This window comes from Lolium perenne, chromosome 3 (assembly GCF_019359855.2).
Source record: "Lolium perenne isolate Kyuss_39 chromosome 3, Kyuss_2.0, whole genome shotgun sequence".
Classification (NCBI taxonomy): Eukaryota; Viridiplantae; Streptophyta; class Magnoliopsida; order Poales; family Poaceae; genus Lolium; species Lolium perenne.
In genome coordinates this window covers 127,680,905-127,752,993 of record NC_067246.2, presented here as the reverse complement: position 1 = coordinate 127,752,993, position 72,089 = coordinate 127,680,905, and the positions used below count along the sequence as shown (strand labels likewise).

Here is a 72,089-nt window from a genome sequence, read left to right as displayed (position 1 = left end):
AGCGCTGCCGCACAGGATGAAGATGGCAAAGGCATCCGGGGCAACTCGCCTGGAAATTTATGGAGACTCAAACCTGGTGGTACAGCAGTCGATGAACCTATGTGATGCGGTTAACGACAACATGATCGCCTACCGTCAGTTGTACCAAAATATGGAGGCCAAATTTGAAGGGTGTGAGCTCAAATATATCGGCAGAGCCAGCAACGAGGAAGCTGACACTTTGGCGAATATCGGGTCCATGTGCTCCCCCATTCCAGACGGAGTGTTCTATGAAGTCATCACTCAACGATCGATAAAAGAGAAACCACCGGCGCCCCCAAAACCGTCGGCTGATGAATCGGAAGCAAGCCAGCGACAAACTGCCAAAGAATCTCCACCTCCACCATCGGAACAAGTCCTCCTCCTTGAGCCATTATGGACCAAACCATTCCTAGCGTACCTGACGAAGCAGGAGCTGCCGGAGGATTTGGTGGAAGCAAGGCGAATCGTCAGGCGATCAAAGGCCTTCACAGTGGTAAATGGTGAGCTTTACAAGCGTAGCATCTCGGGTATCCTCCAAAGGTGTATTGCCATTGACGATGGAAAAGCGCTGCTACGCGAGATACACGAGGGAACTTGCGGACATCACGCAGGAAGCAGGGCCCTTGTAGCAAAAGCCTTCAGGGCAGGATTCTACTGGCCAACGGCGGCATCGGACGCTCGAGATCTAGTCATGAAATGTGACCCTTGCCAGCGCTTCTCACCAAAACCGCACGCCCCTGCGACAGACCTGATGACAATACCTTTGGCATGGCCTTTACTCGACCAAGTTGGACCGCTGCCGAGGTCAACGCCTGGAGGACACACGTACTTACTGGTCGCAGTCGACAAGTTTACCAAGTGGATCGAAGCAGTACCCGTTCGAAACCAGAAAGCCGAAACAGCAGTTCAGTTCTTCAGGGGAATAACCTGTCGGTTTAGTATGCCCCACAGTATCGTCACAGACAACGGATCTAACTTTGATTCCAAAGAGTTTCGAAAATTTTGTGATGACGGAGGAATCAAATTTAAGTTTGCATCAGTGGCCCACCCACAGACCAACGGCCAGGTGGAAAGGATCAATGGTCTAATAGGGGATGGCCTCAAGAAACGCCTTACAGGTGCAGCTGGAGCCTGGGTCGAGGAGTTACCATCCGTACTATGGAGTTTGCGTACTACACCTAATAGGTCGAGTCAGTACACCCCGTTCTTCTTGGTACATGGAGCAAAAGCAGTTCTACCAGCCGACGTTCGGTTTGAAGCTCCTCGGGTGACAGCATACACAGAATCCTCTTCCAACCTCGCACTGCAGGATGCTGTGGACCTCCTTGACGAAGCGCGAGATATTGCTTTGGCGAGAACGACGGTATACCAGCAGGCGTTGATAAATTATCACAGTGGACGAATACGAAGTCGAAGCTTTAATGTTGGGGATATGGTACTTCGGCTGAAGCAAGAAAGACCCTTGAAACTTGAATCTCCATGCGAAGGACCATACATCATCACTGAAGTGATACCAGGAGGAGCATATCGGCTCAAAAACCCAGCTTCAGGAAAAGACGTTGAGAATCCATGGAACATCGCACAGTTGCGACGGTTCTATACATTGGATACAATTGTTTTTTTATTATTGGACGGTCTTTAAGGTTGCTTTTGCGTTATGAATAAAATTCTAATCGGGTTTTCTACCTTTTTTCTTGATCCAGGCCTCATCATCCGAACAGATCATTCGGGGCCCCTGCTATTGGCTCTTACTCCCATCGGGAGCGCTGGCCTAAAAAATACGCTTGCACAGTGTCGTTAATTAAATACTCTCAACGGGAGCTAAGATTAATGACACACAAAAACAACCAATCCAAGCCTCGAGAAAATACGCGAGTGCTGCAGTCGATGGTTACATTATTACAAAATAAGGCTCAAACCGGTGCACCGCGTGACGAAGCCAAGCGTCTAATTCGCTCGATTAAGTCGATGGGTGTCGCTCTTAAAAAACTTACATATCGACTTCGCAATAAAATTGCAAATCACAACGAAGTCTTCGGGAGAGCAGGTTGAACTGATCACTCAGCCGCCCTTGACAATAAATTACCAATCGAACTAACATAGTGTGCAACGCACACAATAAATTTATACAAAACAATCTTATGCAGGTACAAGGTTATTACATTCATGACTGGGCTCCCTGGTTTCCTTGGGCCCTCAGATCTCTCTCGAGGCCCGTCTCCATCCGAGAGATAATGGTATATGCAGGACCTCTAGCGATATCATAATATTGACCTAAACTCCTCTCGGTGTTTGCTACGGCTTTCAAGTCTAAAGATGGATGACATGCCAATACTGAAGCAAAGGCAAGTTCAGCACCAGCCAGAAGCTCTTTCCGCACCAACTTTCGAATCCTCTCAGGAGACTTAAATCGGGTAAACAGAGCAGACAAAGTTTCGGGTGCCTGATCCAGAGGGAACAAAGTCTTCCAAACCATCGTGAGATGAGCGTGGAATTTATCAAAGTAGTAATGCAGCTTCTCTACCCGATGCTCAAACTTCACCATGATAACAGCCTTCGGACGATGCAACCATAAATCGTGTTTCGGGTGAGCAACGTCAGTCATCGCCTTGACCTTTTCATGGATCTTCTTGTTCTCTTCAGATTTATCTGAAGATACGACTGTAAAGGAACGAATATCAGTTAAAGGAACATCCAAGCTACGTCAGGAATCAAAAGATGGGTTAACACTTACAGCCCAAACTTTCGGTAGCGATATGAAGACCATCGAGAGCATATTGTTCAATAGCAGTTGCTATTTCACCCTTTTTCTTCACTAACGCTGCCATTGCGCGAAGAGAGGTGATGTCTTTATTCAAACGAGACACTTGGTCACGTAAGCGACGAACAAGGTCAGGTTCATCGTTAGTCGAAGGATTTGGAAAAAGCTCGGCACGGGAAGAAGATGAAAGAATCTGCAGTACAATCTTCGGTTCAGAACGACATTAACATAAAACTCCCATCGGGAGCGCTTAGCATGTATGTTACATTCAAAAGATTGTTCAAACTGGCAACAGAGCCGGAATAAAAACAGGGCCAAGTCACATTGCGATTGGTCTTATTTACAATTAATGAAGCAAGTGTTCAAGGAAACGCCGATGATGAGCCAGGGGCAGCTTCAGGAACAGGCTTGGCTTGAGCTTCATCTACCAACTTCAGGAGCTGATTGGCACATGTCACTGCCGATCGTTTGAAGGGTTCAAGGTCGACTAAATGATTGCCTTAGACAACTTCTCTAAGTCAGACCCCATCCCATAGACCATCAGCAGCTGGAAAGTAAGAACCGCCCCAAACAAGCGGGAACGGCGTTTCAATACCTCTACGGGCTCGGAAGAGTCGACAAGGAAAGCATCTGCCATCTCGCCAAGAGTCTTGTCCTGCTTCATCTTTGGGAAGATCATCGAGTATAGCCTCGACAACGCTCCTTTAGTCTTCTGCAGAAGTCCAAGAACTTGGACATTGGACTCAGCGGCGAGCGAAAGGGCATCAGATGTCGAGTCCTCCCGAAGCTGATGAGCTCGAGTGATGGTTATATCGGCAACCTCTGACAAAAGGATAGTTCAGCAACCAGAAAGGAAATAGCAAGAAAGAAACCATGTGCCATAAATTTTACCCAACAAATCCGTGATGGATTCACGGAGGACGCCTTCCTTCTTATCGGTAGCAGCCGCAGCCTTGCGCCTGGCGTCCTGTTCATCCTTCATCTGCCGCCTCAGCTTCTTCAACTCCTCCTTCAGCAAGACATTTTCATTCTTGGCGTCGGTGGCAAGCCTGTTGGCCTCCAGCACCTGATCAGCCGAAGCTTTGACAGTCATCCGGAGCTGGGCATTTTCAGCCTCTAGTCGGGTGAACTGCTCAGCGAAATCTACCACAGCGTCGACTGTGGCATAAATCGGCTGCAATAAGGAAAATCAAGAAGACTCAGTTGGATATGTAAAAAAACCGGCAAAGCAAGAGAGAAGTCAAGGCAGGCTAAACACTTACGTGGTCACGAGCAGCCGATGAAGTAGGAACATCGCCAAGAGGAATAACCTTCGACACCGGAATTTTCTCTACAGTCGTCCTTATGGGCGGCGTCGATTTCGCAGGAGAGGGATTCAGCTCCTTAGCTGATGCCGTTTTCTCAAAAGATAATTTGGCCCTCTTTGCGAGAGGAACATTATTGTCGTCAGAGCTGCTTAAGGAAAATGAATGATTAGCATACAAAATAACGAAGGGCAAGTTACAAAGGAAGTAAAGATGCTCACAGGTCCAGATCATCCTCGGCAGCAAAGAAGCTTGGCGGTCCTTTTCTAGCAGGGGAAGGCGGAGGAGTTCCAACAGCATCATTATCTTGTTCGCTAGGACTTGATTCAGCCGTTGTAATAAAATCTTCGTCTATCAGCTTACGACGCTTGCTCCTAGTGAAAGCAGCATCCTCGGCAGTGTCGTCCTCCTGGACATCGCTGTCCTCAAGGACCTGCTGGACGTCCTCGGTCTCTTCAGAGTCGTCATCGTCATCCTCTGGTTCTACACTGCTTTCCGGCGTAGGAGGATAGCATTGAGCAACGGTGGAGGCCTATCGAGAAAAGAAAGTTTGTAAAGCACAACAAAGAAAAGAAGCAATTACAACAAGCAAGAAACAAGAAAGAAGCAACAAGAATTACCTCAGTCGGGAGATGCTTTAGATCATAAGGGGGACGAGCCGATGTCAAGACAATATTATCCTTCATACTAAGGCACGTCAAGCGATGAACTTCATCTCGGAGTTCATCAGCCGACAGGTCGGCAAAGCTGACCCTCGACTTGTCGTCCTTGCCAGTATAAAGCCATAATTGGTGGGGTCGAGACATTAGCGGCTGCACTCGACGTTGCAAGAACACTGAGACTACCTCAGTGCCGTACATCATCAAGCCTCCCGTATTCTTCAGGACGACGACCTGGTCAAACAGTTTGTCGGCTATCACCCTCTCTTCAGGAGAAAGGGCGTTTCGCCAGGACTTCTTCTGATGAGCTACCAGGACATCTTCAAAGGGAGGGAGATTCGAGCGCCGCCCAGGCACCGAGGGATCGCGCAGGTAAAACCATTTGTTGTGCCAACCCTGGACGGATTCCTTCATCGGGTAGTCGAGGTAGTCGACCTCCTTCCTGACAACAAAGCCAACGCCACCGACGACGGGGGGGCCATTGCTGTCGTTGTGACGCTTCACATAGAAGATCTTCCTCCAAAGACCCCAGTGGGGGTCAATGCCAAGGAAGGCCTCACAAACGGTGATGAAGATGGAAAGGTGGAGAATAGAGTTTGGGGTCAGCTGCCAGAGCTGAATCCCGTAGAAGAAAAGAAGGGAGCGGAGAAACTCGTGGGCAGGAAGAGAGAGACCATGGAACAAGAAAGCAGCGAACATAACGGTGAAGCCCTTCGGAAGCCTTGGGCGAGAAACAGCACCTGGAAGACAAATGTCATCTTCAGATGCGGAGATGAGGCCGAGGGCTCGCAGTTTGTTCACATCGCGATTGGAAATGGCGAAGGCGCTCCAGTCGCGGCTGACTTTGGCCGCGTCCGAGGTGCTGGCGCTCTTCTTCTTGCCCATGGCGTGTGGAGCTCCTGAAGGAGGAACATAGGAGGCAGGAAAGCTTGAACGAGAAGATGAGCAGTAAGAGGCGTGAACAGTAAAAACGAGGAGGCCCTCTATTTATGCCGTAAATTTTTTATGCAAGATCGTGGCCATAACTCCACAGACATCGTGGGAGGTGGATCAGATTTAACTGTACACGTGGCATCTAAAGAAAGAACGGAACCGGCAGCCCATTATTCCCACGATGTGCGAAAATCGAGGAGACGTCTCGGTCGGTGCGCGTGCACTGGTCACTTCCTAAAAACTGCCCGCGCAGAATTAGGGTGGGCCCGTCAGGTCAAGTCTTGTCAATCAAACCACAGCAGCAGTACGTCAACAGTGACGTCATAAAGATTATTGTGAGCAGTCGAAGAAAAATGAAGAAACATCGGATGGTCTTGTGCCCAGACTCGGGGGCTACTCCCATCGGGAGCGCTGGACGCGCACCCGACAGAATGAGGACTCAAAGAAAAAAAGACTAAAGAAAAAGATGGTTGCTCAGCTCGAGTCTGCACCCGGTTGCAAGCACCCGTGCCCAGACTCGGGGGCTACTCCCATTGGGAGCGCTGAACGCGCACCCGACAGAACTTTTTTGCACTCCAGGATCATGCCTGAGGACTTGATTCTGTGTAGGGTAACGATGTTTTGCCATCGGTAGTTAACCAGCAAAAGTTGGGCACGTTACTCATTATCCCTTGCGTGCGGAAAAAATATCGGATGACCTATGAAGACCTGCAGAAAAACTTCGGCAGAGCAAAACGTTCGAGTGGTACAACTTGAGTCTACGCACGGATTGCAAGCATCCGTACCTAGACTCGGGGGGCTACTCCCATCGGGAGCGCTGACGCGCACTCGACAGAAGAAGATGATGCTGATTCAAGATGAACAAGAACAATCAAGGAGAAGAACATTAAGAGGAGGCATGCTTCAGTCTCTACCCGAACTATCTTCGGCTAGACACTCGGGGGCTACTGACGTGGGCATTACCCTTCGGGTAACCGACATTGCCCTATCCTGTATAATCTAGCTGGAGGCCCATGAAGGCACTTGAAGGCAAGGCGGGCCACCTGGATGGCGCACTAGAAGGTTCCTTGGCGGACAAGACAAGGAAGCAGCCGAACAAGGAAAGTTTAGATTTAGAACTATTGTAAATCAAGTCGTACTCGGTTAGACCTCTTGAGACCTGGCCTCCTATATAAAGGCCAGGAGAGGGGCTGCCGAGGGACACAATCAATCATAGCAATCTTAGCCACCAAGAAGTCTAGAGCTAGGTCGCCGCAGCACTTAGCCTCTCGACGAGATCTCAGCCGAATCCTTCGGCACCCCATTGTAACCCAATATTCTCATAATCAAGATCAGACAAGCAGGACGTAAGGGTTTTACCTCATCGAGGGCCCCGAACCTGGGTAAATTGCTCTCCCCGCTTGTCTGTGAACCGATGTCTCGTGTCAGCTTACAGGATTTCATCAACCCTAAGCCCCAATCGAAGGGCATTGCTGAGGAGTACCCTCGACACCACCCCCTCGGCCGCAAGGCGGATCGCCTCGTCGTCGGCGACCCATCGTGCGTCCTGCCGCTCCTCCTCCGACATCCGCGGAAACCTAACGCGGGCGGTGAGGAAGAGCTTCGCCCACGTGGTCTGCAGGCTGCGCGCCATAGTGATGGAGGAGGAGAGGGCGCCGGAGATGGTAGAGGGAGCGAGGGGCGCCGGAGGCTGCTGTGAGCTCTAGATAATCTGCTCTTAGTTCTTAGGGTCTGTTTGTTTGGGCTGCAGCTTTTGAAAAGCAGCTGTAGCTGCTGTGAAAAAACAGCTGTGAGAAGCAGCTGTTGGAATCAGAGATTTGATGTTTGGCGGAACTGCTTTTCACTGCTGTTGCTGTTGGTTTTAGTAGTGAAATGTCTAAAATGCCCCTTATTTCTGAAGATGTTGTATAAATGCTGATATGAAACAAATTAGTGATTTGTAACTGTTTTACTACATAATTAACATGTTTACTAACCTATTTACCTTAATTTCCTTTGCTACTAAAATAATTTTTAACACACTTTGTATCAAAATAATTTGGGAGTGTTTGGTTACAATTTATTTAGCTTTTGCTTAAATGTCAAAAATTTCGCGGCTCTGTAAACAATATTACAAGACGGTCGGGACAGTGTATGGTTACAATTTATTTAGCTTTTGGCTTATATGTCAAAAATTTCGCGGCTTTGTAAACAATATAACTATATTACAAGACGGTCGGCGGCGGCCGGGACACGAAAGAGATGTCATCTCGGGCAGCCGTAAGTCAAAGTTTTTACGGTTTCTCAAAAAAGTGTATGCTATATTGAAAAGTACAATTTGCAAAATAGCGCACAAAATGATTTTGACAGAAGTATTGCTCCATATTGTGCTCCATATTTCTGTCAAAATGAACCAGCTCCAGGAAATAAATCTTAGTTCTCTTGCAATCATATACAGCACAGGGGAGGAAAATGAACTTGCATGAACACCGTGCTCTGTACCAAACTACAAATTTGTCTGTGATAAAAAAACGTCAATGAGATGCCCCCGCAAAGGAGATGAATAAATGGACATCAATACTGTGGATTGGATGGAACCGTAGAGGAAAGCCAAAAATCTGGTCAAGAGTGCAGAGCCTCGCGCCGGAGTGAAGCTGGATCAACCCGACGGAGACGAAGAGCAGCTCCATGTGGTCTGTTGAATGAGAAATTCCGACCCCGCAACGCCTCGAACACCTCCTGCTGCCGGCGGCCGCGCCTCCCTGCTCGTCCCCCTACGCATGGAGGAGGCGGTCGACCTGGCCCTCGAGGCTGACCATGGGGCCGCTGCTCTCTGGCGCTCCCAACGAGCTTGCAAGCTGGCGGCGGGGAACGACGGCCACGACGGGAGTTCAGGGCGAAAATGACGCGGGGGAGGAGGGCCTGCGGGGCGGTCGGCGGCAGCGGGGAACAAGGCGGTCGGCGGCAGGTGGAGAACGACGGGAACGTAGCGAAGGATGAGGGCCTGCGGGGCGGTCGCTGGCGGCGGGTCGGGTGCTGGTGGGGCGGGGACGATTTGGGGACGAGATCCGCCGAGGACGACGAGCTCCGCCCACGACGGGCATGGCGCGAGCAGGGGACGGCGACGCTGGCGGCGGGGAAGGCTGACGGGAGGGGAGCTAGGGTGTCGGGGACGGCGAATGGTGGCGCTGGCGGCGGGGAACCCTATCCCTAGCCAGCCATGGGAAAGGGACACGAGGGGGAGAGAGGTCGGGAACTCGATTTGGGGCGTCTGGTCACCGAAGGCAGTTCACGCGGTGGCAATTTTTTCGTTATTCATCCAAAGTCATGGGGGCATTTTCGTATACTGCATTTCAGGAAGCTTGGGAAGCAGGGAAAAGCACCCCCGTCCCTGCTTTCGCTTGGAGGCGCTCGCCCAGTTCATTTCACGACGCTGCTTCTTAGCAGCGCTTTTCAATTTTCTGCTGTTTGTTTGGGCTGCTGCTTTTGGACCTCAAAAGCTCCAAAAGCAGAAGTAGAAGTCCAAACAAATAGGGCCTTAGTCTAGTCTCTGCATCACCATTTTCTGCTAGCGTTTTTTTCCCTCAATGATCTATTTGGAAAAGTCTCAAAATTCCCGAAGATATATTGTAGTCCTGAAACATACGACGTGATTCCTGAACTCTGGATAATCGGTTGACATAAAAAATAAAACAAACGAAAATAAGATTGCGCTAATATTTCTTAAGAACAAATAGTTGCACATGCAGCACTGTATTCACTTCAGAAAAATAAACAAGAGCCATATATTTGTGCAAGGACGGAATCACGCAAGAAATTGTACAGCAAGTAACTCATGATTCGTGAATTACTCAACTCATACTAAGTCACGAGAAACCATTACTAATGCATGACAACAAGGCAGTAAATAGATGATTAACTCATATAAATAGGCAGACAAAGCAGCTTGTGTTGTCTCGTTGTGATAGTCGTAATGTTCTCATACCAACTTGAAATCAATATTGTGAGGTAGTGGAGTAAGCCAAAAGAGTTTATAGTCTAACTAATCCTCGATGGTGTTTGGAACAGTAGGTGCCGATAGCAAGTTATAAATCCACATTTCCCCCCAATCTAATCCAACAAAGTGCTGGAATTAGCGTGGCTAGGGCGCCGGTTTCAGCTGTTAGAGGCAAACCATATATCCAGAGGTAGAGGCCAAAAGGGTTATGTGAATGAAGCAACATAGCCTCTTATTGTCTACAAGTGGTTCGTGCAAGAGAGGAAGTGTGTATCATCGTCGTAAAACCGTACCATAATATTGTGGTTCCTGTGGCTGAGCAAGGTGGGTATGATCTACCTTGTTGGCCAAACTACCCTTGTTTTTCTAGCAGTCTTGTCGAGGAGCCACCGGGTAATGCTTCACAGATTTATTAGTGAATTCGTTGTCTAGTAGACCATCATGGAAGGTATGGTAGCGATAAAGTGCTCTTGTGGCTCGGTGACGATGTTGTGTGTCCACGTACGGTGTGTCCGCTCTAGAAACAATCTTATCAAAGGAGACGTGTCTATTGCTAACATGAGTGTTGGCAATCTGCCAGTGTCTTCTACCTGGAGTAGTTGCTTGATTTGCACCACATTTTCGTGTATTCCTGATTGAAGTGTTGTACGTAGTAGCTTCCGTCGAAAATAAAACTACACAAAAAAAAAAGTCGTTCCAAGTCATCATGTTTCTCTTTTGAAGTATTTGGAATCTTTACTTTATTATGCATGATATTGCCATCCACAACTCTTTTTTTCAGGAACTCTGATGCAAGAAGGGGATGTCTCCAAAAGAAATTTAGTTTTCGCTTAGAGTTTTCTCTGTAATAATGCTTGATTTTTTTTTTAGCGGAGATCTCGTTCTTTCAAGGATAAGTACACACCATTGCATTGCATGCCAGTGCACATGCCAAGTAAGGTATATAGACTATAGTGATTGGAAACTGGGGGAGGCGTGTCATTTTCCCCCTCCTCTAAACACAACGCATTTAAATGAGTTCTCTGATACTCTCCTAATCTAAGCTGGCGTTTTAGGTGTCTTAATCCTCCTGGTCACTGACACGTGGGCCCTAACCGTATTTTTAAATTGTAGCGCCAGAACGCATCGTCCCGGGCGCAACACGGGCGAAGCTACGCTCCAAGTCCGTCGCTGCCCCATCCCCAAATCTCAAACCCCCACTCCCATTCGCCGTCCGAGCAAAAAATCATGGCAATGATGTCCGCCGCCTGCCACTCCCCAGCTCGCCTCTCCGTCTCCTGCTCCTCCTCCGCGCCGGGGCGCCCGCTGCGCGTGGCCGTGGTGGGCGGCGGCCCGGCCGGCGCGTCGGCGGCCGAGGCGCTCGCCTCCGCGGGCGCCCAGGCGTTCCTCCTGGAGCGCAGCCCGGCGGGTGCCAAGCCCTGCGGCGGCGCCATCCCGCTCTGCATGCTCGACGAGTTCTCCATCCCGCTGGGCCTCGTCGACCGCCGCGTCACCCGCATGCGCGTCCTCTCCCCGTCCAACCTCGCCGCCGACTTCTCCCGCGCCATTCCCCCCGGCGCCCACATCCCCATGCTCCGCCGCGAGGTGCTCGACTCCTTCCTCCGCACCCGCGCCGCCGACGCCGGCGCCACCCTCCTCCCGGGCCTCGTCACCTCGCTCTCCCTCCCCGCGGGCCCCACCGACCCGTACCTCGTCCACTACATCTCGTCCGGCGGCGACGGGCCCTCCCCCACCCGGAGCGTGCTCGAGGTCGACGCCATCGTCGGCGCGGACGGCGCCAACAGCCGGGTCGCGCGCGAGGTGGGCGCGGGGGACTACACGACGGCCATCGCCTTCCAGGAGCGGATCCGGCTCCCCGACAAGGAGATGGCGTACTACGACGACCTGGCCGAGATGTACGTGGGCGGGGACGTGTCCCCGGACTTCTACGGCTGGGTGTTCCCCAAGTGCGACCACGTCGCCGTCGGCACCGGCACCGTCGCCGCCAAGCCGGAGATCAAGAAGCTCCAGTCGGGCATCCGGGCCCGCGCGGGGCCCAAGATCGCGGGCGGGCGCGTGATCAAGGTGGAGGCGCACCCGATCCCGGAGCACCCGCGGCCGCGGCGCGTGGTCGGGCGCGTGGCCCTGGTGGGCGACGCGGCGGGGTACGTCACCCGGTGCTCCGGCGAGGGCATCTACTTCGCGGCCAAGTCCGGGCGGATGTGCGGGCAGGCCATGGCCAAGGAGTGGCGGCTCACGGGCGCGGTGACGGAGGCCGGGATCCGGCGCGGGTACCTGCGGCGGTGGGACGACGAGTTCCTGCTCACCTTCCGCTTCCTCGACCTGCTGCAGCGCGTCTTCTACGGCGACAACGCCGGCCGCGAGGCGCTGGTGGAGATGTGCGCCGACGAGCACGTGCAGCGCCGGACCTTCGACTGCTACCTCCACAAGCGGATGGCGCCACCCGAGCCATGGGCCGACCTCCAGCTGCTCTGGCGCACGGCCGGCAGCATGGTGCGCTGCAGTGTCCTCGGCAAGGAGGTCCAGCGCCTCAGGCAGCTCGACATGATGCAGGCTTAAGCTGTTCTGTTTTTTTTTTTCCTCTTCATCTTCTGCAGCGCCGTGTACTGAATAATAATGTGGTGAACCAAGAGCTGTAGCATTTCTGCATTCACCGCCTTGATTTCAGGCAATGTTATGAACTGAAATGGGAACTGCTATATGATGAAGTGCCACCACTGACCAACATTTTGAATCTGAAGCTACTTCACTGTCTTTTGCCACCGACCGAACTGCCCTGCGATTGCGTTGGTGCTGACATAGGGCTGGTTGATTCCTTGCTAAACTAGTGGTCTGGACATTTGGGACATGTAAACTACTGATATCACTACATAATAATGCAGCTTGGATGATGCGATGTCATACACATGACAATAGTATAAAATATAGAGAATGATAGGACGTGACAATCTGAATCTGTCATCGGTCATGCCTTGCCAAGTTGCCATATCTCTTAGTAAAAGATACTCCCAAGTCCACATTGAGATATCTAAAACATCTACTTTCAAGTGTTGATTTAAACTGTAACCCTCCTGAAGACATTTCCTGATTGTTGGCATCTGCTGCTAACCATAAAGGTACTGCACGAAACATACACCACCTTTTAGAATGAAATCGATCCCATGTGTTTCAAAACATCAGCTTCTCACCACAGAAGAACCATTCCACAAAATGCAAAAGGTATGCCGCATTAACCAAAATGACAGTTTGCCATGCGCATTTCGAGAATCTAAAATCTTCAGTACATGGCAAACGTGCATCCAATACCAGCCAGCAGTATACAAACTCCATTTCATGATATGAACTTGAAGTCAATGCGATCTCACCAGGAGATGCACATGATACATCATTTCAGGTTCCAACGATCTGGGGCACAAAAGCATGTCTAGATCATGGAACCACAGTACACAACTTATCCGAACATCATTTTCCTCAAACGTTCTTGAACAAATAAATAAGGACATAAAATCATCGATGACCAAAACACAAAAGCTCTCCTCTCCCTACACTGTATTTCATTATTGTCACTCAATCACCCAACAGTCAAGACGGAAAGAAAAGCATAAATTAGAAGAAGAAAAAAGACGGTACATAAGGCCATGCTGCCCAAACTGAAACTAATCACTCAATGGAGAATATAAAGCTTTCAGCCTGGATATCAGGATATCGGTATTACAGTATCATCGCTGCTTTGGTAACCACCCTATTCTGTCGCGAACAGATGTAATTCATTCAGAGTGAACCTATTACAGGGCAGTATCCATGGTCTCCATTGTATTTGTGATAGATCTGTCTATAACATATAGTGGTAAAGTTTCTGGAGAACTAATGAGGTCAATCTACGCGTCCACTCAAATAAACATCAGTTAAGTTGAATGCTTGTATTACTAACTCTAGCTAAAGACCTGCTGCCAGCCTGCCACCAAAGAAAGAACCTAATTACTTGATTCTAATGCCTCAATCTTCAGCAAGGTGTAGAAAACGACTGCAAGTTAGGGCCAGCTTGAAAAGGAACATCGAAGATGTGCTATCTAAACCCTAAAATATTGCCTGGAGAAGGGACCAAGAAAGAAAAACAGTGCATGCTAGCTTCCTGAGCCCTAAGGTTGAGTATGGCTCTTTTCCTAGCTTGTCTTCTCTTCATTTTTTTGCATTAATTTTTCCATTTCCTTTTGCCCACTAGATATCAGGATCTTCATCGTGTCAAATGCAGTGAGTTTAATGCTGCATGGGTATAAAACTTGTGAGATATGATAACTTACAAGGCTGGTTAAAATAGGATATTTTCACAAACATATGGTAACAAGAAGGCACCTGCTATTGGGCAGATTTTTTAACGCGTTTGGCACAAAACCTCGGTATAGTCCAACTAGACCATCACGCTCCACAATACCTGCATTTGGCACAAAAAATGCTTCAGTTTAGTCTATAAAGAACAAGATCAAGCTGCAAATGAGTAAGTAGAATGGTGGACGTAGTAAATAACATAGTACAGAATGAGGCTGCTATGAAGCTACATGCAAAAGATACCGCAACTGCTAGCTGCAAATGCAAGCCACACGATTCAAGCAGCTACCTGGAATGGCATCGAAAATTGTATTGTATGGTGTGCCTTTCATTTGCATCTGCCTCCTAACAGTGTCCAACGGATAGCACATCAAAGTCGCAAATGTTGCTGAAAGAAGAGCAGTTGCTAGAGATGTCTCTGGTCTACTCTTGTACTTCTCCGGTACAGATTTCTTCATTCTTCCATACATAAATGAAGAGTAGGGTATAAGTAAACATGAGACAGATATAAAAAATTGAGACAATTATGATGATGCAGTAGAAAGAATCTCACAGGTCAAAAACACAGAAGTTTACAGCAATGTAAGGAGCAATGCCTATAAGAGATGGACCAAGGCCTCCATAGAAGGAAGCTAACCCTTCTTCTCTCAGCATGTTCAGAGCAACCTACAAAACCATAGACATCATGTAATGGCAGTTTCGAGATACAAATAGTCTTGCTTCTAACAGTTGTTACCTGTGACATAGTGCCATGTCCAGATTGAACTGCTAGCCTAAGCCGGAGAACATCCAATGGGTAAGTCACCTATCAACAAGTACAGATTGAAAGTTCAGAAAATGATACAGAGTGAATGGATTCTGAATTTATCCAAGAATTTTCGCACCATAATGATCAAAACGCAACCAATTTCATTCATACTGCATTCCCACATCTAACCAATAAAACTAGAAATATTGATAGAAAGTGCATAGATAATAAAATTACAAGTGTAGATGTCATGCCCGCACAAGCACCAGCAGCAAGTCTTCCAAACACAGAAAGCTCTCCATCCTTTCTTCGGAATATTTTCTGAAGTGGTGTTGCAAGATAACAAAGAACGTGAAATTCACAATTACAAGAGCATAAAATAGAACAAGTGACTAATGGTAGCAAGGAATTGTTAGCACCTTGTAAACTTCATATGAGAAAAGTTGCACTGCACTATACGGAATTATGCGGATAACCTGGAGGAGTTTATGAGCACAAAGTTAACACAGACCACAAGATAAGTCATGCATGGGTCACAAAATCACAATTTGCATGATGGGTATAATATCGAGAACCTGTGGAAGATTGCCCTTCCAGTAACCCTTTAGACCCTCCTCCTTTCCTATCTCTGCCATAGCCTGCACAACTGAAAATGTATCAGATAACAGGATTTTTGTTTATACGTGAGCACAAGTATCACCAACAAGAAGGACATTAAACCAAAGCTATTGCCCCCATTTCCTCTATGTCATGAAGTGGAAGTCTTAAGTCTAATCCATCCAACAAAATGATGAAATACTTCCATATCAAAAAGGAAATTAAGCTGGCATAGAGGAAACATGTTAAACTGGGTACCCGGTATTTCCATGGTCAACATTATTCAACTAATCAAACAAGAATCTGAATTCCATTAATATCTGAACTAATATAACATTATAAAGTTTCAAGTACAGTTGAATGACATGCTGTTGTCTATTTCTGTCAATGCTATCATCAGTTCAAGTTTTCTAACACATTAACTTACCAAACTCAGAAAAAGTAACTTTATAAACACAAAAAGAATCCATACATGACTGAGCAGAGTTACTAACGGCTGGCATCTTTGGTGTAGAGTTAACGACTGCCAAGCATAATTACTTATCACAAAGAACCTTCAGGACAGAGAAACATCCAAGCATATCTGTCATCCCGCAAAAGAGACATAGCAGAGGAAGGAATAAAAGGATGGAGGAAGACCCGAGCTCTTGCCACATAAACGGAAACGTGACTCTGAAACATGCAAATGTGATGTTCTACTTCTCTTTTTTTTTCTTACCAAAGCCCTTTATCTTAAGTTCAGGATTACCTACTTCTGATATTTCAGAGAACGTCTTTTTTTTGTTTTGGTTACTTCTGATCAATTTACATATGACTGCAGGTGTGATGAAAGAGTGTTCTGAGAAGTCTGAATGACTAGAATTTTGTTTTTACGCTGAAACAGTAGGGTATTAAAAATTGGCGAAGGATATGCATATGTGCAAAATTGCAGGACTATAAGAAACTCAGTTAACTCCAGATTTTTCTTGAGTGATGCATTCGGAATCTGCAGTTCTGAACCTAGTACATTTCCATGGAGCATGTAAAGGTCCGCGTTAATTATATCAAAATTCACATGGTTTGGACCATTCTTGAGTTTGCAGCATGAAATGGAACAGGGCCAAAGAGAAGGTACTAGTAGCATTGTTACCTCCAGGAACTGAATTCCCTTCTTGGTGCCCTCACCGGCCACCCGCACGCTGTGAGTCTGCATGAAGGACAAAGGAAGCGCGGGTTAGAAACATCAGGCATCTACCGGGCAGCATGAACCGAGAGGAGGGCAACGGGATCAGAAGGCCTGCCTGCATGAGGATCTTGACGCGGTCGAGCGGCGCGGTGACCGTCTTGGCGACGGCGCCGGCGCCGGCGCCGGCGGCGAAGAGCGCGACGCTGCTGGGCACGAGCGCCAGCAGCGCCAGCGGGTGCTTCAGCAGCTGCGCCACCGGCGGCACCTTGGCCTTCTTCCCGGACCCCTCGGCGGCTATCTCCCTGTCCTCCTCCGCCTTGACGGCCATGGCCTCCCCGCCGTCGCGGACGGAGAGGGACGCGAAGGCGCCGGGCGGCGAGGAGGAGGAGCGGCCCCAGGACGGGCCACCCGCGCGGAGGAGGAGAGCGGGACCCTGCGTGGGCGCAGGCGGCGGGCGCCAGGAGTCGCACGCCTCCACTCGGCGGTGGGTCATCGGGCGGCGGTACGGTGGTGGCTGGATCTGCGAGGCCGCGGGAATCGGAGGAATTCGGGCACGGGAGGGGATAAGGGGAGAGCAGGCAGGAGGGAGGATACGTCGAGTCCGCCGAGTTGTAAAACCCCGCGCGGGTCCGTTTGCCTGTTGTTGTAGGTGGCACCAGCAAATGACACTGCCACCGCCTGTGACAGCAGCTATTGCCGATGATGCGTGCGAGTCCCTGTCCTTTTCTCCCTTGCTTTCTATCAAGATGACATTTTTTTTAGGTATCATCTCGATGGGAGAATGGTCTGCTTTGATGGCAATAGTCGACCGTGGATGATGATTTGTAATCCATGTGGAGCTACAATAATCTCAAATAAACAAAAAAGATTGCGTGATGTAATTGGTGTGCAGCCTCTTTGGTTCATCTTAGGTCATGTTGCGGAAAGGGATGTAGAGTGAAACCCGATCCGCTCCGCTTTTTAGTCAAAATCGGTCACGACGGAGATGGGCGATGGAGGCGGAGGTCACGACGGCGGACCAGTGGTTGGTGGTCTCCTCCTCCTGCAAGAGGTGGTTGGCCAGCTAGATCTTGCGGGTCTCTGGAGCCCACAGCTAGTCCCGACGCCGAGTTGGGATGGTGCAGTTGTTGGTGAAAACAAAGCCTCGACTCTGGTCATGGCGGCGTGTACGCATCGTTCCATTATTGAAGACATATCTGTTGGAGCTTGTCCACTCAATCGCGCTACTATAGGGGAATCCTTATATCTGCGTGACATGGATATACCTTATTATTGGGCCGAAGTCCATGAACAAAGCATGTCGAATAAGAAAAGACCCATCTAGGAGCCAACATAAACATAGCCTTATATGATTACTTGTAAACTGACACAAACTGGACCTTGAGATCCAACCTCCTATATAAAGGCTAGGAGCAGCCAACAGGAGGGAGATAACAAAACAATTATTACTGTTGCCCTAAATATGTTCTAGTACTGCAACTTAGCCTTATAATCAATATATCGTCGGACCACCTTGTTTGTCTGACTAGCCGACGAAATCACCAGCGCACCTATTTTCCTGAACCCTAAGTCCATATACATGGACATTGCCGAGGTTAACCCTCGTCAATGGGTATCCCGGAGGGCATTGTTATTTGGAGCAGCTGCCAGATGGTGGAGGTAGGAGATGGAGTTGTGTGCTTCCACCACGTCGATGTTGTTGAGCCTCGGCAGTGTGGTGTCCCGGATCCTTGATGATGGTTGCGGTGTTATGGAGTCGCACAAGGTGGGGTCTTGTCTGGGGGGCATGGCATCGTCGATGGGAGGCCTGGCAAGGGCTATGCGGAGCTCTGCCCTAAAGTTAACTAATGGTTGATGTGGTGTCGACTTCTGAGGTGAGTGCATGAGGTGCTTGCCGAGACTCTGCTAGACTGGGTGTGTGCCCCTCTAGGATGACCCGGTGATGCCCCTGATATTTAGATGTGGGACATTGTTTTGTGTTTTTAGAGCATAAGATCATGACGCCATGTTTTCACCCATTGCCGAGTTTGTAGCTCTGGCTTCGGTGTTTGTGATGTATGCTCTGGCCTCGAGGAGCCGCATGCCTCCACCCGTCGATGGGTCATCCGAGGATACGGTACGGTGGATGGAGACGGGAGGGTGTTGCCTGGATCTGCGAACCCACGAGAATCGGAGGAATATGAGCAGAGGAGGGAGAGGATAAGGGCATATCCAGCGGGCCGACCCAAATGGCCCATTTCTATCCATTTGGATCAGCCCACGGACAAAATTTGAGCGTCGGTTCGGCCGGCCAGGACAGTGCGCCTAGCGGCTAACCCATTTGGTCTGGTGTTTGGACAAATCTAAATTGCATAGAAAATTCTAAAATTGCATACATATTTGGAGACCAATGTTCTTAAAGCAAATTGATAGAACTTAATAAAAACATAGTACACGACTACAATGTCTGCATCTTTTTGTCTCCTAGTCGTCCTCGTTGGTGTGGTATTGGTGGCGGCATATAGTCTCGTCGAAGACCTTGATGGTGAAGATGTTGTGGCCGACGTACTTGAAGACGACAAAGTTCCCGACTTCAATGGCGTGCGAGCGGACGAAGCACCTCCAGCCATTGTGGAGGAACATCTTCCCTTCATCATCGAACATCACCTCCGTGGACCACAGGCCGGTCGTGCCGCCAGACACACGTAGGAGTACATGGTGCGGCTATTGCCCATCTATGATCGAGGCAAACCTCTTGGGCAGGCGCAACATATCCTAGTTCATGCCCTGGTGGATGGTGACACCATACTCAAAACCGCAGAGGTCGATGGCCATGGGGCCATGCAACGATGGTCTCGATGACGGTGGTGACAGGAACGGTGATGGGTGACTCTGTCCTCTGATACGTCTCCAACGTATCTATAATTTCTGATGTTCCATGCTTTTTTTATGACAATACCTACATGTTTTGTTCACACTTTATATTGTTTTGATGCATTTTCCGGAACTAACCTATTGACAAGATGTCGAAGTGCTAGTTCCTGTTTTCTGCTGTTTTTGGTTTCAGAAATCCTAGTAAGGAAATATTCTCGGAATTGGATGAAATCAACGCCCACGATCTTATATTTCAAAGGAAGCTTCTAGAGCACCGAAGAGGGGCCAGAGGAGAGCCTGGTGGGCCCCACACATGGTGGCGGCGCGGCCAAGGGGGGGGGCGCGCCCCCCTGGTGTGTGGAGCCCCCGTGGCCCTTCCGACTCCGACTCTTCGCCTATATAAGCCTCCCTGACCTAAATCTTCGATACGAATAAGCCACGGTACGAGAAACCTTCCAGATCCGCCGCCATCGCGAAGCCAAGATCTGGGGGACAGAAGTCTCTGTTCCGGCACGCCGCCGGGACGGGGAAGTGCCCCCGGAAGGTATCTCCATCGACACCACCGACATCTTCATCACCGCTGCTGTCTCCCATGAGGAGGGAGTAGTTGTAATATCCCAGGTAATGGGGTTACAAAAATAGAGGAAACAGATGTGTGCATTGCATTCATGCATAGAAAATCTGGGGAATTTTCGCGCTTTAAAGTAAAACAGTCACAGTAACTGAAGTTTCACTTGACCTTGGTGGAATTGAAGTAGCTCATCAAGTCAAGTGCTATAAACCTCAATGTGACTTTTCTAAAACCTTGTTTTGGGTAGAGATAATTTGATCTAAGGGGTTAGATCAAATGGAATTATAATCAACACCAGAACTTATTAATCAATGATCAACTACTTGATCTTATTAAAGATCACAACATGATATTCCTTGCCATAACATATGAACATCCATTTAATTGGAAATCAAGTAACAATAATTGGATAAACTATTCTTCACTCATCTTCTCCATGTCTTAAACTAATCCTTTATCCTACCATGAACCTCATGGTATTCCCTTTAATTCATTCTTGGAAACATGACAAGGAGACCAACTATAGAAATATATATATATTCTTCCCTATTCCATATTAATATACATCAAATCTAGAGAGGTGAGAGTTCTATATTATTTACTAGAGAAGCAATAACAAACCTTGAGCTAAACCTTGGATATACATCCAAGTATTCAAATCATCATCTTTAAGAGGAACCCTAGGATCTTATTTAACTATATTTCCTAGAGAGAGAACCCATTTATGTTAACCATAGATATTGGTGACCACATCATTCTCTATGGAGCCTAACCTTAGGTTAGTATCAAAGTCCTTCCCAAATGAGAGAGATCATTCATACTAATCCTTGCTCTATCTATTTTAGAATAAAGGACAACCTTTGAACTAAAGTATTAGGTTGTAAACCATTTCCCTTGGAGTGGTGGGATAACCTAACATCACATGGAATAATACCATATCCATGAACTGATAAAGTAAGGAGGAGATTAATTCAACCAAGATAGCCAAGTGGAGTTTTAGATATGATACCTATTGAGATATTGTGAATACACCATAAACCCAAGATTAACTATTGCTAATAAGAGAGCTCAAGCTTTGGTGTTATACTCAAGATAGATGAGGCAACACCTGAATTGAAGGGAGATAACTATCCATATATCCTGATGATTATATCATCATATCTTGAGAAGAACTCTAAGTAATTATCTCAGGCATTTCCTGGGATATAAACTAATGAGGCAACCATAGTAGTCCCATTCAAGAAGGTAAATTAGAAGTACTATACCTCAGTTGATCAAGACAATGCTTGATCATGGAAGTGAGAAACCTATTTAATAAGAAATACCTTAGGAAGCCCAACCTTGATCATTATAAATTGAATAGTGATCATAACCCCCAAGAACTTGAGGTAGAGATATCAAGAACAAGTTGATCATGTTTAACCATGATCATGCTCTTGATTTATGTAAGGATAAGTTAAATCCTAATAGGATAAGAAGATATCATTCACTACATGAAATCATAGGGATGTAACTAGTAAGCAAACCTAGGCTTATATCCTAACCCTAACTTGTGAACCACTTGGTGATCATAAGTAGAATCCTACCATATCTATATTTCATAAATTAATGAAATTAAGAAAACCTTAGAGTTAAACACTATACTTCATATGATGAGAAACCATACATCCATATGACCAAAGTTAACTATAAAAAGAACTATAATCAATGTAGTTACTTTAATGATAAGTTGGGGGTAATAATAGAAGTTAATTGGTAGAAGATAAAACCAATTCTCAAATCCTTAGTAATTATAGAAGCACATGAAATATTAAGAAAGTAACCACCTTATCATGGTTAGGGGAGATTAAACCCTAGCACATGCAATATGGTGTCATCCCATCTCTATAACCTAGAATTAAATCTCAACCCTAGTTTGAGTATCACTTGGGTGATCACAAATAAAACCTAAACCACAATTAAGATTCAACCCATGTGTCATTAGGTAAATAGCATTTGAACCTAGATTTGCACATCAAATAAATCTTATGCTTCAATTCTTGAACATAAGAAAAACCTTGTGCTACATTATATGGTTAAAACCATATGTGTAGTGATCAACTATTTATCTTGGTAAACAAGAACAACCATGAGGGAACAATACCTACCCTAGATCCTTTCAATGATAATTATAGTGTTAACTTTACAAGGGGGGTTGTAATGGAAATTATAAAACCCTAATAGCATTAATGCTCACGTAAAATCATATGTGAACAACCAACTTCTCAAATAGAAACCAACTCCTAATAACTAACTCTGAAATACTTTGAGTTGAGATTATCAACTCTATTAATTCCAAATAGATTTGATTCATACAGAAAAAGAAATTAAAATGAGAATACAAACTCATGTTTAATTGCTATATTGAATAAGCCCACATATGTGAAATATTAATCAACTATAAAATACTTTCTTCAATTGGGAGAGTGGTGTAATAGTCATTGCACTAGATATTCAGTAAATTAACATAATTGATGCACCTGCAAAAATAACAGAATTCAAATATGAATTCAAATGGGCAAATACAAAAAGAAAACAGAAAATTAAAAGCAGAAAAAGAAAAGGGGAGAAAAAACATTACCTGGTCTCATCTGGCCGCAACAGCCCACCAGCAGCCCAACCAAACCCAGCCCAACACGGCCCAGCCAGGCCCGAGATACCCCTTCGTCTAAAACAGAGGAGAGGAGCTCGTCCTCATCCTCTCCAACGTGCATGGACGACAGCACGATGGCGTGCCCGTCCTTCCCTCTCGCTGGCGACCTCCCAGAGCTCGGCGTCATGACGAGGCACTCCCCGGCGCCATATAAAAGCTCGACGACGAACCCTAGCTCGAGTTCTCCCCCTCTGTCCAATTTTCCCCAAAATCCGAAACCCTAACCGCCCGGCCATCTCCAATCGCCGCCGTTCGGAGCACCCCCGGACCTCGCCGTGACCACCATCATCTCCGCCGTCCTCGACTTGCTCTACCTGCAAGAGGAATCGAGTTGGGGCGAGTCGTAGCTTCTCCGTCGACCTCATCTTCCCCAACGTCGGCACCGACGAATTCCAGCGAACCAGACCTCCCCTTGCTACGCCGTCAAGCCCTGCGTGCTCCTGGTGAGCCACTGATCCTCCTCGCATGCGTTGCTCGCTCGATTACACCCTGTAGCATGCCCCGCACCTTTGGCCCGTGAGCTCTACCGCTCGGCCTCGCCGCCGGCCAAGCTCCGGCGACCATTTGGTGGCGGCGCCACCACCACTAGGACCGCCTCATCGTCCTCGTTCCAACGCACCCGAACACCGCTACTGCCACCGGCCACCGTGGGATGTGCCACGTCATCGCCACCATGGCGGGTGACATGGCTAGGACCCCACCAGTCATTGACTGTGGGTGTATCCTGGCCGGGTAGCTTTAGTTATTTTCAGTTTAAATTCAAATTTCACAAATTGCTGCAACTTTACAGAAATAAATCAAATTCATTTCAATTCTGAAAAATACCAAATGTGATATCAAAATGATCCTAAAAATAAACTTTATCCAATAAAAATATAAAATGAAATTTTTATTTTTAATAAAAATTCAATTATTTAATACTTATTAAATAAGCCTTTTCTTTAATTCTAAATACAATTAAAATTCAGAAATTAAGGAAACATTTATAAAATAAATAAAACCAGTAAGAAAATGAGGAAAACATGAAAACTAATTTTCTTTGTTTGGTATTTTTGTTAAATCCTTATTAGAGATTTAAACCCTAATTAATAATTACCTTAATTATTAATTGTTTAAAAATAATAAATGCCATATTCATTATTATTTTGAAGTTATTAATAACTTCAAATTTAAAATGAATTTATTAATCATAGAACTATATGGTAAATAGTAAACCCTAGTTCCATTATAAATAAAATGATAACCTCATCATTTTATGTGTAATCCCAAAACCCTAATTCAATTAGGAACCCTAACTTCAATAATCAATATGAAACTTAAATTGCTTCTAACCTAAACCCTAGGTTAGAACATGTGATCATGATACCTTCTCTCAAATCATAGAACCATAATAACAAATAAATACTTGTCTTGGCCACATAAAATGTAGAAGACCTATCACTAATACATGGGTATCCCATGTGTTCATCCTCATCAGACCTAAATGATCAAGTAGGGTCAACCAAATGTAAACCCTAGATCCTATTACCAAAGCCATCATCTTTATTTATCCCTATTTAGCATCATACCATTGGGACGAGCCCTAATAGCAACCATACCTACTATTTTACATTACATAACCCTGTTCCACTAAACCCTACTAGTGTGAGATACTTATGAACCATCCTATTTAGGAACCAACCATTCTCTACTTAGAAATCCAATGGCTAATACAAGAAAACCTCAACCTTAATTGTTATACTTCTTATTATTTAAGAAGTATGTTCTTCAAAAGTTATTCTTTTGAAGTAAATAGGAAGTAGTCATCAACCTTGCCTAACAGGACCTATCAACCCTAGCTATCTATTACCACTAAGATATATCACCATGATAGCAACCATTAATTGCTTAAGATACTTATGCTCCACTGAAACCATACAAGCCCTAGTTATTAATGAATCCAACTTTGTTGAGATCCATCTAATATCTACTCAAGAACTAGTTGAAAACATAGTAAACCATAGAACCCCACAACCCTAATTATCATACTTGTTCTTTATTAAAGAACATGTTCTTCAAAAGTTATTCTTTTGAAGTATATGATAATTAATCATTAACTATGCCATATAGGGCTAAAACCAACCAGTATTCATTACATGTTAGGATTATACCAAATGTTATTGTTGTGTGCTATTAGTATTATTGTTATGATATATTGCAGCACCTATTTATGATACCAAGCAACCAATCCTTAATAAGAACTTGTTTGTGAATCACTCTAAAAGTGCAACACACCCTAAGCAAATCATTTCAACTAACTAATCCTAAATCATCAGGGTTAGGTCACGCTTAGAGCGATTGCATCTCATACTTATGCATTATTGCATCCTTGCCAATCTTTGAAACATCGTCCTTACCGGACGATGATGCTATTTCAGAATTTGGAGTTATTGCGTATCGAAGACCTTGTCTGCATAATCTTGCAGCCAAGAAAGGAAAGTTCATCACTTGCTCATGCCATTTGAGTATTTTTATCAAATTATTTGGAAAGTACTATGTTTACCACTATTGCATAAAAAACAAAACCACTATTTTCATAACTATGAATATGACTATGTGGTGGGCAATGGAACCATGGATTGTGTTGATATGGTGGAGGTTCCATTGCAAGGGTTTATATCCATCTAGGATTAAACAACAAATGTCGTCCAGTGATTCTTGTGCCGTAATACCCGTGTTAACCATAAGATCTGGAGTGGGACGGAATAGTCAATCGTATTTCCACCTCTTGTACATCAACGGACGCGCTTTACCGTAGCACACTTGTCATTTGTCGGGGCAAGCGGTAGGCTGGGGAAGCCAAAAAAGTCCCCACGGCTTTGTCCGTAGCACACTTGTCGCCGAAGTGCAAGCGGTAGGCTGGGGAAGCCAAAAAAATCCCCACGGTATTGCGGTCTATGAGGGGTTGCATCTGCCGGCGAAGGAGTTTGGTTCGATCCCAGACTGTCGTCGTGGTCGGGGTCCATCCTTAATTGGTGTAAGAGGACCGACGAGGACCCAGGGTCGGGGATGCAGCAAAGGGTGGGTGTGCGAGGTAGCGGAGGAATATGATTGGCTATGACCTTATACCGGGCCTCGCACCAAAGGAAGTGTGGACGGGGAAATCGCCCGGTTGGCACCAAGGTTAAGATCTCTTATGGGTAAAGCAACACACCTCTGCAGAGTGTAATGAATCGTGACCTGTCACTCCCTGTTCCGGGATATGGAACTGCGAACGCTGCCGGAAAGGAGCTCCATGAAGTTCTAGTAAACCGGTGAAGGCTGATGGACATAGTTCTTCTGAATAAAAGCAACCTTTTGAAGAAATGGTTATTAAAACCTGCATTGGTATTAGACTTTCTGGTCTAATGCTGTAGCTAGTGCATTAAACACCTCTTTCCTATAATGAACTTGTTGAGTACGCTCGTACTCATCCCACTCTTAAATCCCCTGCTTAGATATGGAGGCATCGAAGGAGGATCTACAGTGCAACTCGAAGGCCGAGGAGTCAACAACTACTTCAAGAAACAGGACCCTGTCAGAGGAGTCAGATACCACATCCAACAAGGAGAAAACCTAGTTTAGCCATAGAAGGGAACTAGCTTCCTAAACCTAGTTCCTATTTAGCTAGAATCTATTCTTAGCCTCTATAGCTAGTTAAATACTCTACAAATAGAGTTCGTGATAGGATTAGACCACGAGTCGTTCTTCTGGAGTTTATTTGCAGTTTTACCTCATTGTAAAGTAGGAGGCTGTGTGGATCCTTTGTAAAGAGTCTGTGTTGTAATTCTATTGACATGCCTTGGACCCGCATATGTTTCTGTTGTATCACTCTGAGCGATATAATACTAGTGGAACTATGTTTCATTGGTGTTATATCAGACTTGCATACTACACCATGCAGTGGTATGCCGGGTCACCACAGTAGTTCTCCATCGAGGCTAAGGGCTGTACCGGTAGCTATGTGGTTAATCTCTCTCTCCCATGTACTTCAATACAATAATCTCATGAGCTGCCTTACATGATTGAGATTCATATGATGAGCTTTGTAATCTAGATGTCGTTATGCTATTCAAATGGATTTTACTTATGTGATCTCCGGAGACTCCTTGTCCCACGTGTGTAAAGGTGACAGTGTGTGCACCGTGTGGGTCTCTTAGGCTATATTTCACAGAATACTTGTTCACTGAGTTATGATTTGAGTTGGATGTCTCTATGAAATTGTGGTGTGTTAGTACCTCCTATGAATGCTCACAGTAACAGCGTGGGGTGTTTATTAGTACTTGGGAATACATCTTTAAGGTTTGCCTACATGATGAATTAGTGTTCGTTATCTTGCGAGAGAGTAATTCAGAATAGCATAGTGAAGTGCTTATTTATATTCCTTTATGATTGCAATGTTGAGAGTGTCCACTAGTGAAAGTATGATCCCTAGGCCTTGTTTCTAAGCATTGAAACACCGTTTCCAACAAGTTCTGTTACATGTTTGCTTGCTGCCATCTTTATTTCAGATTGCTATTACCGCTCATATACATTCATATTACTTGTATTTCACTATCTCTTCGCCGAACTAGTGCACCTATACATCTGACAAGTGTATTAGGTGTGTTGGGGACACAAGATACTTCTTGTATCGTAATTGCAGGGTTGCTTGAGAGGGATATCTTTGACCTCTTCCTCCCTGAGTTCGATAAAACCTTGGGTGATCCACTTAAGGGAAAACTTGCTGCTGTTCTACAAACCTCTGCTCTTGGAGGCCCAACACTGTCTACAGGAAAAGAAGCCAACAGTAGACAGCAAGCTATTTTCTGGCGCCGTTGCCGGAGAACGAATAAAAGCTACACCACAGAGATTTCTACCTCCCACGTCAACCACGCGCCAGTTGTGGACAACAAGCTATTTTCTGGCGCCGTTGCCGGGGAGGAAAGGTAAAAGGCACTCACACTCCGGTCCCAGGTAACTAAGTTATTTTCTGGCGCCGTTGTAAGTGCTCGAAGCTATTTCCTTTAGATCCTGCAATTGCATCTTTTTGTTTCTTGTTTTTCACTAGCTAGGCATAATGGAAAGTAACTATGAGCTTTTTAATCTATTTCTGAGTTAAGACATGGATTGTTTGATGCGAAAATTAAAAAACCTATGGAACCTTATTTGCATGCTAGTAGCAATGATATTAGTATGAACGCTTTGAACACCATTGTTGCTAATGATATGGAAAATTCTAAGCTTGGGGAAGCTGATTTTGATGAGCATGATATTTTTAGTCCCCCAAGCATTGAGGAGAAAATTTTCTTTGATGATACTTTGCCTCCTATTTATGATGATTATAATGATAGTGGTCTTTTGGTGCCGCCTACTATGGAGGATAAGTTTAATTATGATTACAATATGCCTCCTATATTTGATGATGAGAATAATAATGATAGCTACTTTGTTGAATTTGCTCCCACTATTACTCATAAAATTGATTATGCTTATGTGGAGAGTAATGATACTTTTATGCATGTAGCTCATGATAAGAATGTTTTATGTGATAGTTATATTGTTGAGTTTGCTCATGATGCTACTGAAAATCTTTATGAGAGAGGAAAATATGGTTGTAGAAATTTTCATGCTACTAAAACACCTCTCTTTTTGCTGAAAATCTTGAAGCTGCGCTTGTCTAGTCTTTCGATGCTTGTTGCATTATGCTTCATGAATTTGTTTATTTACAAGATTCCTTTTCATAGGAAGTGGGTTAGACTTAAATTTGTTTTGAATTTGCTTTTTGATGCTCTCTTTTGCTTCAACTATTATTTCTTGCGAGTGCATCATTGAAATTGCTGAGCCCATCTTAATGGCTATAAAGAAAGCACTTCTTGGGAGATAACCCATGTTTTTATTTTACTACAGCAATTTTGTTTTATATTTGAGTGTTGGAAGTTGTTACTACTGTAGCAACCTCTCCTTATCTTTATTTTATTGCATTGTTGTGCCAAGTAAAGTCTTTGATAGTAAGGTTCACACTAGATTTGGATTACTGCGCAGAAACAGATTTCTTGCTGTCACGAATTTGGGCAGGGTTCTCTGTAGGTAACTCAGAAAAATCTGCCAATTTATGTGCGTGATCCTCAGATATGTACGCAACTTTCATTCAATTTGAGATTTTTCATCTGAGCAAGTTAAGTGCCCCAGAAAAATTCATCTTTACGGACTGTTCTGTTTTGACAGATTCTGCCTTTTATTTCATATTGCCTGTTTTGCTATGTTGGATGGATTTCTTTGTTTCATTAACTTCCAGTAGCCTTGTGCAATGTCCAGAAGTGTTAAGAATGATTATGTCACCTCTTAACATGTGAATTTTTGATTATGCACTAACCCTCTAATGAGTTTGTTTTGAGTTTGGTGTGGAGGAAGTTTTCAAGGGTCAAGAGAGGAGGATGATATATGATCAAGAAGAGTGAAAAGTCTAAGCTTGGGGATGCCCCCGTGGTTCATCCTTGCATATTTCAAGAAGACTCAAGCGTCTAAGCTTGGGGATGCCCAAGGCATCCCCTTCTTCATCAACAATTTATCAGGTTTCTTCTATTGAAACTATATTTTTATTCCGTCACATCTTATGTACTTTACTTGGAGCGTCTGTGTGTTTTTATTTTCGTTTTTGTTATTTTCATTCTCTGAATAAATGCTTGTGTGGGAGAGAGACACGCTCCGCTAGTTCATATAAACACATGTGTTCTTAGCTTTATTCTTAATGTTCATGGCGAAGGTTGAAACTGCTTCATTAATTGTTATATGGTTGGAAACAGAAAATGCTACATGTGGTAATTGGTATAATATCTTGAATAATTTGATACTTGGCAATTGTTGTGCTCATATAGATCATGTTTAAGCTCTTGCATCATGTACTTTGCACCTATTAATGAAGAAATACTGTAGAGCTTGTTGACATTTGGTTTGCATGATTGGTCTCTCTAGAGTCTAGATATTTTCTGGTGAGGGTTTGAACAACAAGGAAGACAGTGTAGAGTCTTATAATGCTTGCAATATGTTCTTATGTGAGTTTTGCTGTACCGGTTCATACTTGTGTTTGCTTCAAACAACCTTGCTAGCCTAAGCCTTGTATTGAGAGGCATTACTTCTCATGCATCCAAAATCCTTGAGCCAAAAACTATGCCATTTGTGTCCACCATACCTACCTACTACATGGTATTTCTCTGCCATTCCAAAGTAAATTGCTTGAGTGTTACCTTTAAAATTTCATTCCTTTGTCTTTGCAATATATATCTCATGGGAAAAATAGCTTAAAAACTATTGTGGTATTGAATATGTACTTATGTATCTTATTTCTTATAAGTTGCTTGTTGAGCGGTAACCATGTTCCTGGGGATGCCATCAACTATTACACCCTTGTTGAATATCATGTGAGTTGCTATGCATGTTCGTCTTGTCTGAAGTAAGGGTGATTTATCATGAGTTGAATGGTTTGAGCATGCATATTGTTAGAGAAGAACATTGGGCCGCTAACTAAAGCCATGATCCATGGTGAAAGTTTCAGTTTGGACAACAATCCTCAATCTCTTATGAGAATATTATCTGTCGTTGAATGCATATGCATTAAAGAGGAGTCCATTATCTGTTGTCTATGTTGTCCCAGTATGGATGTCTAAGTTGAGAATAATCAAAAGTGAGAAATCCAATGCGAGCTTTCTCCTTAGACCTTTGTACAGGCGGCATAGAGGTACCCCTTTGTGACACTTGGTTAAAACATATGTTATGCAATGATAATCCATGTAAATCCAAGCTAATTAGGACAAGGTGCGGGCACTATTGGTAATCTACGCATGAGGCTTGCAACTTATAGGATATCTTATACATAACACATATGTTTTATTAATACCGTGACAAAATTGTTTCTTATTTTCAAAATAAAAGCTCTAGCACAAATATAGCAATCCATGCTTCCGTCTTCGAAGGGCCATTCTTCTACTTTATGTTGAGTCAGTTTACCTACTTCCTTCCATCTTAGAAGCAAACACTTGTGTCAACTGTGCATTGATTCTTACATACTTGCTTATTTGCATTCATCATATTACTTTGCGTTGACAATTATCCATGAGATATACATGTTGAAGGTTGAAAGCAACTACTGAAACTTATATCTTCCTTTGTGTTGCTCCAGTGCCTTTACTTTGAATCTATTACTTTATGAGTTAACTCTCATGCAAGACTTATTGATGCTTGTCTTGAAAGTACTATTCATGAAAAGTCTTTGCTATATGATTCAGTTGTTTAATCATTGTCTTTACCATTGCTTTGAATCACTTCATTCATCTCATATGCTTTACAATAGTATGATCAAGATTATGATAGCATGTCACTTCAGAAATTATTCTTTTTATCGTTTACCTACTCGAGGACGAGTAGGAACTAAGCTTGGGGATGCTGATACGTCTCCAACGTATCTATAATTTCTGATGTTCCATGCTTGTTTTATGACAATACCTACATGTTTTGTTCACACTTTATATTGTTTTGATGCATTTTCCGGAGCTAACCTATTGACAAGATGCCAAAGTGCCCGTTCATGTTTTCTGCTGTTTCTGGTTTCAGAAATCCTAGTAAGGAAATATTCTCGGAATTGGACGAAATCAACGCCCACGATCTTATATTTCAAGGAAGCTTCCAGAGCACCGAAGAGAGGCCAGAGGAGAGCCTAGTGGGCCCCACACATGGTGGCAGCGCGGCCAAGGGGGGCGCGCCCCCTGGTGTGTGGAGCCCCCGTGGCCCTTCCGACTCCGACTCTTCGCCTATATAAGCCTCCCTGACCTAAATCTTCGATACGAATAAGCCACGGTACGAGAAACCTTCCAGAGCCGCCGCCATCGCGAAGCCAAGATCTGGGGGACAGAAGTCTCTGTTCCGGCACGCCGCCGGGACGGGGAAGTGCCCCCGGAAGGTATCTCCATCGACACCACCGCCATCTTCATCATCGCTGCTGTCTCCCATGAGGAGGGAGTAGTTCTCCATCGAGGCTAAGGGCTGTACCGGTAGCTATGTGGTTAATCTCTCTCTCCCATGTACTTCAATACAATGATCTCATGAGCTGCCTTACATGATTGAGATTCATATGATGAGCTTTGTAATCTAGATGTCGTTATGCTATTCAAGTGGATTTTACTTATGTGATCTCCGGAGACTCCTTGTCCCACGTGTGTAAAGGTGACAATGTGTGCACCGTGTGGGTCTCTTAGGCTATATTTCACAGAATACTTGTTCACTGAGTTATGATTTGAGTTGGATGTCTCTATGAAATTGTGGTGTGTTAGTACGTCCTATGAATGCTCACAGTGACAGCGTGGGGTGTTTATTAGTACTTGGGAATACATCTTTAAGGTTTGCCTACATGATGAATTAGTGTTCGTTATCTTGCCAGAGAGTAATTCAGAATAGCATAGTGAAGTGCTTATTTATATTCCTTTATGATTGCAATGTTGAGAGTGTCCACTAGTGAAAGTATGATCCCTAGGCCTTGTTTCTAAGCATTGAAACACCGTTTCCAACAAGTTCTGTTACATGTTTGCTTGCTGCCATCTTTATTTCAGATTGCTATTACCGCTCATATACATTCACATTACTTGTATTTCACTATCTCTTCACCGAACTAGTGCACCTATACATCTGACAAGTGTATTAGGTGTGTTGGGGACACAAGAGACTTCTTGTATCGTAATTGCAGGGTTGCTTGAGAGGGATATCTTTGACCTCTTCCTCCCTGAGTTCGATAAAACCTTGGGTGATCCACTTAAGGGAAAACTTGCTGCTGTTCTACAAACCTCTGCTCTTGGAGGCCCAACACTGTCTACAGGAAAAGAAGCCAACAGTAGACAACATCCTCTCCCACCACTCCTTCCTCGGTGACCATGGTCTCGGCCACGCCCATGGCCGAGAGGCCGTCCTAGACGCCCTCCCCTCGATCATGTGCGGCCAGCCATTGCTACGGAGATGCCTATGGCGGTGATGGTGGGTAATGAAAGAAGTGAGGTTGTGGAAGAAAATGGCCTCCACTGACCTGCTTAAAAGGGCCAGAGCTTTGGATGTCGGCGCATAGAATGAAACGACGATATTGATGAAGGGCAGACGGCTTTCGCAGTGGGTGGGCGGTGTAGCCAGAACAATAGCGCATGTGTCGTGTGGCGCGGCTAGAGCAGGAGTGGCAAGGTCATCCTACTTCCACTTATGGCTAGAGAAAGAAGGGCGTTGGGCCGCTGCCATGCGGGCCCTCGGTCCACGCGGGCGGACATGTGGGTTACATGCGTTGTTCGTGTTGATGCATCGGTTCCCCAAATTTGATGTGACGATGGGTCACGGCTGACGGGTCATTCCATTTGGGTCGTTCGCTGGAGCGTGTGTGGTCTGTTCGTCTGTCAGCGTGGATGGATTCGGACAATCCATGACCCAGTGAATAGGCTCGCTCGTGAGAGAGCTGGAGGATAGGTCAAACGAGTTGTTAAACCCCACGCGTGTCCGTTTGCATGCAGTTGTAGCTGGCAGCAGAATTGGGCCACTTGGGGACAACAAGTAGGACCGCTGGTGCGTGGGAAATGAGTGTAGCGCACCGTGGTCCGTGGATTCTTTAGAAAAACAATGAGACGTTCTTTAACAAAAAATCAAGCACTAATATCGACATAAAAGGACAACTGCCTCTATAGTGAGACAAACAAAATACATCCTCCCTTCCTAAAATAGTGTATTAATTTTCGTAAAGTCAAACATTATAAAGATTAACCAAAGTTTATTTGAAAGAAAACTCTGCCCAATTAGGATTTCGTTTATACGGTTGATTTTGTAGCGATAAGAGCTATTATAATATATCTCAGATGAGGAAGGTTTTAGCAAGATCACATTGAAGTTTATAGAACTTGTATTGATGATCTAGTTCAATTCCATCAGCTTAAGTGAAACTTCAGTCTCCATTACAAGTTTATTTGAAAGCGCGAAAATTTTCCGGATTTTATATGCATGAATGTAATGCACACATCTTCTTCCTCTCTTTTGTAACCTCAAATCTTGGGATGTTACAGCTGGGGAGGTACATGAATTCATGCTTATCAGCCTTATCCATGGCATCACCAAGTGATACGTCCAATTTTCATCGCTATTCTATATCATAATTTACTGTTATTCATTGATATATTTCATATTTAGAAGTGATACTTATGTTATTCCACCTATTTTTGCATGTTTGATGGTTATTGGAGAATTAACTGCCGGAGCCAGGATTCTGCTGGAAAAAGGACCGTCAAGACACCATACTTCTGAAGAACAACAATTCCCAGAAATTATACATAAAATCCTAATTTGCCAGATGACGGAGAAAGCCAAAAGGGGAGGCCAACATGGGCCAGGAGTGGGCCATACCACCCGTAGGCGCGGGCCAGCCTCAGGCCGCGCCTAGGCATGGTCTGGGCACCCTGGCCCACTTTTGACGATCACCCCTCGCGTATTTCAACCCCTCGGGAAACCTAAGATCGGGGGAGCGACCAGAGAAACATTCCGCCGCCGCTACGAGGTGGAGAACCAGAGAGAGAAAAGCTCTCCGGCAGGCTGAAATCTGGCGGGGAAATTCCTTCCCGGTGAGGGGAGATTGTCGCCATCGTCACCGCCATCGAGCTGGACTTCATCGGGATCATCATCACAATCATATCCACCACCAGCACCATCATCACCGACGTCTCCACGCCGTCCCGATTTAACATCTTGGGTTCAATACTTGTCTAGTTCTTTCCCGGTGTTGATTACTCCTTGTAGTTGATGTTATTAAGTGAAACCATTGAATTAAGATTTATGTCGATATTGTTATTCATCATTATATCACCTCTGATTATGATCCATATGATGTCTCGTGAGTAGTTCGTTTAGTTCTTGAGGACATAGGAGAAGTCATGATGTTAGTAGTGGAACTATGTTGAGTAATATGCAATGATTTGATATTAAAGTTGTGGTGCTATTCTTCTAGCAGCGTCATGTGAACATCGACTACATGATACTTCACCTTTATGGGCCTAGGAGAATGCACCGTGTATTTGGCTACTAATTGTGTGGTTGCGGGAGCGACAAAAACCCAAACCCCCGTTAGGAAACCGGTGCACGAGGGAGTGTAGGATCTCAAAGTTTAAGACTATGGTTAGATTTATCTTAATTACTTTCTTGTAGTTGCGGATACTTGCAAGAGGTATAATCACAATATGTATTAGTCCAAGTATGGGGTAGTACATAAGCATAGGTTCACCCACACAACACTTACCAAACCATTGAATATTATTCAGCTATGTGAAGCGAAAGCACTTGACGCAATTCCCGTGTGTCCTCAGGAACACTTGGTCATCATAAGTAAAACAACCGGCTTGTCCTTTGCTATAAAAAGGATTGGGCCACTCGCTGCAAGTATTATTACTACATTTTATTTACCCTTACTTTATTTATATGCAACACCAAATACCCCTGCAAACATGTTTGCTAGTGTTTATAGTGAATCCTCGATCAAAATTACTCGTCAACACATTCTGCTCCTCGTTGGGTTCGACACTCTTATTTATTGAAAGTACTACGATACACCCCCTATACCTGTGGGTCATCAAGACTATTTTCTGGCGCCGTTGCCGAGGAGTGAAGCGCTATTGAAGAGTGGAATTGGTAAATGTAACTTTTACTGTAAGTGTTGTTTTTATCTATGTCTGCTACTGCTTTATTTCATTATGGAGGCGTCTCCGTTTGGCTCTCTGTTTGGAATTACTACTACTGTTACAGTAGTAATGAACTACCGCGTGCTCAATTGGATCATTTTAAAATACCTATGAAAATAATTGAACGTGTTATGAATAATTGGTATTATGGAGATGTAATTGTCCATCCGGATGATCATCTACTCTTTATACATGAATTATGCGAGTTGTTCAAGTGTGCACGTATCTCAATGGACCAAGTTAAGAGGAAATTATTCTCTTTATCACTTTAGGGAAGAGCCGCGGAATGGTATAAGATGCTGAAGAATGGCCGATCTATTGGATGGAAGGAAATTGTACCAATTTCTACAGCTCCATACATGTCTTACTACTCCAGAGAGGCAAGCAGCAGTTGTTGTTAACTTAAGGGGAAGACATCCGGAGAACTTATTGGTACTGATTACTTTGATCGTTAGATCATCTTACCGTATTTTATTCAGTCTTTAATTAGTTGCACTGGATTATTACCTGACTGAATGTTCCCCGCATTAAGATTTTCCTGGTCTGAAGTAGCACGAAATTCAGTTGTTCATCTGACTTACCACAGAAGTTACGTTTAAAAGAAAGTATTTTACTGGTGTAATTGTGTTTTCGGTGAACATTTTCCATTTGAATAACTGTGCTGCAATATCGAATCGACTACTTTAATCCTAGCTGAGGGGATAAAATCTGTTAATAAGGAATGGCGAAAATATTTGATTATATATTATTCAGGCTAGCTTACCTTCTTCACTGTACATTCTATCTATTTCATCACCTTCAATTGATTTAGCCAGCTTAGTTTTCATAGCATTGATGGTATCACATGTTTCATTTAAGCACATGAAATCCTCATGCGGTACCTAACGTATCTTTTTCTATTTTATGCTACTATGTATGGGCAAACATATTGAACATACATTGTATGGAATAAAAATCATGCAACGCTCCAGCTCCTTATTTCTCAACGGTCCCTCTTTCTTTGCAGATCTTAGTCTTTTTTATGTCACTACTAGCAGCAGAGAGGATTTTTTATGTTCATATAATGGTCATCCTCTGCAAACAGATTGCTTCTCTGTTGCTATACAGTTGCTTAATTTTTCTCAAATTTCAAGTTTTAAAACAGTCTTCCATTTATTTCTGAAGTTCAGATGTCATTGTAGAACCTCATGCTTATATGAATATGAGACAACTTAATCCTGCCTTCCAGTGTCCAATATACAAAATAGAATAATATGCAATCAATTATTAACTGTGAGATTTAACCTTCACTTACCAAGAACACACAAGTCTGTACTTATGTTGTTCTGTTGGCATGGAATGGTATAATCATTTGCTATTTCCATGACAACTGGTTTTATTTCAAGTAACCTTCAAAGCCATTTTTATGGTTGTAGCAATATTATACCAATGTCGGTTTGTTCACACCAACACCAACAAGTTGTCATGGTTAAGCAGAATATTGATTCTGTGGTTGTTGAAATGATTCCCGACAGAAGGAACAACCTTCTGTTTTTTTTTTCCTGTTTGTTGTACCCCTTTGCTTGGACATGTACAACCACTGCGCCTGTTGTTATTCTGATCATATGCATCTCTTATCTTAGATGCACTATATGACTCACGCTCTGAAAAATATGCTGGTGCACCTTACTTGGCACATTTTACTGTAGTTTGTCCTACTAATAGTGTGGCCAGTGCAATGAATGATGTGGTTTTCTCTAGAATTCCTGGATATGCAAGGGAATTTGAATTTTTTAGTTTTGATACTATTTGCAACAAGTTGGACTATGTGGCTGATGCAGACTAATGTATCCTCCAGATTTCTTGGTAATGTGAATTTTAGTAACTTTTCATAAGATTTCTTTGAAGTTTGGGTGTCCCGATAATGCTATTGAGAATATCAATAAATCCACTGGGTTATGCACTGATACCCATCTCATGGTCATGAGATTAGGCGAATGTGTCCTTCAGGCCAATATCAGAATTTCAGGCTATAAAGATGAGGGTGTCTGCACATTCATAATAGTGTTGAATGCACCCTCTACAAAATGGCCCTTCACATTACCATGTCGGCTATCCGAGGTGAGATACTTGACATCACTAGTAGAAACAAGGGCTTTGGTTTTTTGCCCCAAATGTCATTTGCACCGGATTTGGCACGAACCGGTGCTAAAAGGGGTCATTAGCACCGGTTCGTGGGAAGCAGCCGGCCGAGGGACCTTTTGCACCGGTTCGTGTTACGAACCGGTGCAAATGATCTATCTTTTGCACCGGTTCGTAACACAAACCGGTGCAAAAGGTTCGTCGCCAGGCACGTGTCAGCCGAGGAACCTTTAGCACCGGTTCGTGTTACGAACCGGTGCAAAAGATAGACCATTTGCACCGGTTCGTAACACGAACCGGTGCTAAAAGGTCCCCAGCCCTATTTCAGCTCAGCTACCGGCCAAACAGCCCAGCTCACTTCATTTTTGCTAGGAGAAGGTGTGTGTGTTGAGTGCTAAGTTGCTTCTCTTTGGCATGCACGTAAGGTGCTCGATGAAATGTGTGAGAGAGTGATGCCGCTTGATTTTACACCCAACAAAAATGAGATGAGGTGCTGGAGCGACACTTAAGCTTTCTCCTCTTTCTTTCCTCCTCGATCAAGGTTTAAGCAACAACTTAACCCTTTCATTTGTACGGTGCTAATTTCCACTATTTATAAATATTATGATGTTTTGTAATTGTTTATTGATAAACTTAATTAATTATTTGATGTAGATGAACCGGCGGCAATGGATGTACGTTGACCGACGTCTACCCGAGTTCAGATCGGGCCTGGAAGAATTTATCCGTGTGGCTCAGGAAAACCCACAGGCGGATGGTTTTATGTGTTGTCCATGTGTTGATTGCCATAACTTGAAGCAATACCCTGAATGGCAAGTCATTCACTCACACCTGCTTTGGAAAGGTTTCATGCCCAGCTATAATTGTTGGACCAAGCATGGAGAAAGAGGGGTTATGATGGAAGACGACGAAGAAGAAGAAGAGGATGATGATATGTATAGGACCGGATGGAGCGTTATGCAGGGATCTCTACCCTGTGGACTTTATCACAGAGTCGACACCTTGTGAGCTACATTTCCAAACGATGGGCTACTTAACGCTCAAGGCAGCGATCGGCTATGTCTTACCGCCGGTACCTGATCAAAGATATCACTTCAAGCCGGTTCCACCTGGATACGCTGTTGCCGGGGTGGATCAAGTTATGGATGGGTATGGGCCGCTGAGGCTTGACCACCCTGCCGGTGAAGGGGATTTGCTAGAGCTGGGAGAGGCCAAGAACACTACAGTTCTATGGCGAAAGGAATTCATTGTGATTCCGGGTTGGAAGGCGCCAACAAGGTCTCCACCGAGCCAGCATTCTCCACCGATGCAGCCGTCTCCAGTGCGTGAGCCTTCCCCGCCGGCGCGTGAGCCTTCCCCGCCGGCGCGTGAGCCATCTCCGCCGCCGCGTGAGCCTTCCCCGCCGGCGCGTGAGCCATCTCCGCCGCCGCGTGAGCCTTCTCCGCCGCCCAAGTATAAGAGGAAAATTAGGCGGACCGCTACGACACAGTTGAGTCGTAACAAATCACCGAGACGCAAACAAGAGCCCCTCCCAAGAGTGCCTAAGGTTGCTCCCAAGAGACCTTATGACTATACAGTTGAGGAAAATGCCAAGATCGTAGCTGAACAGCACAAGCAACAAATGTTGAAACTTAAAAAGCCCCAGCTTGAGCCGGAGCCAGCTATATCTCTGGAAAAGAAGTTGAAACTGCTGAAGAACCTTCATCAACCTGAGCCAAGTCTTTCATCGAACTATGACCGGTCTATTCGCAAGTCAAATGTGTTAGCAAAAGAGCGGTGGGAAAAAAGTAAGATAGATGGGAAACCAGTTCCCCAGCTTGGAGCCCAAAAACTCGTGCCCCCGCTCCAAGTGTATCCCGATGTCCTAGCGTGCCTTGATCCAACGATGGTAAAACTATACAAAGATGAGGCAGATGCGGCCGGTATGAGTATTCCGAGTACTTAAGCCGCATCGAATTCATGGCCACGGACGATGTCCAATTAGCATACCATTACACATACGGGGAACCTCTTGTCAGAGCTGCGGAGTTGCCTAATCTATCAACACAGCTGCGAAGACTACATAATTGGTACTTGGATGCATGTAAGGACGGCCAGAACTGGATCATGGTGGCAATAAGAGATGAGCACTACGGGCGAACTGACGTGATGAACATCGAATTTTGTGAATTATTTCAGTTATTCAACCAAGACGCCCTCGACAAATCTCTGCTGAGTGCATACTGTCTGTAAATATTATTTATGTAATTAAGTCTCTACCGCGACTCGTCCATTATTGCTAGCATATAACCATACTCTCACTGTATTATGCAGAATGAAGATTCGCGAATGCCGCAAGGGGCAAATCTATGATCTTGGGTTCGTTGACCCATATACCGTGAATGGGTATACTGTCGACAACTCTCCCAAGGACACGGAGAATAACTTGGTACATGTCTTAAGGAAAAACTCATACAAAAGGGCAATACTATTTCCTTACAACTTCGCGTGAGTGTTACTCTCTTCACACATTAAATCTTTTTCGCTTACTCCATGTGTTAAGTGTAATTGATGAGTTATATGCATTTATATATATGTGTGTGTCCGCAGGTTTCACTATATCCTGCTAGTCATTGAACCCGACACCGGGATAGTAGAAGTCATGGACTCGAAGAGTAAACCCCTTGAGGCGTGGGGGGACATGGCTGATATCCTCCACAAGGCTTGGAAACGGTTCACCAACAAAGCTCCGGGTTTAAAGAATAAAGATCTTCGAATAAAACATGTACCGGTAAGTACTAATGGCTAGGCCGCGCATCTCTTTGATTCTAGTTTCAATACAATTATTATCATCCTTGATTATATATATATTATTTTGATTGAACTTTGTTCTCGTAAAGTGCTTGAGGCAAGAGGACGGGAATAATTTATGCGGGTTCTACGTTTGCGAGTTCATCCGCCAGAATACCCATCATGTGAGGGACATTTTGGAACAACTTGATGTAAGTAATTAAACAACATTCATGGCTTTATTTTATCACCTTAATTGTGTTTCATTCACATACACACATATATATATACTGACCATCGTACCTTCTTCAAATTATTAGATCGAACGGTTGCGGGACGGTCTTCTAGCAACAGAGCGTGTACGAGCAATTCAAGAAGAACTGGCGGGGTTCTTACTTGAGCAAGTCATAGCTCCAGATGGAGAACACTATGTGGACAACCGCCAATATCAATGTTGATGTAGACATATATATATATATATGCATGAACGTGTGTCACTTTGATCGATATATGTAATACAATGGTTTCCTATATATATATTTGAATTGTTTGCATTAATATTATACCGTGTTTCGAATGGACGCAGAGTCTGCCGCGGCAGCGTTTTAGTGAAAATTCCTGCCGCGGCAGGGAATGGCACCAAAACCCTGCCGCGGCACAACCCTTTTGCACCGGTTCGTATTACGAACCGGTGCAAAAGGTCCCCCGCCGGACTCTCCACGGACGGCCACGTGGTGCCCCCTTTAGCACCGGTTTGTAACAGAACCGGTGCAAAAGGGGGGGGCCTTTTGCACCGGATGGTTTGCACCGGTTGGCCATCCGGTGCATATGGACCTTTTGAACCGGTGCAAAAGAGCAGTTTTCCACTAGTGCATGGCTGGTGTTTATTTGGTGAAACTCATATTTTCTCATGAGCGTTGTCATTTCGAGTACCGTCAAAGAAAGAATAAAGGTATTTGTGATAGACGAAACTGATGCACCATCTATGGAGACAAGTAACGTTATATACCAAGAAGTGCTTGACCACCTCTAGAGATATTGGCTGCAATCTACATTTACATGTATAATTAATCACATCCCCGCATTTTCAATATGATAGTGTGTGCACTCAGGTAACTAATATCTTTTCGTACTCCACTTTCAGGGTCTACTTTGTGCAGAGAGAATCGGACTGCCCATTTAAAGTGCACTCAATTATTGAATGCCATTTCCCGCTCCTTCCTGTTGAGGGTCTATTTAGTGCAGACAGATCCCATGTGCCAGTTCAACCCCTAACTGTGAGTATTGTCTTAGATTGAAGATTTTTTTTTTCGCGAAAACGCAAAAGACTTACGTTTCGATGCATTGATAGAAAAGAAGGTCATATGTACAAGCCCGAAGCCGGACGAACACCACGCCGTACAACCCGACCCAAGAAAAGGAAAAATAAACCTAGTCTAGGGGAGCAGAAGGCGCACACCCCGGGCTCCCGCGTCCGCCCATAGCCGCGCCTCCGCCACGATGTCGTTGAATAGGGACGTCACCGAAGGCCGCGCGTTGTCGAAGACCACCGCGTTTCGATGCTTCCATATCCACCATACCGTAAGCATGATAACCGACAACGTGCCTTTGCGAAGCTGGCGAGGGGCGGTCCGCACTGCCAGGGACCACCACTCCGCGAAGTCGCCCTCAGCCAAGGGAGGGCTTGAAGTGGATCGGATCCACGACAACACCTCAAACCAAACCATCCTGGAGAACGAGCAGCCTGTGAGAAGATGGCGCATGGTCTCCGTGGAATGGTCGCAGAGCGGGCAGTTGGGGGTATGCGGTAACCCCCGTCTAGCCAGCCTCTCCCCCGTCCAACATCTGTCAAGGCAGGCCAACCACAAGAAGAATTTCACCCTTGGCGGCGCCCAGGATTTCCAGTTCAGCTTCCAGAAGCCTGCAGTTATCGCCCCTTGGAAGAGGGCGTCATAGCAAGAACTGGAGGAGTACTGGCCATCCGGCGTCCATCGCCAAACCATCCTATCCGGATCCGCCGAGAGCTGGGTATCCCTGAGTCGGCACCACAGCTGCACGTACTGCCATAGTGCCAGGGCGCTTGGTGCCCCTACTATGTCAGCGATCCAGGTGCGGTCCATCAGGGCTTGGCGGACCGTACGCGCCTTTCTCCGGCGCTTTGGTACCAGCGCATATACCTCAGGCGCCAACTCCTTTATGGCTTTGCCCTCCAACCATCTGTCCTCCCAGAAGAGGGCGGATTCCCCGTTCCCGGTCACCATGGTGGTGGAGACCGCGAAGGCATCCAACTCCGCCTTCGAGAAGTTCATGTCCAGCCCGCGCCAGGGTCGCAGGGTATCAGTATGCATCCTCCAAATCCACCTTACCCTAAGGCTGGTAGCAGTGCGAGCCAGGTCCGGAATCCCGAGGCCCCTAAGCCTCAGAGGTCGACAGACCCGTGCCCAATTGACATGGCAATGCCCGCCATTGGCATTAGCTCTGCCGGCCCAGAGGAAGCCTCTCAGGATTTTGTTGACCTACTTCAGGGCGGTTTTGTTGACCCCCAGCACCATCAGCTGGTGCAGCGGGATCGATGCGAGGACCGAACGAATAAGCGTCAGGCGCCCCGCCCTCGGCATCATAGCCGCCCTCCAAGTGGGGAGTTTGTCAGCAATCCGGTCTACCAGAGGCTGGAAAGAGGCAGCCGTCAACCTCCTGATAGACAGTGGTATGCCGAGGTACTTCACCGGAAATGGCGCTAGTTGGCAACCCATGCACTCAGCAGCGCCAACAGCCTCCTCATCCGAGCACCCGATCGGGGATACCGAACATTTGGCGAAGTTGGTATGCAACCCAGAGGCCGTCCCAAAGAGCTCTAGGATACCACAAACAGCTCGAAGCTCCATCTCATCTGGGTGGCAGAAGATCACCACATCGTCCGCGTAGAAGGAAACCGATGTCATCAAGTCTCGTCTTGCCAGACGCCTTAGGACCCCCAGCTCAATAGCCTTCGCCAAAAGCCTGTTGAGCGAGTTCATCACCAGAACAAACAGCGATGGCGACAGGGGATCTCCCTGTCTCAGGCCCCTCCGATGCCAGATAGGGGGGCCTGGCTCGCCATTGAGCAAAACCCTAGTACTCGCCGTGGAGAGCAGGATGGACACGATCTCGCGAAACCTAGGGCCGAACCCGAGTTTGCGCAGAATCTCCAAAAGGAAACCCCACGAGACAGAGTCGAAGGAGCGAGCTATATCCAGCTTGAGCATCACTCTCGGCTGCTTTTCCCGATGGAGGAATCTAGCGGTCTGCTGCACCAACATAAAGTTGTCATGTATGCAACGTCTGCGAATGAACGCGCACTGGTTGCGATCCACAAGAGATTCCATCCGGGGGGCAAGGCGGGTAGCCAACGTTTTCGCCACCAACTTGGCGAAGATGTGGATAAGGCTGATCGGCCGGTAATCACCCAAAGCTGCCGCATCAGGGCGCTTAGGCAGCATGGTTAGAAGGGCCTGGTTAAGACCCTGGAACCCGCGCCCACACATCGTGTACAACTTATCGAAGGCAGCCATGAAATCCCCCTTGACCACGCTCCAGCATTTCTGCAGGAACTCAGCCGTGAAGCCGTCCCGTCCTGGCGCCTTGCCAACTGGCAGTCGCCGCACCACCTCCCAGACCTCGTCCTCGGTGAATGCTCTCTCGAGCTCGGATAGATCCTCCGGGTGAGTGCCCAGGAAATCCAAGACCAGCGAGTGCAGCCTATCGACCGATGTGCCCAGTAGGCTCTCAAAGTGCGAGAAAGCCGCTCCAGCCATGGCCGCATGGTAAGAGATGACCGCGCCTTCAACCTGTAGGCTATGGATCACATTTTTCTGGCGCCTGTACGCCGCGTGCTGGTGGAAGAAGGCCGTGTTGGCGTCCCCCTCCTTGAGCCAGGCAATCTTGGCCCGTTGCCGAGCCATAGTGCGCTCGAGGGAGGCCAGACCCAGGTAAGTGTGTTTGAGGTGGGCCCTGAGTCGACGTTCATCCGGAGACAAGCGTCGTGATTCCATGGCAACATCCAGCCTTAACACCACCTCCCGCACTATCATGATCTGCAGTTTGACACACCCTACCTTCCTGTCGCTCCAGCTCAGCAGGCCGCGTGTCGTGTGAAGGAGATATGCCCTAGAGGCAATAATAAAGTGGTTATTATTTATATCTTAATGTTTATGATAAATGTTTATATATCATGCTAGAATTGTATTAACCGAAACATTAGTACATGTGTGATATGTAGACAAACAAGAAGTCCCTAGTATGCCTCTTAAACTAGCTTGTTGATTAATGGATGATTAGTTTCATAATCATGAACATTGGATGTTATTAATAACAAGGTTATGTCATTGTGTGAATGATGTAATGGACACACCCAATTAAGCGTAGCATAAGATCTCGTCATTAAGTTATTTGCTATAAGCTTTTGATACATAGTTACCTAGTCCTTATGACCATGAGATCATGTAAATCACTTATACCGGAAAGGTACTTTGATTACACCAAACACCACTGCGTAAATGGGTGGCTATAAAGGTGGGATTAAGTATCCGGAAAGTATGAGTTGAGGCATATGGATCAACAGTGGGATTTGTCCATCCCGATGACGGATAGATATACTCTGGGCCCTCTCGGTGGAATGTCGTCTAAATGTCTTGCAAGCATATGAATGAGTTCATAAGAGACAACATACCACGGTACGAGTAAAGAGTACTTGTCAGGAGACGAGGTTGAACAAGGTATAGAGTGATACCGAAGATCAAACCTCGGACAAGTAAAATATCGCGAGACAAAGGGAATTGGATATATATGTGAATGGTTCATTCGATCACTAAAGTCATCGTTGAATATGTGGGAGCCATTATGGATCTCCAGATCCCGCTATTGGTTATTGGTCGGAGTGAGTACTCAACCATGTCCGCATAGTTCACGAACCGTAGGGTGACACACTTAAAGTTGGATGTTGAAATGGTAGTACTTGAATATGGAATGGAGTTCGAATATTTGTTCGGAGTCCCGGATGAGATCCCGGACATCACGAGGAGTTCCGGAATGGTCCGGAGAATAAGATTCATATATAGGATGTCATTTTATGTGAAATAAAATGTCGCGGAAGGTTCTATGGAAGGTTCTAGAAGGTTCTAGAAAAGTCCGGAAGAAACCACCAAGGAAGGTGGAGTCCACATGGGACTCCACCTCCATGGCCGGCCAGCCCTAGATGGGGTGGAGTCCCAAGTGGACTCCACCATAGGGGGTCGGCCACCCCCCACATGGGAGGTGGAAATCCCACCTTTGGGTGGGAGTCCTAGTTGGGCTAGGTTTCCCCCTCTTATGGAAGGTTTTGGTTTCGGGTCTTATTCGAAGACTTGGACACCAACACTTGGGATCCACCTATATAATGAGGGGCCAAGGGAGGGGGCCGGCCACCCCAAGACCACAAGCTGGCCGCCCCCCATAGAGTGGCCGGCCACCCCTCCCAAACCCTAGCCGCCCCCCTCTCCTCCATATTGCCCGCGTAGCTTAGCGAAGCTCCGCCGGACTTCTTCACCGCCACCGACACCACGCCGTCGTGCTGTCGGATTCAAGAGGAGCTACTACTTCCGCTGCCCGCTGGACGGGGGAGGTGGACGTCGTCGTCAGCAACACCCGAACGTGTGACCGAGTACGGAGGTGCTGCCCGGGCGTGGCGCCGGACCCGATCGAGATCAAGATCTTCTACGCGCTTGCAAGCGGCAAGTGATCGTCTACCGCAGCAACAAGAGCCTCATCTTGTAGGCTTTGGAATCTCTTCAAGGGTGAGACTCGATACCCCCTCGTTGCTACCGTCTTCTAGATTGCATCTTGGCTTGGATTGCGTGTTCGCGGTAGGAAAATTTTTGTTTTCTATGCAACGTTTTCCTACAGTGGTATCAGAGCCGTGTCTATGCATAGATGGTTGCACGAGTAGAACACAATGGTTTGTGGGCGTTGATGCTCTTGTTATCTTTAGTTTGAGTACTTTGCATCTTTGTGGCATAGTGGGATGAAGCGGCTCGGACTAACTTTACATGACCGCGTTCATGAGACTTGTTCCTCGTTCGACATGCAACATGTATTGCATAAGAGGCTTTGCGGGTGTCTGTCTCTCCTACTATAGTGAAGATTCAATTTACTCTTCTATTGAAAACATTAGTATCAACGTTGTGGTTCATGTTTGTAGGTAGATTAGATCTCTCTCGAAAACCCTAAACCACGTAAAATATGCAAACCAAATTAGAGACGTCTAACTTGTTTTTGCAGGGTTTGGTGATGTGATATGGCCATAATGTGATGATGAATATGTATGAGATGATCATTATTGTATTGTGGCAACCGGCAGGAGCCTTATGGTTGTCTTTAAATTTCATGTTGAGTAGTATTTCAAAGTAGTTGTAATAGTTGCTACATGGAGGACAATCATGAAGACGGCGCCATTGATCTTGACGCTACGCCGACGATGATGGAGATCATGCCTGAAGATGATGGAGATCATGTCCGTGCTTTGGAGATGAAGATCAAAGGCGCAAGAACAAAAGGGCCATATCATATCACATATGAACTGCATGTGATGTTAATCCTTTTTATGCATCTTATTTTGCTTAGATCGCGACGGTAGCATTATAAGATGATCCCTCACTAAAATCTCAAGATAATAAAGTGTTCAACCTTAGTAGCACCGTTACCAAGTCTTGTCGTTTCGAAGCACCTCGTGATGATCGGGTGTGATAGATTCAATAAGTACATATGACGGGTGCAAGACAGCTTTGCACATGCGGATACTAAGGTGGCCTTGACGAGCCTAGCATGTACAGACATGGTCTCGGAACACGAGATACCGAAAGGTAGAGCATGAATCATATGGTTGATATGATGAACATTTTGAGTGTTCGCCATTGAAATCACACCTTTTCTCGTGATGATCGGGTTTAGGTGCGGTGGATTTGGTTCGTGTGATCACTAAGACAATGCGAGGGATATTGTTTTGAGTGGGAGTTCACTTAGGTTTTTAATTATGTTGAATTAAAATTTGAACTCAATTTGTCATAAACTTAGTCTAAACTATTGCAAATATATGTTGTAGAGATGGCGTCCCCCATCATTTTTCATCCGTTCCTAGAGAACGAGACCCTTAAGCGCAACGGTAGCAACTTCACCGCCTGGTTCCGTCATGTGAGGATCTTCCTCTCGCGGAAATCTGCAATATGTGCTTGATGCACCGCTAGGTGACCCTCCTGCAGTAAACCGAAACCGATGAAGTAAAAGCTGTTTACGAGACTCGGAAAATTAGGTACTCTCAAGTTCGGTGTGCCATCCTATGCGATGCAGGAATCCGATCTTCAAAAACGTTTTGAGCACCACGATCCTCATGAGTTGATGAAAGAGCTGAAAGCTATTTTTGAGACTCATGCGGCCGTGGAATGCTATGAAGCATCGAAACAATTCTTCAGCTTGCATGATGGAAGAAGGCAGCTCCGTTAGTGAGCACATGCTCGCCATGACCGGGCATGCGAAGAAACTCGATGACTTGGGAATAGTGATTCCTAACAGATCGGGGATTAATCGTGTCCTTCAATCATCGCCACCAAGTTACAAGAACTTTGTGATGAACTACAATATGCAGAACATGAACAAGGAGTTACCTGAACTCTTTGGCATGCTAAAAGCTGCTGAGATTGAGATCAAGAAAGAGCACCAAGTGTTGATGGTCAACAAGACCACCAGTTTCAAGAAACAGTGGCAAGTCTAAGGGAAAATTCAAGAAGGGTGGCAAGAAAGCTGCCACGCCTCCTATGAAACCTAAGAACGGCCCTAAGCCCGATGCCGAGTGCTATTATCGCAAGGAGAAGGGACACTGGAAGCGTAATTGCTCCAAGTATCTGGCTGATCTGAAGAGCGGCCTTGTCAAGAAGAAGAAAGAAGGTATATCTGATATACATGTTATAGATGTTCATTTCACTGGTTCTCGTTCTAGTACCTGGTATTTGATACTGGTTCGGTTGCTCATATTTGTAACTCGAAACAGAACTAAAGAATAAACGACAACTGCTGAAAGATGAAGTGATGATGCTGCGTTGGAAACGGATCCAAGGTCAATGTGATCGCAATGCACACTTCCTCTACATCTACCTTCGGGATTAGTTTTAAGCCTAAATAATTGCTATTATGTACTGCGTTGAGCATGAACATTATATCTGGATCTTGTTTAATGCAAGACGGTTATTCATTCAAGTCTGAGAATAATGGTTGTTCTATTTTTATGAATAATATCTTTTATGGTCGAGCACCACAAAAGAATGGCTTATTTCTGTTAGATCTCGATAGTAGTGATACGCATATACATAACATTGATGCTAAGCGAATTAAACTTAATGATAATTCTACTTATATGTGGCACTTGTCGTCTTGGTCATATTGGAGTGAAACGCATGAAGAAACTCCATACCGATGGATTACTTGAATCACTTGACTTTGAGTCACTTGATAGATGCGAAGCATGTCTAATGGGAAAAATGACAAAGACTCCATTTTACGGTATAATGGAGCGAGCTACCGACTTATTGGAAATCATACATACCGATGTATGTGGACCAATGAGCGTAGCATCGCGGTGGTTATCGTTATGTTCTAACCTTCACGAGATGATCTGAGTAGATATGGGTATATCTATTTCATGAAACATAAATCCGAAACTTTTGAGAAGTTTAAGGAATTTCAAAGTGAAGTAGAAAATCAACGTAACAAGAAGATTAAATTTCTACGATCTGATCGTGGAGGTGAATATCTGAGTTATGAGTTTGGCATGCATTTAAAGAAATGCGGAATACTTTCACAATTGACACCGCCGGGAACACCTCAACGTAACGGTGTGTCCGAACGTCGTAATCGAACTCTCTTAGATATGGTTCGTTCTATGATGTCTCTTACTGATTTGCCGTTATCATTATGGAGTTATGCATTAGAGACAGCCGCATTCACTTTAAATAGAGCACCATCAAAATCCGTAGAAACGACACCGTATGAATTATGGTTTAATAAGAAACCTAAGTCAGTCGTTCTCGAAAGTTTGGGGTTGCGAAGCCTATGTAAAGAAGTTACAACCGGACAAGCTAGAACCCAAAGCGGAGAAATGCGTCTTCATAGGATACCCTAAGGAAACTATAGGGTACACTTTCTATCACAGATCCGAAGGCAAAATCTTTGTTGCTAAGAACGGAACCTTTCTTGAGAAAGAATTTCTCACTAAAGAAGTGACTGGAAGAAAAGTAGAACTCGATGAGATTGATGAATCTATACTCGTTGATCGAGTAGCGCGATCGGAAGTTGTACTGCATCGCCTACACCGGCAACAGAGGAAGCTAATGATAATGATCATGAAACTTCGAACGAGGAAACTACTGAACCTCGCAGATCGACAAGGGAACGTGCCACTCCTGATTGGTATGATCCTTGTCTAAATGTCATGATTGTGGATAACAATGATGAGGATCCTGCGACGTATGAAGAAGCGATGGTGAGCCCAGATTCCAACAAATGGCAAGAAGCCATGAAATCCGAAATGGGATCCATGTATGATAACAAAGTATGGACTTTGGTAGACTTACCTGATAGCCGAAAGGCTGTCGAGAATAAATGGATCTTCAAGAGAAAAACAGATGCTGATGGTAATATTATCGTCTATAAAGCTCGACTTGTCGCAAAGGGTTTCCGACAAATTCAAGGAGTTGACTACGATGAGACTTTCTCACCTATAGCGAAGCTAAAATCTGTGAGGATTTTGTTAGCAATAGCTGCATTTTTCGATTATGAGATTTGGCAGATGGATGTCAAAACGGCGTTCCTTAATGGAGACATTGAGGAAGAGTTGTATATGGTACAACCCAAAGGTTTTGTCGATCCTAAAAATGTTGACAAAGTATGCAAACTTCAGCGTTCAATCTATGGGTGAAGCAAGCATCAAGAAGTTGGAACCGACGCTTTGATAAGGTGATCAAAGACTTCGGGTTTATACAAGGTCATGGAGAGGCCTGTATTTACAAGAAAGTGAGTGGGAGCTCTGTAGCATTCCCGATATTATATGTAGATGACATATTATTGATCGGGAATGATATAGAACTATTAAGCAGTGTTAAGGGTTATTTGAATAATAGTTTTTCAATGAAAGACCTTGGTGAAGCATCATATATATTAGGCATCAAGATTTATAGAGATAGATCAAGACGCCTAATAGGGCTATCACAGAGTACATATCTGGACAAGATTCTAAAGAAGTTTAGAATGGACGAAAGTAAGAAAGGGTTCTTACCTATGTTACTGTGCAAGGTATTGAGTAAGACTCAAGGACCGCTACTACAGAAGAAAGAGAAAGGATGAGTAACATCCCCTATGCCTCGGCAGAGGATCTATCATGTATGCCATGCTATGTACTAGACCGGATATAGCACATGTCGTTAGTTTGACTAGCAGATATATCAAAGTGATCCAGAATGGAACATCGGATGACGGTCAAGAATATCCTGAAGTACTTGAAAAGAACTAAGGATATGTTTCTTTGTTATGGAGGTGACCAAGAGCTCGTTGTAAACGGTTACACCGATGCAAGTTGGAACACCGATCCCGATGACTCTAAGTCACAATCTGGGTACGTGTTTATATTGAATGGTGCCGCAGTAAGTCGGGCAAGCTCGAAGCGGTGCACGGTGGCGAAGTCTTCAACAAAATCAGAGTACATAGCGGCTTCGTAGGCTTCATCAAGCGGTATGGATGAAGAGGTTCATTGTAGAGCTCGGTGTGGTTCCTAGTGCATTGGACCCATTAATCATTTACTGTGATAACATGGGTGCCATCGCCAATGCACAAGAGCCAAGGTCACACAAGAGGCTGAAGCATATCAAGCTGCGTTACCACTCGATTCGCGAGTACATCGAAGATGGAGAAGTAAAGATTTGCAAAGTACACACTGATCTGAATGTAGCAGATCCGTTGACTAAAGCTCTCCCTAGGGCAAAGCATGACCAACACCAGAATGCCATGGGTGTTAGGTATACTACAATGTAATCTAGATTATTGACTCTAGTGCAAGTGGGAGACTGAAGGAGATATGCCCTAGAGGCAATAATAAAGTGGTTATTATTTATATCTTAATGTTTATGATAAATGTTTATATATCATGCTAGAATTGTATTAACCGAAACATTAGTACATGTGTGATATGTAGACAAACAAGAAGTCCCTAGTATGCCTCTTAAACTAGCTTGTTGATTAATGGATGATTAGTTTCATAATCATGAACATTGGATGTTATTAATAACAAGGTTATGTCATTGTGTGAATGATGTAATGGACACACCCAATTAAGCGTAGCATAAGATCTCGTCATTAAGTTATTTGCTATAAGCTTTTGATACATAGTTACCTAGTCCTTATGACCATGAGATCATGTAAATCACTTATACCGGAAAGGTACTTTGATTACACCAAACACCACTGCGTAAATGGGTGGCTATAAAGGTGGGATTAAGTATCCTAAAGTATGAGTTGAGGCATATGGATCAACAGTGGGATTTGTCCATCCCGATGACGGATAGATATACTCTGGGCCCTCTCGGTGGAATGTCGTCTAAATGTCTTGCAAGCATATGAATGAGTTCATAAGAGACAACATACCACGGTACGAGTAAAGAGTACTTGTCAGGAGACGAGGTTGAACAAGGTATAGAGTGATACCGAAGATCAAACCTCGGACAAGTAAAATATCGCGAGACAAAGGGAATTGGATATATATGTGAATGGTTCATTCGATCACTAAAGTCATCGTTGAATATGTGGGAGCCATTATGGATCTCCAGATCCCGCTATTGGTTATTGGTCGGAGTGAGTACTCAACCATGTCCGCATAGTTCACGAACCGTAGGGTGACACACTTAAAGTTGGATGTTGAAATGGTAGTACTTGAATATGGAATGGAGTTCGAATATTTGTTCGGAGTCCCGGATGAGATCCCGGACATCACGAGGAGTTCCGGAATGGTCCGGAGAATAAGATTCATATATAGGATGTCATTTTATGTGAAATAAAATGTCGCAGAAGGTTCTATGGAAGGTTCTAGAAGGTTCTAGAAAAGTCCGGAAGAAACCACCAAGGAAGGTGGAGTCCACATGGGACTCCACCTCCATGGCCGGCCAGCCCTAGATGGGGTGGAGTCCCAAGTGGACTCCACCATAGGGGGGCGGCCACCCCCCACATGGGAGGTGGAAATCCCACCTTTGGGTGGGAGTCCTAGTTGGGCTAGGTTTCCCTCTTATGGAAGGTTTTGGTTTCGGGTCTTATTCGAAGACTTGGACACCAACACTTGGGATCCACCTATATAATGAGGGGCCAAGGGAGGGGGCCGGCCACCCCAAGACCACAAGCTGGCCGCCCCCCATAGAGTGGCCGGCCACCCCTCCCAAACCCTAGCCGCCCCCTCTCCTCCATATTGCCCGCGTAGCTTAGCGAAGCTCCGCCGGACTTCTTCACCGCCACCGACACCACGCCGTCGTGCTGTCAGATTCAAGAGGAGCTACTACTTCCGCTGCCCGCTGGAACGGGGAGGTGGACGTCGTCTTCATCAACAACCGAACGTGTGACCGAGTACGGAGGTGCTGCCCGTTCGTGGCGCCGGAACCGATCGTGATCAAGATCTTCTACGCGCTTTTGCAAGCGGCAAGTGATCGTCTACCGCAGCAACAAGAGCCTCATCTTGTAGGCTTTGGAATCTCTTCAAGGGTGAGACTCGATACCCCCTCGTTGCTACCGTCTTCTAGATTGCATCTTGGCTTGGATTGCGTGTTCGCGGTAGGAAAATTTTTGTTTTCTATGCAACGTTTTCCTACATGTCGTGCGCTTGAGCTTGGCGGTGAGCCGCCGAAAGGGATCTGGATCACCTTCGATAACCTCCCAGGCGTTCCGCACAGCCTCGTCGAACCCATCGAGCTTCAACCAAAAGCGCTCAAACTGGAAGCGCTTACGCCCTGTGCACTTGGTGGTGCAGTCTAGGAGGAGTGGGCAGTGGTCAGCCACCACCGTTGCCAGACAGCGCAACAAGAAACTAGAATGGAGCTCCTCCCAGTCAACCGAGACGAACACCCGATCAAGCCGGACGAGAGTAGGCGTTTCCCTCTCGTTGGACCAAGTGTAACGTCGCCCATGCAGGTAGATCTCTTTGAGCTCGCAGTCATTCAGGAAGCGCCGGAATCGGCCCATCATCCTGCGGTTGAGGTTCCCGTTATTTTTATCCTCATCCCGATAAATCAAGTTGAAGTCTCCGCAGAGGGCCCAAGGTCCGGGATGGCCCCCGCGGACATCTCGCAACTCAGCCAGAAAGGCGACCTTGTCAGCCTCAGCCTGTGGACCGTATACACAGGTAAGCCACCACCCAGTACCACCACCCACCGGGGAGACCCTGGCCGTGACACTGTTACTGCCATAATGGGCGCTGTCGAGCTGCACCACCCGGCTATCCCATGCCACAAGGATCCCCCCTGGTGTCCGACGCCGGCAAGCAGAAGTAATCGTCAAAATCCGCGCCCAGCGCTTCCATTACAATAGCATGAGTTACAACGGATAGCTTTGTCTCCTGGAGACACACGATGGACGCACCCGCAGAACACACTACACTCCTAACAGCGGAACGCCTTGCGCGATCATTCAGGCCTCGCACATTGGCCACCAACACCTTAGGTTCGTACAACATTGTGACACAATGAACACCCGTGGAGCACCCGAAGGGGTCAAGCCTCGATGAGGCGACCACCCGACATCCCCAGCATCGGTGGGGAGCAGCCTCTGATCGTCGCGAGCGACCACCCGTAGAACTCTGCGATAGCCTCGATCATGTTGTCAGTCAAGGGTAGCTCATACATCTTGTGGTACGCCTCAAGGGCAGCCTCCGATGGCGCCTCATCCCCTTGGAGAAGACCGAGCTTGCGCATCAGGTTCCAAACCGCCTTCATCTCCGCATTCAGCCCACCAGGCTGCCCTGCGATCCTCGAGCTGCGATGAGGTTGGAAGTTGAGCTCCACCAGCCTACGTCGGACAGCTGGGGTCTGCAGCAGAGCATCCGAGCGCGACTTCGCGGCTGTGAGAAACTCCCCAAGAGTCCTAGGCCTCGCTAAGCCAGCCTGCTGACGAGGGATCGGCGGCTGTCGTGCTCTACTGAACACCACAGGGGGTGAAGCAAAGCGACACACCGTCGGGGTCGGAGCAGGTGACGAAGCCCGCCTTGCAGCAAGGGTGGCACGAACTGGGGGTGTCTCCATCTTGATCTCCTCATCCACTTGTTCACCCTGGGTGTAACATCCCAAGTTTCAATAAAAGGAAACAAGAGAGACAATTCAAGAATCCAAAAATCAGAGCCAACAAAAACTTTTTCTCATCATATAGGACTATGCATATAGCTCACCTTATTATTTTATTTGAGTGTGCTTTTGCCATGATGCTTGTTTATGTGTTACTCTCACTCTAAAACCCTAGCCATGATCACTTGATCATCCCAAGTCAAATAAAATTAAAATAGAAAAGAAATTCTAAAAATCAACTTCACACTCACATATGGCCTATGCCATTTTTACAAATCTTGGATCTAGGCCACTTTGGTTTGCACCATTAGTTGTAAATGGATACTAAACACTTATTAACACTTTTGGAATCAATCAAACACAATTCAAATCAAATTTGAATCAAATTTGAGCTCACATATGATTATGGTCATATGTGCCATTTTTAGCCCGATGCTCACTTTGAGCCCCTAGTTTTTAACTTTTCACTTCTACACTTTGTCAACTCTTTGCACCTCATCCAAGACAACATCAAGGACTTCAACTTTGCCCAAAACCACCCACCCAAATTCCTTCTCAAATTCAAATGACAAGCAAGCAAAGTTGGAACAAAGTTGCATATGCAAGATCATATGCATTTTGGGATTTTGCAAAACAACTCCAAATTGAACCAAACCACCACCATTCTACTCCTTTTATTATATGATTACAACCCACCAAAAAGAATTTCAAAATTCAAAAATCATTTTCTTTCGGCCATTTTGACAAACACCTTGCAGGCAGGGGTGAAACAAGTGCCCATACTGAATTTTTACCTTGGACTTGGTCCAACCCCGCCTCTCTCGCACCACTGGACCCTCCTCTCACCTCAATGCATCACCTCCACCACTTGCCAAGCACTGGAGCACGGCCAACTTGACAAATCTTGCCATGCCGTGGCATGGCATGGCACCACCATGCCACTCTCACCTCTGGCCATCTCTGGCCCGAACCACCATGTCCACTAGCTTCCTCTCACTTCCCTGGACACGCCCGTGCCATCCCTTGACCAAGACCGAGCTCGCACATCGTCAAAGACACGAGCGCCCAGGGACGCCCAGGACATGCCCATGCCGCGCCAGGGCGCGCATGGTGTCCGCGTTGGACGCGCCAGAGCGCCAGCTGCCCGGAGCCCCTGCGCCACCTCGACCTCTCCTCTCAGCGCCAGTCGACGCGCGACGAGTCACTGGACCGCTTGGACACGTCCACTTGACCGCGGGAACGCCGCAGGTGACGAGCGCGTCCACGACCGTCCGCCATGACCTGCGCGCTCCCGTCAAGCTCACCGCCGCTGTAGACCCTCGTCTTCACCGCCAGCACGCGCGTCAGCCTCGCCAGGACACCAAAGAACCAGACCAGCCCCTCCCTTGCCCCTTCGACGCCCTGGAACGACGATGCCGTCGACGACCTAGCTCCGCCCTTCGGTACTGCCTCGCCACTATAAAAGGAGGACCCCTCCCACTGATCTGAGCACACCATCCTCCTCCACTCATCCGCACAGCTCCCCTCGCCACCTCAATTTCACCGATTAGCCGCCGGAGGCCTCCAATCGCAAGCTCGCCGCCGCCGCCAGTACACGGAGCAAGCCGGAGCAGGAGGCCACCCCAGGACACGCCGCTGCTTCCATCTGCTTCCTCGTCATCGACAACCTCTCCGTCCATCGTCGCCGACCATCGCCGCGCCGCCGGTGAGCCTCCCACCCCCTAGCCTCGCCGTGCCAGTGGCCAGTTCTCGTCGGAGACGACGATGCTCGTCGTCCGTCCGATCGGCGTCTAATCCTACGGCCCTGAAAGAAACTTACCGTTTCGGTCGTTATGACCCGCTGACGCGTGGGACCTGCCGTCAGACGGCCTGCTCGCGCTGGACGCGAAGTGGGCCGGCCCAAATCCTTTTTCTCTCTGCAGCCCAGCTAGTTTCCCGCGCGAGCCCACTAGTTTGAATTCGAATTTTCCAGTTAGATTTAAATTGCAATCTGGTGTTCACTTTGAAATTCAATAGGGACAAATATACTCGGCCAAATTTTACAAACTTGATATTGTTGGAAAGCTTAGGATTTTATCTACACAATGCCACTGGTTAGAACCTTAGATCTATTGTAGAATTAAAGTGACAAAATAAACAAGGCAGGGACTTTTCTGCCTTATAATAATTCTTAAAAATCAACCATAAATGCTTTTCAGTTAATTCCACCTCCAATAATTCACATTTCACTTATACTAATTGTTTCTACAAAAATATGCCATGCTTACTTTGAATGATCATGGCTTAGTTGATTTAAATGACTTTATGGCTATTTCTAGTCAAAGATATTGTCCAAAACTATTAAGAAATCTTATGAGAGAGTTTCTCTCATTTAAATCTTGTCACCACCAATTCCAAATGAAGTAGAGACTCTGGTCAATTAGGTCTCATAGGAATTGTTGGTGATATTAAATCTTTGCTATGCTAAAACTAAATAGTATGAGGTGCTCACCTCATTTAAATCATTTTCTCAAAATGGTAAGTGTGAAGAGGTTGACTTGAGTCAACCTAGGTCACATATTATGCATAAGAGAAATTAAATCTTAATAAGATAATGAGAGGAAATTATTTCTCTGAATAATTCAAAGTAACATTTAAGATTAGTATGAGAGGAAATTATTTTTCTTAAATGATAAGAAGAACACACCCACCAACTCAATATTAATGTATGATGCTAGTTTAAAGTGTGTAGCTCATGAGTGTGCCTAGTTTAGTAAATTAGTTTGGTATGATGATTGTGTACCCCATTCGTATTTTAGACGCTAGTACCGAGGAGTACCAGGAGGAGGAGGAGGTCTACTTCCAAGGAGAAGAAGACCACTTTGACCAATTCCCCAACCAAGGCAAGATAATACTCTTGCAAAGTGCAAAGCTCACCATGAGCAAGGCATTACCCCATTTACTTTATGCTTATGATCCTATTTCCCAGTTTTACTTTACAAGCTTTATTTACTTTTGTTTTATCAAAGTACTTTCGATTTATGATTCACTTGATTAGTATTGGATTAGTACAAGAGTATCAAGGTTAGCCTAGAAGCAAAGCAAAGTACTTAGCACCCCTCCTACCTAGATGCTAGTGCTAAATTAAAAATGACTACTCTAGATGGGAACATGTGTTTATGAAATGATGATGTTGAAAACCTTGGAATGATGAATCATTTCCATTGAAAGATTTTGAAGGTGAATATGACATGAACTTGACTTGGGGAAAATGATTAAAACTGATGATTGAGTTGGATGCGATACCTTACCAATATTAAGTACCCCCACAACACCTGATTATGGGTAAGGCTTAGCTGGAAATTTATGTGTCTTAGTATGGGTTCCCTCTGAACACACGTCATAGGGGTTACGCTTGAGGCTGCCTCCGTTGTTGAGAAATGATGTGAATTGAGGTGAATTGTACGGCCAAGCCCTGTGCAGTTCCCGGGTTAACAGTTGGTTTTCACCGGGAGGCCAAGCTCATGGGGAGAGGTGCCTATACTAGGGTGTGTAAGTGAAAGGTTAACGGTTGATGATCCGCTTACTGAGTTACGATTATTCGGGGTTTTATCCCTGACGGATGTAATCAAATGTTGTGGCACAAGTGTGCAACCTCTGCAGAGTGTAGAACTATTCGAATAGCCGCGTCCGCGGATATGGACAATTGGAAAGGCCATACTGTTTCCATCATCAGAATTTATATCTATGTGACTGGTGTTTTTGAACTTGAACTTGAACGGTGACTTGAATTTTGCATCACAACAGAGTTGTGGGAATGACACTAATGTTCCCACTTGAGTTAGTTAGCACATGAGGAGTTGTTTACGAAAAGGTTTATCAACTAAAATTTGGCTTTATGCAAATAAACTTAGAGCTTAGAACACTCTCAATAGTAATGTCAGTACTTACTTTAGTATTAGATTGCGAGTACTTAAAGTACTCACGGCTTTGTCCCTGGCTATTCAAATGGCCAGAATATGAAGCCGAGCAGCGATGAGGATGACGATCAGCAGGACGTCTACCACAACTAGGAGCTTCTAACGTCAAGCGTTGGCCTGTGGACTAGATAGTCCTTGTATCTTACGCTTCCGCTATGAACTGGTGTTCGTTCGTTGATCATTAGATCAACTATTTGTGTAATATGGATCATGTGATTCCAATTTGTAAGACATTATGGTTTGTAATGAATGATGACTGTGATACTTAACTATTATGCCTCGCAACAACAATTTCCTGGGATTGCGATGTATGACATAATAGGCATCCGGACTTAAAAATCCTGGTGTTGACAAGTTGGTATCAGAGCCATTGTTTGACCTTAGGAAACCCTAGTTGGAAATGGACGTTCTGAAAGATTAGTTTCAAAAAAATGAATGAAGTATTTCTGAAAAACTTAGTCTTTGTCTTCTCTTGGTGCTCTTTGGAAAAATAAGAAGTCATGCTCTTCCTTAGAAAGATCACTAAAATTTTGCCACACTTGTTCACTTCTTTAACTTAATCCTTCACTTTCAGATGGAGCCCATGAACACGAAGTTTTACCAGCTCGGGAACGGGGGAAGCTTGGTCTTTGAGCACAACCTCAACGCCCTTTCCGACCACCTTGGTCGCCCGCACCCGGAGTTCCATGGAGTGCAGGTCAATGACCAGCCAGGAGGCGAGTTGCAGTGGATCATCACCGCTGACTTGAGGGGCAAGATGGAGACTCCCACTTCTGAGAGGATCCTCTTCTCCTTCAGGGAGAGCAACTGGCTGGACGGACTCGCCCGCGCACTTCAGGAGGTACTCGCACGCTTGTGCGGGATGAGCGGGGAAGCACTCAGGAGCCCTCGCTTTTCTCACCTCGCGAGGCGTAACTCCGCTGGAGAGCCCATGGACATGTCACCCCACCCGGAGCTGAAGCACCATGTGGAGCACCTGGACTTCATCCTGTACCACACTCAGCAGGACCTCGACCACGCGCGTGAGTACGCCAACCAGACGCACACCCACATCATCGAGCAAGGTGAAGCCATCAAGCTCCTCAACAACGACCGCAAGACTCTCCGCCAGCAGCGGGCAAAGAAGGATGCCACCATCACCCGCCTCCGCGCAAAGATAGCAGCGCTTGAAGCCACTGTCAAGGACCAGGAGGAACAGATGAAGAAGATGGAGGAAGATGGAGATGACATTCAGGGAGGAAGTGCCTTCCTGAGTGACGACGATGACTTTGAGGAGGATAAGAACACCGAGGAGGAAGACTACGAGTTCCTCGACGCTGGAGAAGATGACCATGTCGCCATAGATGTAGATGAGGATGAGGAGTAGTTCACTTGTGCACTATCGTAGGTTTGAGTTGTATCCCGCCCCATGTATCGTAGCTTGGAGAAGAAGGGTTCTTAAAACCCTTAGTGTGTTAGCTTGTAATGTGTGTTGTTTGTCATGAATGAATGTATGTGTGTGTTATCATGAAAAGACTTCAAGTTTTAAACCTTTTTGAACTTAAAAACACAAAACAAGCCATAGAGAATTTCCCTCTTATCTTATGATCTATCTCAATGCTCAGATGGCCCCTCCGGTTCGCAACGCGACTCAAGAAGCAATGATGCAGATGTTGCAAACTATGCTGGAAGGTAGAGAAGCCGAAAGAGCCGAAAGCCAAGCCAACCTTGCAGCACTTCAACAGCTTGCCAACAACAATCAAGGCCACCATGATCATCCAGGATCCAAGCTCAAGAACTTCCAGAACACCAACCCACCAGTTTTCAGCAAGACTGAGGAACCACTTGATGCAGATGATTGGCTCCAAACTATGGAGAACAATCTAGAAGTAGCTGGAGTTGAAGAGAATGAGAAAGTGTTGTTTGCCACGCACTACTTAGCAGGACCAGCAAGAGCTTGGTGGACAAGCACCCGTGCCATGAACGCGGGACAGTTTATGACTTGGACTGATTTCAAGCTCAAGTTCAGCAAGTACCATGTGCCCCCGGGTCTGATAAAGAAGATGAGAGATGAATTCCGTGAACTGAAGCAAGGCCGGATGTCCGTGGTGGAATACCGTGACAAGTTTCTCAGACTGTCAAGGTACGCCCCGGATGAGACCGACACTACTGAGAAGAGGAAGGAAAGGTTCCTGAACGGACTGCATGATGAGATGCAGACTGTGTTGATCAACATCCCCTTCGCCGACCTCGAAGCCCTTGTTGACTCCGCCATCCAAATGGAAGGCAAACTGCACCAAGCCAGCGAGAACCGCAAGCGCCGCATGATGAACCATAGTGGATCAAGCCACCCCCAGAAATATCGCCCTAGCTCAAGCGGAGGTTTCACTCCGAGAAACAACAAGCCACCGATGCAGAACTCGCGCCCCAGTTATCAGAACCGGAGTGGAGGAAACTCGAGGCCAGGAGGCCACTACAACAACAACAACAGCAACTACAACAACAACAACTACTACTACTACAACCGCGCTCCGCCAAGAGCCCCCAACAACAACAACAGCAACCACAACACCAACACCGCACCAAGGACCGGGAGCAATGCAATCCCCGTCGCGAACAAGCAGGACAAGACCACCATCACTTGCTATGAGTGTGGTGTAGTGGGGCATTACTCCAATGAGTGTCCCAAGAGGCTCGCCAAGCTCGCAGGCAACCCCGCACCACCAGCTCAGCAGCAACGCCGTGTCTCCACCGGCAAGAAGTTCGCCCCCAACAACCCGAACAATCGCGGAGGTCGCCTCTACCACATGAACGCCGAGGAAGCCCAGGAAGCACCTGACGTGGTGCTAGGTATGTTCTCTGTTAACTCAATACCAGCAAGAGTGATGTTTGATTCTGGAGCATCGCATTCGTTTGTTACAGAGGATTTTGTGTGCACTAGTAAGATCCAACAAATCAGCTTGAAACATGTCATGATAGTTCAAATACCTGGATCAACAACTAAAGCTAGAAAATTTTGCAAAGATGTACCCATCAGAATCCATGAAATAGACTTTTATGCAAACTTGATTGTTCTGGGAACAAAAGGATTGGAAGTAGTCCTGGGTATGGATTGGATGGCGAAACATCATGGATTGATAGACTGCGCCAAGAAGGCCATCACCATGACTAGTAGCACCGGAATAATAATAGAACACTTGTCTGAAAAGCTACCCAGAAATTTCACCTGCAACCAAAGTGTAGCTAGGCCAACTCTGGATCAAATCAGGGTCGTTTGTCGATACCCTGATGTGTTTCCGGATGATCTACCCGGTATGCCCCCGGATCGGGATATCGAGTTTATCATCGAGTTAATCCCGGGAACGGGACCTATAGCCCAGAGAGCCTATAGCATGAACCCCGCAGAGTTAGTGGAACTGAAGAAGCAACTGGATGATATGCTATACAAAGGTCTGATTCGACCAAGTGCGTCGCCTTGGAGATCACCAGTTTTGTTTGTGGATAAAAAGGACGGTGCCATTCGTTTGGTTACGGATTATCGTAAGCTTAACGATGTCACCATCAAGAACAAATATCCCTTGCCAAAGATAGAAGACCTGTTTGACCAGCTAACCGGTGCCCAAGTATTCTCGAAGATTGATCTGAGGACAGGTTATCATCAACTGAAGATCCGAGCAACCGATATTCCCAAGACTGCCTTTACCACCAGATATGGACTGTATGAGTACAATGTCATGTCCTTTGGACTGACCAATGCCCCCGCTTACTTCATGAATCTCATGAATAAGATCTTTATGGAATTCCTGGATAAATTCGTCGTTGTCTTCATCGACGACATCCTTATCTACTCCAAATCAGAAGAAGAACATGAGCAACATTTGGAAGTGGTCCTAGAAACCCTGAGGCAGCACAAGTTGTACGCCAAGTTTAGCAAATGTGAGTTTTGGTTGAAAGAAGTAGGATTCCTGGGACACATCTTGTCTGCAGGAGGAATTGATGTAGATCCCGCAAAAATCAAAACCGTTGAGGAATGGAAAGCCCCAACCACCCAGACTGAAGTCCGAGCATTTCTGGGATTAGCGGGATATTACCGCTGATTCGTTGAAGGATTTTCAAGCATCGCAAGACCAATGACTCAACTGCTGAAGAAGGACCGGAAATTTGACTGGAATGACAAATGTGAAGAAAGCTTTCAGCTACTCAAGCTCAGATTAACCACAGCCCCAATATTGATCATGCCCGATGTCACTGATACGTCTCCGACGTATCGATAATTTCTTATGTTCCATGCCACATTATTGATGTTATCTACATGTTTTATGCACATTTTATGTCATATTCGTGCATTTTCTGGAACTAACCTATTAACAAGATGCCGAAGTGCCGATTCTTTGTTTCTGCTTTTTGGTTTCAGAAATCCTAGTAAGGAAATATTCTCGGAATTGGACGAAATCAACGCCCAGGGTCCTATTTTGCCACGAAGCTTCCAGAAGTCCGGAGAGGAGACGAAGTGGGGCCACGAGGTGCCCAGACCCTAGGGCGGCGCGGCCCCCCCCCCTTGGCCGCGCGGCCCTGTGGTGTGGGGCCCTCGTGCCGCCTCCTGACCTGCCCTTCCGCCTACTTAAAGCCTCCGTTGCGAAACCCCCGCACGAGAGCCACGATACGGAAAACCTTCCGGAGACGCCGCCGCCACCGATCCCATCTCGGGATCCAGAGATCGCCTCCGGCACCCTGCCGGAGAGGGGAATCATCTCCCGGAGGACTCTACGCCGCCATGGTCGCCTCCGGAGTGATGTGTGAGTAGTCTACCCCTGGACTATGGGTCCATAGCAGTAGCTAGATGGTTGTCTTCTCCCCATTGTGCTTCATTGTCGGATCTTGTGAGTTGCCTAACATGATCAAGATCATCTATCTGTAATTCTATATGTTGCGTTTGTTGGGATCCGATGAATAGAGAATACTTGTTATGTTGATTATCGAAGTTATGTCTATGTGTTGTTTATGATCTTGCATGCTCTCCGTTACTAGTAGATGCTCTGGCCAAGTAGATGCTTGTAACTCCAAGAGGGAGTATTTATGCTCGATAGTGGGTTCATGCCTGCATTGACACCTGGGACAGTGACAGAAAGTTCTAAGGTTGTGTTGTGCTGTTGCCACTAGGGATAAAACATTGATGCTATGTCTAAGGATGTAGTTGTTGATTACATTACACACCATACTTAATGCAATTGTCTGTTGCTTTGCAACTTAATACTGGAGGGGGTTCGGATGATAACCTGAAGGTGGACTTTTTAGGCATAGATGCAGTTGGATGGCGGTCTATGTACTTTGTCGTAATGCCCAATTAAATCTCACTATACTCATCATAATATGTATGTGCATGGTCATGCCCTCTTTATTTGTCAATTGCCCAACTGTAATTTGTTCACCCAACATGCTGTTTATCTTATGGGAGAGACACCTCTAGTGAACTGTGGACCCCGGTCCAATTCTCTATACTGAAATACAATCTACTGCAATACTTGTTCTACTGTTTTCTGCAAACAATCATCTTCCACACAATACGGTTAATCCTTTGTAACAGCAAGCCGGTGAGATTGACAACCTCACTGTTTCGTTGGGGCAAAGTACTTTGGTTGTGTTGTGCAGGTTCCACGTTGGCGCCGGAATCCCTGGTGTTGCGCCGCACTACATCCCACCGCCATCAACCTTCAACGTGCTTCTTGGCTCCTCCTGGTTCGATAAACCTTGGTTTCTTTCTGAGGGAAAACTTGCTGCTGTGCGCATCATACCTTCCTCTTGGGGTTCCCAACGAACGTGTGAGTTACACGCCATCAAGCTCTTTTTCTGGCGCCGTTGCTGGGGAGATCAAGACACGCTGCAAGGGGAGTCTCCACTTCTCAATCTCTTTACTTTGTTTTTGTCTTGCTTAGTTTTATTTACTACTTTGTTTGCTGCACTAAATCAAAATACAAAAAAATTAGTTGCTAGTTTTACTTTATTTGCTATCTTTTTTGCTATATCAAAAACACAAAAAAATTATTTACTTGCATTTACTTTATCTAGTTTGCTTTATTTACTGTTGCTAAAATGGCCAACCCTGAAAATACTAAGTTGTGTGACTTCACAACCACAAATAATAATGATTTCTTATGCACACCTATTGCTCCACCTGCTACTACAGCAGAATTCTTTGAAATTAAACCTGCTTTACTGAATCTTGTTATGCGAGAGCAATTTTCAGTGTTAGTTACGATGATGCTGCTGCCCATCTTAATAATTTTGTTGAACTATGTGAAATGCAAAAATATAAAGATGTAGATGGTGACATTATAAAATTAAAATTGTTCCCTTTCTCATTAAGAGGAAGAGCTAAAGATTGGTTGCTATCTCTGCCTAAGAATAGTATTGATTCATGGACTAAATGCAAGGATACTTTTATTGGTAGATATTATCCCCCTGCTCAAATTATATCTTTGAGGAGTAGCATAATGAATTTTAAACAATTAGATACTGAACATGTTGCTCAAGCTTGGGAAAGAATGAAATCTCTGGTTAAAAATTGCCCAACCCATGGACTGACTACTTGGATGATCATCCAAACCTTCTATGCAGGACTAAATTTTTCTTCGCAGAATTTATTGGATTCAGCTGCTGGAGGTACCTTTATGTCCATCACTCTTGGTGAAGCAACAAAGCTTCTTGATAATATGATGATCAACTACTCTGAATGGCACACGGAAAGAGCTCCACAAGGTAAGAAGGTAAATTATGTCGAAGAAACCTCTTCCTTGAGTGCTAAGATTGATGCTATTATGTCTATGCTTTTGAATGATAGGACTAATATTGATCCTAATAATGTTCCGTTAGCTTCATTGGTTGCACAAGAAGAACATGTTGATGTAAACTTCATTAAAAATAATAATTTCAACAACAATGCTTACCGGAACAATTCTAGTAACAACTATAGGCCATATCCTTATAATAATGGCAACGGCTATGGTAATTCTTATGGGAATTCTTACAACAATAATAGGAGTTCACCCCCTGGACTTGAAGCCATGCTTAAAGAATTTATTAGTACACAAACTGCTTTTAACAAATCTGTTGAAGAAAAGCTTGGGAAAATTGATATACTTGCTTCTAAAGTCGATAGTCTTGCCTCTGATGTTGATCTTTTGAAATCGAAAGTTATGCCTAATGAGAATCATCATAATAAAATTGTTACTACAGCAATTTCCATCCAAGTTAGAATTAATGAGAATATAAGATTAATGGCTGAACTGCGTGCTAGGTGGGATAGAGAAGAAAATGAAAAACTAGCTAAAGAGAAGAATGTAGCTAAAGTTTGGACTATTACCACCACTTGTAATGCTAATGCTACACATGTTGCTGCACCTCCTACTATTAATAATAAAAGAATTGGTGTTAGCAATGTTTCCACTTCTAATGCAAAGCGCGAAACTCACAAACTGCTAAAGCTAAAACTTTGTGATAAAACTGCTGAAATTTTTTCCAACATTGGGGATGATGATCCCATTGCTTTAGATTATAATGGTTTGAATTTTGATGATTGCCACATCTCTAAAATTATAAAGTTCTTGCAAAAACTTGCTAAAAGTCCTAATGCTAGTGCTATAAATTTGGCTTTCACGCAACATATTACAAATGCTCTCATAAAAGCTAGAGAAGAGAAACTAGAGCGCGAAGCCTCTATTCCTAGAAAGCTAGAGGATGGTTGGGAGCCCATCATTAAGATGAAGGTTAAAGATTTTGATTGTAATGCTTTATGTGATCTTGGTGCAAGTATTTCTGTTATGCCTAAGAAAATTTATAATATGCTTGACTTGCCACATTGAAAAATTGTTATTTGGATGTTAATCTTGCTGATCATTCTACAAAGAAACCTTTGGGGAAAGTTGATAATGTTCGCATTACCGTTAACAATAACCTTGTCCCCGTTGATTTTGTTGTCTTGGATATTGAATGCAATGCATCTTGTCCCATTATATTGGGAAGACCTTTTCTTCGAACTGTTGGTGCTATCATTGATATGAAGGAAGGTAATATAAAATATCAATTTCCTCTCAAGAAAGGTATGGAACACTTCCCTAGAAAGAGAATGAAGTTACCTTTTGATTCTATTATGAGAACAAATTATGATGTTGACACTTCATCTCTTGATAATACTTGATACACACTTTCTGCGCCTAGCTGAAAGGCGTTAAAGAAAAGCGCTTATGGGAGACAACCCATGTTTTTACCTACAGTACTTTGTTTTTATTTTGTGTCTTGGAAGTTGTTTACTACTGTAGCAACCTCTCCTTATCTTAGTTTAGTGTTTTGTTGTGCCAAGTAAAGTCGTTGATAGAAAAGTTCATACTAGATTTGGATTATCACAGTTCAGTTTCTTTCTTTGTCACGAATCTGGGTCTACCTCCCTGTAGGTAGCTCAAAAAATTAAGCCAATTTACGTGCATGATCCTCAGATATGTACGCAACTTTCATTCAATTTTCATTTGAGCAAGTCTGGTGGCCTAATAAAATTCGTCAATACGAACTGTTCTGTTTTTGACAGATTCTGCCTTTTATTTCGCATTGCCTCTTTTGCTATGTTGGATGAATTTCTTTGATCCATTAATGTCCAGTAGCTTTATGCAATGTCCAGAAGTGTTAAGAATGATTGTGTCACCTCTGAATATGTTAATTTTTATTGTCACTAACCCTCTAATGAGTTGTTCTAAGTTTGGTGTGGAGGAAGTTTTCAAGGATCAACAGAGGAGTATGATGCAACATGATCAAGGAGAGTGAAAGCTCTAAGCTTGGGGATGCCCCGGTGGTTCACCCCTGCATATACTAATAATACTCAAGCGTCTAAGCTTGGGGATGCCCAAGGCATCCCCTTCTTCATCGACAACATTATCAGGTTCCTCCCCTGAAACTATATTTTTATTCCATCACATCTTATGTGCTTTGCTTGGAGCGTCGGTTTGTTTTTGTTTTTTTGTTTTGTTTGAATAAAATGGATCCTAGCATTCACTTTATGGGAGAGAGACACGCTCCGCTGTAGCATATGGACAAGTATGTCCTTAGCTTCTACTCATAGTATTCATGGCGAAGTTTCTTCTTCGTTAAATTGTTATATGGTTGGAATTGGAAAATGATACATGTAGTAATTGCTATTAATGTCTTGGGTAATGTGATACTTGGCAATTGTTGTGCTCATGTTTAAGCTCTTGCATCATATGCTTTGCACCCATTAATGAAGAAATACATAGAGCATGCTAAAATTTGGTTTGCATATTTGGTTTCTCTAAGGTCTAGATAATTTCTAGTATTGAGTTTGAACAACAAGGAAGACGGTGTAGAGTCTTATAATGTTTTCAATATGTCTTTTATGTGAGTTTTGCTGCACCGGTTCATCCTTGTGTTTGTTTCAAATAAGCCTTGCTAGCCTAAACCTTGTATCGAGAGGGAATACTTCTCATGCATCCAAAATACTTGAGCCAACCACTATGCCATTTGTGTCCACCATACCTACCTACTACATGGTATTTTCCGCCATTCCAAAGTAAATTGCTTGAGTGCTACCTTTAAAATTCCATCATTCACCTTTGCAATATATAGCTCATGGGACAAATAGCTTAAAAACTATTGTGGTATTGAATATGTAATTATGCACTTTATCTCTTATTAAGTTGCTTGTGCGATAACCATGTTTACTGGGGACGCCATCAACTACTCTTTGTTGAATTTCATGTGAGTTGCTATGCATGTTCGTCTTGTCTGAAGTAAGAGAGATCTACCACCTTATGGTTAAGCATGCATATTGTTAGAGAAGAACATTGGGCCGCTAACTAAAGCCATGATCCATGGTGGAAGTTTCAGTTTTGGACAAATATCCTCAATCTCATATGAGAAAATTATTAATTGTTGCCACATGCTTATGCATAAAAGAGGAGTCCATTATCTGTTGTCTATGTTGTCTCGGTATGGATGTCTAAGTTGAGAATAATCAATAGCGAGAAATCCAATGCGAGCTTTCTCCTTAGACCTTTGTACAGCCGGCATAGAGGTACCCCTTTGTGACACTTGGTTAAAACATGTGCATTGCGATGATCCGGTAGTCCAAGCTAATTAGGACAAGGTGCGGGCACTATTAGTACACTATGCATGAGGCTTGCAACTTGTAAGATATAATTTACATGATACATATGCTTTATTACTACCGTTGACAAAATTGTTTCATGTTTTCAAAATCAAAGCTCTAGCACAAATATAGCAATCGATGCTTTTCCTCTATGGAGGACCATTCTTTTACTTTTATTGTTGAGTCAGTTCACCTATTTCCTCCACCTCAAGAAGCGAACACTTGTGTGAACTGTGCACTGATTCCTACATATTTGCTTATTGCACTTATTATATTACTCTATGTTGACAATATCCATGAGATATATATGTTACAAGTTGAAAGCAACCGCTGAAACTTAATCTTCCTTTGTGTTGCTTCAATACCTTTACTTTGAATTATTGCTTTATGAGTTAACTCTTATGCAAGACTTATTGATGCTTGTCTTGAAGTGCTATTCATGAAAAGTCTTTGCTTTATGATTCACTTGTTTACTCATGTCATATACATTGTTTTGATCGCTGCATTCACTACATATGCTTTACAAATAGTATGATCAAGGTTATGATGGCATGTCACTCCAGAAATTATCTGTGTTATCGTTTTACCTGCTCGGGACGAGCAGAACTAAGCTTGGGGATGCTGATACGTCTCCGACGTATCGATAATTTCTTATGTTCCATGCCACATTATTGATGTTATCTACATGTTTTATGCACACTTTATGTCATATTCGTGCATTTTCTGGAACTAACCTATTAACAAGATGCCGAAGTGCCGATTCTTTGTTTCTGCTGTTTTGGTTTCAGAAATCCTAGTAAGGAAATATTCTCGGAATTGGACGAAATCAACGCCCAGGGTCCTATTTTGCCACGAAGCTTCCAGAAGTCCGAAGAGGAGACGAAGTGGGGCCACGAGGTGCCCAGACCCTAGGGCGGTGCGGCCCCCCCCCCTTGGCCGCGCGGCCCTGTGGTGTGGGGCCCTCGTGCCGCCTCCTGACCTGCCCTTCCGCCTACTTAAAGCCTCCGTTGCGAAACCCCCAGTACCGAGAGCCACGATACGGAAAACCTTCCAGAGACGCCGCCGCCACCGATCCCATCTCGGGGGATCCAGGAGATCGCCTCCGGCACCCTGCCGGAGAGGGGAATCATCTCCCGGAGGACTCTACGCCGCCATGGTCGCCTCCGGAGTGATGTGTGAGTAGTCTCCCCCTGGACTATGGGTCCATAGCAGTAGCTAGATGGTTGTCTTCTCCCCATTGTGCTTCATTGTCGGATCTTGTGAGCTGCCTAACATGATCAAGATCATCTATCTGTAATTCTATATGTTGCGTTTGTTGGGATCCGATGAATAGAGAATACTTGTTATGTTGATTATCGAAGTTATGTCTATGTGTTGTTTATGATCTTGCATGCTCTCCGTTACTAGTAGATGCTCTGGCCAAGTAGATGCTTGTAACTCCAAGAGGGAGTATTTATGCTCGATAGTGGGTTCATGCCTGCATTGACACCGGGACAAAGGACAGAAAGTTCTAAGGTTGTGTTGTGCTGTTGCCACTAGGGATAAAACATTGATGCTATGTCTAAGGATGTAGTTGTTGATTACATTACGCACCATACTTAATGCAATTGTCTGTTGCTTTGCAACTTAATACTGGAGGGGGTTCGGATGATAACCTGAAGGTGGACTTTTTAGGCATAGATGCAGTTGGATGGCGGTCTATGTACTTTGTCGTAATGCCCAATTAAATCTCACTATACTCATCATAATATGTATGTGCATGGTCATGCCCTCTTTATTTGTCAATTGCCCAACTGTAATTTGTTCACCCAACATGCTGTTTATCTTATGGGAGAGACACCTCTAGTGAACTGTGGACCCCAGTCCAATTCTCTATACTGAAATACAATCTACTGCAATACTTGTTCTACTGTTTTCTGCAAACAATCATCTTCCACACAATACGGTTAATCCTTTGTAACAGCAAGCCGGTGAGATTGACAACCTCACTGTTTCGTTGGGTCAAAGTACTTTGGTTGTGTTGTGCAGGTTCCACGTTGGCGCCGGAATCCCTGGTGTTGCGCCGCACTACATCCCGCCGCCATCAACCTTCAACGTGCTTCTTGGCTCCTCCTGGTTCGATAAACCTTGGTTTCTTTCTGAGGGAAAACTTGCTGCTGTGCGCATCATACCTTCCTCTTGGGGTTCCCAACGAACGTGTGAGTTACACGCCATCAGTCACCAAGCCATTTGATGTCTATTGTGATGCATCCAAGACTGGTCTTGGATGTGTGTTGATGCAAGGTGGCAAAGTGATATCTTACCTATCAAGGCAACTAAAGCAACATGAACAGAACTATCCAACTCATGACTTGGAGTTAGCAGCCGTAGTGTTAGCCCTGAAGGTTTGGCGTCATTACCTCATGGGTAATCGATGCGAGATATATTCAGATCACAAGAGCCTGAAGTACATTTTCACCCAGAAGGAGCTGAACATGAGGCAGCGCAGATGGATTGAATTAATCAAAGATTACGACATGGAAATTCACTACCACCCCGGCAAGGCCAATGTGGTAGCGGATGCTTTGAGCAGACTGCCGTGTCAGTTGAACTCCATGATCGCAACAGAGCAACCAAGCCTGTACCAAGAGTTTGAACAATTCAGACTAGAGCTAGTGAGCGAAGGATTCCTCGCCAGCATTGAGCTCCAACCCACTTTGATGAGCCAGATAAAGGAAGCCCAGAAGGGAAATGCCAGCATTGACGGAATCAAGAACCAAATAGCTGCAGGAAAGGCACCAGGATTCACCGTAGATGAAGAAGGAGTTCTTTGGTACAACGAACGCCTGTGTGTACCGTCAGATTCAGAGTTGAAGCAAGTCATTTTGAAGGAAGCTCATGATACACTGTATTCCATTCATCCCGGAGGAACCAAGATGTACCAAGACCTGAAGGAACAATTCTGGTGGCACGGAATGAAGCGAGAGATAGGAAGCTACATCGCCAAGTGTGACATCTGTCAACGAGTCAAGGCAGAACATCAACGCCCCGCAGGACTGTTGCAACCCTTACAGATTTCGGAGTGGAAGTGGGATTCTGTCGGTATGGACTTTATCACAGGATTGCCCAAATCTAGCCGAGGAAATGACTCCATTTGGGTAGTCATCGATAGGTTGACCAAAGTGGCACATTTCATCCCCGTCAAGACCACATACCAAGGCCCAAAGCTCGCAGAGTTATACATATCCAGAATAGTCAGCCTGCACGGAACACCAAAGTCAATTGTGTCAGATAGAGGATCGCAATTCACCTCAAGATTATGGCAGAAAGTGCATGAAGGACTAGGAACCCGTCTGAATTTCAGCACAACTTACCACCCACAGACTGACGGACAGACCGAGCGAGTCAACCAGATAC

At 45.2% G+C, this 72,089-nt stretch overlaps 2 protein-coding genes and 1 long non-coding RNA gene across 3 annotated transcripts; 2 read left to right on the top strand and 1 right to left on the bottom strand.

The window, feature by feature from the left end:
- The first annotated feature begins 10,790 nt into the window (after positions 1–10,790).
- Positions 10,791–12,236, top strand: LOC127342370 (geranylgeranyl diphosphate reductase, chloroplastic-like). The gene has a single exon (XM_051368308.2). It carries the CDS (start codon positions 10,882–10,884, stop codon positions 12,211–12,213), a length of 1,332 nt encoding a protein of 443 aa, XP_051224268.1. The 5' UTR covers positions 10,791–10,881; the 3' UTR covers positions 12,214–12,236.
- A 1,086-nt stretch (positions 12,237–13,322) lies between these two features.
- LOC127342368 (probable envelope ADP,ATP carrier protein, chloroplastic) lies at positions 13,323–17,130 on the bottom strand. Its single transcript, XM_051368307.2, has 10 exons — positions 16,606–17,130; positions 16,455–16,511; positions 15,304–15,366; positions 15,148–15,204; positions 14,966–15,049; positions 14,717–14,785; positions 14,534–14,646; positions 14,270–14,439; positions 14,008–14,086; positions 13,323–13,917 (listed from the first exon to the last, which is right to left on the bottom strand). The coding sequence occupies exons 1-10, from the start codon at positions 16,981–16,983 to the stop codon at positions 13,818–13,820; spliced, it is 1,170 nt and encodes a 389-aa protein (XP_051224267.1). The 5' UTR covers positions 16,984–17,130; the 3' UTR covers positions 13,323–13,817.
- A 22,673-nt stretch (positions 17,131–39,803) lies between these two features.
- On the top strand, positions 39,804–40,678 carry LOC127342367 (uncharacterized). Its single transcript, XR_007876599.2, has 3 exons — positions 39,804–39,954; positions 40,057–40,448; positions 40,557–40,678. It is a non-coding gene; the product is annotated as an uncharacterized lncRNA (long non-coding RNA).
- The last annotated feature ends 31,411 nt before the right edge of the window (positions 40,679–72,089 follow it).

Coding starts and splice junctions, on each gene's coding strand:
- LOC127342370 (XM_051368308.2), top strand. CDS start 10,882: ATGGCAATGATGTCCGCCGCCTGCCACTCCCCAGCTCGCCTCTCCGTC.
- LOC127342368 (XM_051368307.2), bottom strand. CDS start 16,983: ATGACCCACCGCCGAGTGGAGGCGTGCGACTCCTGGCGCCCGCCGCCT. Junction 15,367..16,454: donor AGGGAATTCAGTTCCTGGAG/GTAACAATGCTA, acceptor TCAGTTGTGCAG/GCTATGGCAGAGATAGGAAA. Junction 15,050..15,147: donor TCTCATATGAAGTTTACAAG/GTGCTAACAATT, acceptor ACACCACTTCAG/AAAATATTCCGAAGAAAGGA.